At 44.4% G+C, this 71,791-nt stretch overlaps 2 protein-coding genes across 2 annotated transcripts; both read right to left on the minus strand.

The window, feature by feature from the left end:
• Positions 1–4,858: 4,858 nt before the first annotated feature.
• Positions 4,859–10,168, minus strand: LOC130493311 (zinc finger protein 502-like). Its single transcript, XM_056867028.1, has 7 exons — positions 10,155–10,168; positions 9,180–9,327; positions 6,834–6,853; positions 6,141–6,393; positions 5,636–6,056; positions 5,121–5,467; positions 4,859–4,891 (listed from the first exon to the last, which is right to left on the minus strand). Exons 1-7 carry the CDS (start codon positions 10,166–10,168, stop codon positions 4,859–4,861), a joined length of 1,236 nt encoding a protein of 411 aa, XP_056723006.1.
• A 14,819-nt stretch (positions 10,169–24,987) lies between these two features.
• Positions 24,988–56,842, minus strand: LOC130493321 (vomeronasal type-2 receptor 26-like). Its single transcript, XM_056867039.1, has 8 exons — positions 56,655–56,842; positions 52,802–53,099; positions 45,413–45,640; positions 44,909–45,035; positions 40,724–41,637; positions 37,730–37,960; positions 26,501–26,630; positions 24,988–25,007 (listed from the first exon to the last, which is right to left on the minus strand). The coding sequence occupies exons 1-8, from the start codon at positions 56,840–56,842 to the stop codon at positions 24,988–24,990; spliced, it is 2,136 nt and encodes a 711-aa protein (XP_056723017.1).
• Between the last annotated feature and the right edge of the window lie 14,949 nt (positions 56,843–71,791).

Below are 71,791 nucleotides of genomic sequence, written 5' to 3' on the forward strand. Positions count from 1 at the left end.
CAAATGCAGAACTTTACATTTATCTCTGTTGAAATGCATTTTTTTTAGTTTTAGCCCAATTCTCCAGCCTAAGATAATTCTGTATATTGTCGAAGGCTTTCAGGGTCAGAGTTCATTGGTTCTTGTAGGTTATTCGGGCTGTGTAACCGTGGTCTTGGTATTTTCTTTCCTGACGTTTCGCCAGCAGCTGTGGCAGGCATCTTCAGAGGAGTAACACTGAAGGACAGTGTCTCAGAGACACTGTCCTTCAGTGTTACTCCTCTGAAGATGCCTGCCACAGCTGCTGGCAAAACGTCAGGAAAGAAAATACCAAGACCACGGTTACACAGCCCGGATAATTCTGTATCCTGGCTCTGTCTTCTACCCCATTTGCTACCCCACCAAATTAAGTATCATCTGCAAATTTAATAAGCATCCCCTCTATTCTTTCATCCAAATCATTTATAAAGATGTTGAACAACACAGGGCTCAGGGCAGATCCCTGAGGCACTCCACTAGTCACTCCTCTCCAAGTGGATGAGGAACCATAGCAAGCACTCTTTGGGTATGATCTGTAAACCAGTTACTGATCCACCTAAGATCCAACTCAAAAACGGGGCAGAAATTCAGAAGTGGTATTCATTACTCCTTTGACTAAGTTTACAGAACCTTGGAAAATTGATCCAATGACCATTCATAGGGAAGAAAAATAATGATGCTGCAGAAAGCAAGCTGTTAATGACAGACACACTGCGTGTGTGTGAATCAACGTCCTCCAAAGTGTCCTATCCTTAACAGCCTTGCTCAGACCTTGCAAACTGAGAGCCGTGGCTTCCTTTATAGAGTCAATCCATCTCTTGTTGGGTCTTCCTCTTTTCCTGCTGCCTTCAACTTTTCCTAGGTGCATTAGATATGAAGATATATTGAAAAGATAGAATGCAACTCAAAATGAAGTGAACTATAAAAATGTAAATAATAAGCTCCATATAAACTGTATGAATATGAATGTCTGTTTTATGTCTGTATGTTTGTGTATTAAAAAAACTTTTAAATCTTAAAAAAATAAAACTCAGTAGCTGCATTGGTTCATGTAGGTTATACGGGCTGTGTAACCGTGGTCTTGGTATTTTCTTTCCTGACGTTTCGCCAGCAGCTGTGGCAGGCATCTTCAAAGAAGTAACACTGAAGGATAGTGTCTCTCAGTGTCAAGTTTGTAGGAAGAGTAATATATAGTCAGAAAGGGCTAACCATTATCCTGTAAGTATCAAGATAATGTGCTAATGAGGGTATGGTATGTTAATATGGAACCATTGTATCCTGAAGTGATCTGTTAATGTGTGAAATCTAAAGCTAATCTGCATGGCTATTGTGGACTGTAGTCTTTGTTATTCTGGAGGTTTTCAGGACAGGAAGCCAAGCCTTATTCATTCTTAAACTCTCTTCTTTCTGTTAAAGTTGTGCTGATGTTTATGAATTTCAATGGCTTCTCTGTGCAATCTGACAAAATAGTTGGTAGAATTGTCCAGTCTTTCAGTGTCTTGGAATAAGACCCTGTGTCCTGTTTGTGTCAGTCCATGTTCAGCCACTGCTGATTTCTCAGGTTGGCCCAGTCCGCAGTATCTTTCATGTTCTTTTATCCTTGTTTGTATGCTGCATTTTGTTGTCCCGATGTAAACTTGTCCTCAGCTGCAAGGTATACGATATACTCCTGCAGAGGTGAGGGGGTCTCTTTTGTCTTTTGCTGATCGTAGCATTTGTTGTATTTTCTTGGTGGGTTTAAACACTGTTTGTAGGTTATGTTTTTTCAAAGGTTTCTCCATCCTATCAGTGACTCCTTTAATAAATGGCAAGAATACCTTTCCTATGGGAGACTGTTTTTCCTGAGTTTTCTGATTTTTGTTTGGTTTAATGGCCCTTCTGATTTCATTCTTGGAATAGCCGTTTGCTAGCAGTGCATGATTTAGATGATTAGTTTCTTCCTTGAGAAACTGTGGTTCACAGATTCGTCTTGCACGGTCCATTAATGTTTTGATTATTCCTCTTTTCAGTAGCTGCAGCTTTCCACAAAGATTGTAAGATGCACATTGAAGATGAGTTTAAAAATTCTTGTCAGCCAACCCCACTTACCTTTATATCCCTGAAGGCTGTAAGAATAATAATAAAAAAGATATTGTAGTCCTAAAAGGTACAGAAGACAGTATCTTAAATTGGGCTCTCAACTTCAAAGCAGAGGACAGATATTTAATCCTTAATATGACACCTTTTCTGATACACTTAAAGTTTCTTTGGTTCTTGTAGGTTATCCGGGCTGTGTAACCGTGGTCTTGGAATTTTCTTTCCTGACGTTTCGCCAGCAACTGTGGCAGGCATCTTCAGAGTAGTAACACTGAAGGACAGTGTCTCTCAGTGTCAAGGGTGTAGGAAGAGTAATATATAGTCAGAAAGGGGTTGGGTTTGAGCTGAGTATTGTCCTGCAAAAGTAATGTGCTAATCATTGTCCTGTAAGTATCAAGATAATGTGCTAATGAGGGTATGGTATGTTAATATGGAACCATTGTATCCTGAAGTGATCTGTTAATGTGTGTAATCCAAAGCTAATCTGTATGGCTATTGTTGACTGTTGCCTTTGTTAGTCTGGAGGTTTTTAGAACAGGAAGCCAAGCCTTATTCATTCTTAAACTCTCCTCTTTTCTGTTAAAGTTGTGCTGATGTTTATGAATTTCAATGGCTTCTCTGTGCAATCTGACAAAATAGTTGGTAGAATTGTCCAGTCTTTCAGTGTCTTGGAATAAGACCCTGTGTCCTGTTTGTGTCAGTCCATGTTCAGCCACTGCTGATTTCTCAGGTTGGCCAAGTCCAACATCTTTCATGTTCTTTTATCCTTGTTTGTATGCTGCGTTTTGTGGTCCCTATGTAAACTTCTCCACAGCTGCAAGGTATACGATATACTCCTGCAGAAGTGAGGGGGTCTCTTTTGTCTTTTGCTGATCGTAGCATTTGTTGTATTTTCTTGGTGGGTTTAAACACTGTTTGTAGGTTATGTCATTGTTTGACAACAAGTTATTTCCTATGGGATCAAGAATTTTATGAACAGATTGATGGAGTAGCTATGGGAAGTCCACTCAGTCCAGTAATAGCAAACTTTTACATGGAATATTTTGAAAAGACAGCATTAGAGTCAGCACCTTACAAACCTACAGTCTGGTTCAGGTTCGTAGATGATACTTTTACTATTTGGAGCCATGGTGAAGAAAAATTAATGGACTTTCTAAACCATCTTAATAATATCCATCCAAACATTCAGTTTACCATGGAAAAGGAAATTGAGGGTAAACTCCCATTTCTTGATACCCTTGTCATCCGTAAAACAAACTCTCAGTTAGGTCACAAGGTCTACCGGAAACCAACTCACACAGATCGCTACTTACACAAAAACTCCAACCACCACCCCCGACAGAAAAGAGGAATAATCAAAACATTAATGGACCGTGCAAGACGGATCTGTGAACCACAGTTTCTCAAGGAAGAAACTAATCATCTAAATCACGCACTGCTAGCAAACGGCTACTCCAGGAATGAAATCAGAAGGGCCATTAAACCAAACAAAAATCAGAAAACTCAGGAAAAACAGTCTCCCATAGGAAAGGTATTCTTGCCATTTATTAAAGGAGTCACTGATAGGATGGAGAAACTTTTGAAAAAACATAACCTACAAACAGTGTTTAAACCCACCAAGAAAATACAACAAATGCTACGATCAGCAAAAGACAAAAGAGACCCCCTCACCTCTGCAGGAGTATATCGTATACCTTGCAGCTGTGGAGAAGTTTACATAGGGACCACAAAACGCAGCATACAAACAAGGATAAAAGAACATGAAAGATACTGCAGACTTGGCCAACCTGAGAAATCAGCAGTGGCTGAACATGGACTGACACAAACAGGACACAGGGTCTTATTCCAAGACACTGAAAGACTGGACAATTCTACCAACTATTTTGTCAGATTGCACAGAGAAGCCATTGAAATTCATAAACATCAGCACAACTTTAACAGAAAAGAGGAGAGTTTAAGAATGAATAAGGCTTGGCTTCCTGTTCTAAAAACCTCCAGACTAACAAAGGCAACAGTCAACAATAGCCATACAGATTAGCTTTGGATTACACACATTAACAGATCACTTCAGGATACAATGGTTCCATATTACCATACCATACCCTCATTAGCACATTATCTTGATACTTACAGGACAATGATTAGCACATTACTTTTGCAGGACAATACTCAGCTCAAACCCAACCCCTTTCTGACTATATATTACTCTTCCTACACCCTTGACACTGAGAGACACTGTCCTTCAGTGTTACTACTCTGAAGATGCCTGCCACAGTTGCTGGCGAAACGTCAGGAAAGAAAATTCCAAGACCACGGTTACACAGCCCGGATAACCTACAAGAACCAATGAACTCTGACCGTGAAAGCCTTCGACAATATTTTAAAGTTTCTTCCTTCTGGAAAATTATACCATTTATTTTGTAAACTATTAATCACTCTCGCCGCCATGATGAAAGATCCATTCACATGAGTGTTGGAGTTGGTTTTTATACCCCACTTTTTTCTGCCATAAGTTCTCAAATCAGCTTACCATTGCCTTCCCTTACCCACCACCACAACAGGCACCTTGTGATGTAAGTGGGGCTGAGAGAGTTCTGAGAGAACTGTGACTAGCTCAGAGGCACCCAGGAGACTTCATGTGGAGGAGTGGGGAATCAAACCTGGTTCTCCAGATTAGAGTCTGCTGCTTTTACCCACTACACCATGGCGGCTGAGAGCCATGAGAGGTTTTAGGAGAGTACAGAGAAAAAACATGTACCTTAGATCACCAGATGGTGCTACATATCTTTGTTTGAGTCTGAACAAAAGGAATGAGGGTGGCAGGACAGAAAGAAGTGAGCCAGGAACTGAGATAAGCCTAATCAAAGAATTCTACCATAAATCACCCAGGCAAGTTGAGCCACTTTAAGTGGTTTTGAATGTGCTGAGATTTGGCACTATTCCCTTGTGTGACTCTTGTGGCGTAAGGTGAGGGTTCTGCCCTGACTGAAGTTCTTCCCAAACTCCAAGCATTTATATGGCTTCACCCCTTTGTGAACCTTTTGATGTCTATTTAGGTAGTCTTTCCTAGAGAAGCTCCTCCCACACTCCATGCATTTATATGGCTTCTCCCCTGTGTGAACCTTTTGATGTGTAGTTAGGTGGTAATTCCTGGAAAAGCTCTTTCCACACTCCAAACATTTATATGTCTTCTCCCCTGTGTGAACCTTTTGATGTGAAGTTAGGTGGTCCTTCCTAGAGAAGCTATTCCCACACTCCATGCATTTATATGGCTTCTCCCCTGTGTGAACCCTTTGATGTTTGCTTAGGCTGCCATTCACAGAGAAACTCTTTCCGCACTCCCTGCATTTATATGGCTTCTCCCCTGTGTGAACTCTTTGATGTATAGTTAGGTGGGCTTTCTTAGAGAAGCTCTTTCCACACTCCAAGCATTTATATGTCTTCTTCACTATGTGAACCTTTTTGTGTGAATTAAGGTGGTCTTTCCTAGAGAAGCTCCTCCCACACTCCAAGCTTTTGTATGGCTTCTCCATTGTGTGACCCTTTTGATGTGAAGTTAGGTAGCTATTCCTGGAGAAGCTCTTTCCACACTCCAGGCATGTATATGGCTTCTCCCCTGTGTGAACCTTTTGATGTGAATTTAGGGAGCTATTCCTGGAGAAGCTCTTTCCACACTCCAGGCATTTATATGGCTTCTCCCCTGTGTGAACCTTTTGATGTTTACTTAGGCTGCTATTATCAGAGAAACTAGTTCCACACTCCCAGCATTTATATGGCTTCTCCCCTGTGTGAATTCTTTGATGTACAGTTAGGTTGCTTTTACTAGATAATATCTTGCCACAAACCAAACATTTATATGGCTTCTCCCCTGTATGAACCCTTTGATGTACAGTTAGTGTGTCATTCCTAGAGAAGCTAATTCCACAATCTAAGCATTTATATGGCTTCTCCCCTGTGTGAACCTTTTGATGTACAGTTAGGTGGTAATTCCTGAAGAAGCTCTTTCCACACTCCAAGCATTTATATGGCTTCTCTCCTGTGTGAACCTTTTGATGTGAAGTTAGATGGCTCTTCCAAGAGAAGCTCTTTCCACACTCCAAGCATTTATATGGCTTCTCCCCTGTGTGAACCCTTTGATGTGCAATTAGGTTGCAATTCTGAGAGAAGCTGTTTCCACACTGCAAGCATTTATATGGCTTCTCCCCTGTGTGAACCCTTTGATGTGTAATTAGGTTGCAATTTTGAGAGAAGCTGTTTCCACACTGCAAGCATTTATATGGCTTCTCCCCTGTGTGAACCCTTTGATGTACAGATAGTTCAGTATTCCCAGAGAAGCTCTTTCCACACTCCAAACATTTATATGGCTTCTCCCCTGTGTGAATTGCTTGATGTCTAGTCAGCGCACTATTCCAGTGGAAACTTTTTCCACACTCCAACCAGTTATATGATTTCCAGTATGTTTTCATATTCTGATGTTTGTTCCTACTGGATTTGCAGCTGAACCCTTTTGTATTGACTGGATGATTATGCCTTCTCTTTCTCATCTCTATTTTATCTCTTGCTGGGATCTCAGGCATCTTCCTTCTTTGATGGGCAATCAATTCCTTTCTCTGCTTCTGTTTTGCTTCTCTCGTCCTTCTCTGCTGCCTCCTTAGCACCACTTGATCCTCAGATTTTGCTTCTACTTTGAGATCTTCATCTCTTTCCACAATCCCTCTTCCTGGTTCCTTTTCACCCACCATCTCCCGGACATCTGCAACTGAAAAAGAGAGACAGAAATAAAAGAACGAAAAGGAACAAATACTGCTTAGCGGGTACAGTTGGTACTGAATGGTATTTTCTACAATGAGAGTTGTTGGCCTGGAAAAAAACTTCAGCAATACATAATCACAAGCCAGGAAGTCTTGGAAAGAGACAAAAAGTATACTAGGCCAGGAGGGAGGTAATTCCTTGCCTCTGTTGCCCAAAGTTGTTTGTTTCTGTTGCAGAGGAAGAACAGACACTTGGCTAAACATTAAGGTTACAGTGTTTTCTGGTGTTAATCTAGGAGAGAGAATGAGAAAAATGCTTTTTAAAACAATCTTGAATATTATGAATATAATTTTGGTGTGCAGAAAAGGGAAAAAAAGGAAATACTTAAATTTGGTGGTCAGAGCCACGGACGCATAAGAAAGATCTTTCGACAAATCTGAAAAATGCCCTAGGTTTGCAGAAAAATCTGACACACAAACACACACAAAACACCTGGGGGGGACTAATACCCACAGTATTGCTAGTTTAACCCTTGATCAGTAAAAGGCAGGTGGAAGGGCAGGTTTCTGTGCAGGGCTTTTTTGGCCTTTGAGGGAGGGCTGATCACAGCCAGGCTCGGCAGCAAATATCAGGTAACTTGCTACCATGCAACTTGCTTGACTTACCCAGACCAAGCTGCTTGCAACTGTTCAATAGCAGCCACACCACAAAAGCCAGTGTGGTGTAGTGGTTTGAGTCCGGACAAATGGCTGGGGAGGAGTAGGGGGTGGTGATGCTCCTTCGGGTGCCTATCTCCTTCAGGGCAATCCCTGCCCCAAAGATCTGTGGCACAGATTGTGTAGGCCTGGTGTAGGACACTAAGGAGAGTCTGGCTATTGTGTTGGTGTACCAGCCACCTGGTGCACCAACAGATACCCTGTCAAACCTGTTGGAGGCAGTGCTGGACTGGGCTTTGGAGTAACCCAGATTGATAGTTTTGGGAGAATTCAAAGTTCATGCTGATGTGGCCTCTTCTCCATTGGCTTCATAAGGACATAAGAAAAGCCATGTTATGGGCTATTTAGATCAGGGGTGGGGAACCTTTTTCCACCAAGAGCCATTTGTATATTTATAACATCATTCGAGGGCCATACAAAACTATCCACTTAAACATTAGCCGACCAAGCCCCAAGCAGGCAGCTGCCCCAGATGACCCCCCACCCCGTGCGGGCAAGCAGGCAGGCATCCAACTGGTGATGCACTCGCCCACCTGGTGGCACAGGATGGTCTGTTGCACCTGCCGGGCATAGCCGTCCAGCCGACCGCCAGAGTTGCTCCTGCTCCACATGGTTGGGGCCAGATTCTACAGCCGGCTCCTGCAACCTCTGCCTGCAGGGATGAAATGAGGAAATACTTAAGGAGAAGGGAGTTCAAGAAGGGTGGGCATTTCTTAAGAATAAAATACTGAAGGTGCAATCCCAAACCATTCCTATGAGAAGGAAAAATGGGAGGAGCCTAAAGAGGCAAGGGGGCTCCATAAACAGTTTTTTAAAGAGTTGAGAAATAAAAAAGACTCCTTTAGGAAGTGGAAGGAGGGCCTTATAACCAAAGAGGAATATAAGCAAATAACTAGTGCTTGCAGGGAGAGTGTTAGGAAAGCTAAAGCTCAGTATGAATTTAGGCTAGCGAGAGATGCTAAATGCAACAAAAAAGGGTTCTTTTCCTATGTACAGAGTAAGACAAGGACAAGATAAGCCCATTGCGTGGACCGGAAAGTGAAATTGTAACAGGAGATGAAGAGAGGGCAGAACTCCTCAATTCCTACTTTTCCTCAGTCATTTCTCGTGAGGGAAGTAGTGCTCAACATGGCATAAACAAAACATGTGATGAGGGAAGGGATTTGCAGCCTAGAATTGGCATTGGGGTAGTGCACAAACATGTGGTTTCTTTAAATGAAATAAAATCCTCTGGGCCAGATGAATTGCACCCAAGGGTACTCAAAGAACTTGCAGATGTAATTTTGGAACCTCTGTCCATTATTTTTGAAGTCTTGGCAAACAGGTGAGGTGCCAGAAGATTGGAGGTGGGCAAATGTTGTCCCCATCTTCAAGAAGGGGAAAAAGGAGGATCCAGGTAACTACCGACCCATCAGCTTGACTTCTATACCAGGAAAAGTCTTTGAACAAATAATCAAACAGTCAGTCCTTGAGCATTTAGAAAGGATGGATCTGATCACTAAGAGCCAGCACGGGTTTCTCAAGAATAAGTCATGTCAGGACTTCCGGGTCGGGCGACCCCCCCGTTGCAAGCGCGAAGCCGCGCTCCTGCCGTTCGCTGCCTCAGGGCACACAAACAGCCCCGTTAAGAACCGGCAAGTAGCACCCCTCGGCGGAAGAGGGTATGCAGACTCGGGTGCCGGTGGTGGAACTGCCATGGGAGCGATAGCCGCCGAGAAATCGGCGGCGGTTGCTCTGGCAGACTTCACTGAAGAGCCGGCGCCATCTTCAAGAGACAGCAGGAGAGAGCGAGGTGGGACCCGATTTTTTTCTTTTAAGTTGGATTATAAATAAAGGTTATTGATTCGAGGAGCACTAATTGGGGTGTGTGGCAGTATTTTTTTGTTTGTTAAGAGACAACTCTGAACTATCTATAATTCAATTACGCTCTGTTTTTCTGTCTTGGCTTTTTGCCAGTTGAGTGACGCACTCAAAAGAAAAAGTTTTCTGCAAAGCAAGATCTTTGATTCAAAGGAAAGAAGTTGGAGAATAATCAAGTGACATGGCATAAAATATCTCAGTGGTCATAGTGATTGTTTCTCCTGATTTTTTCCCATCTGAATGAGTTTTACAATGATTTAAAAAGAACTCTCTGCCCCCCCCCACTCTCCTTTGGATTACAAGTGCCAGCTGTTTTTTTCCCCTAGCTTATCAATGGCTGAGAAGCATACCAAAGATATACTTAAGGATACAAAGTTGGTGGTACAGCCTCCTCTTAGACGGTCCTCTGTAACTCAAATAGCCCAAATACCTAAACAGACAACTTCTCCAATAGCAACAACATCTATTAGTACCAAGATGCCTTTAAAACCTAAACCTGATGCTAAACCTGAAGTGACTTTGAACTCTGTGTTTGAACTGTTAACTAAGACTCATCAGGACGTTACAGAAATGAAGCAGGAATTATCCCAGAATACCACGTCTCAGAATTCAGCTGCAATAGCTGCCTTGCAGGATACAATTTCATCTCTGGCTGTCAGACAAGATAGGGTTGAAACCAAGCTCAAAAAAAAATACACAGGAGACTAAAGAAATCAAGAAAAAGGTGGATACCTTGGAGATGTCATTATCATCCGCAGTTGACAGAGAGGAGGGGCAAAATGATCAATTGGCGATGGTTGAGCTTAAGATAAAGGAATCTTCCCTACGTATACGTGGTCTGAGAGAGAAAATTGAGGATCCGGACCTACGTGGATATCTGACATCAAAATCCATTCTTTTGATGGATTTCTTACAAGAATCTGAAGAAGTTATTGCAGGGATGATAGTGACAGCTTATAGAATAAACTCAGCATATGCAACAAGGAATAAAGTACCGAGGGATTGCCTGCTTCAATTGTTTTCTAGAAGTCACAGAGACTTAATACTTAATACTCACTACAAGACACCATTGAAGATTGGGGATGAGCCTTTGAGACTGATGAAAGAAATACCTGCAAGATTGCTGAGGAAAAGGAAGGATTTTATGGAGATTGCTCAACGCTTAAGACTCAGTGGAATACAATTTAGATGGGAATATCCGCAGGGTCTGTCTTTTATTTTCAAGGCTAAAAGGTTCAAGTTTACAGAAGTCGATAAGGCAGACCAGTTTTTGAGAAGATATGACACTGATCTGTTTAACCTTCCAAATCAGCTAAACAAGTTCCAACCAGAGAATCCACAGAGGAAGAAAAGGCATCTGAGGCTTCTGGAGGTGGAGACATCCCAGCAACACCAGAGGACTCTTCAACTGAAGATACAGAAGGCTGAATAGAAACAGGGGGGTAGGGGGGTGGCAGTAGTAGGTGGCAAGCATGTTGAAATTGATTGTGGAAATATATGGGATCTAATTGAAATTTGATATGTTACAGGTTTTATCTTGGAATGTGAATGGATTGAATTCTCCCAACAAAAGGAGGAAAATATTTCATCATCTACAAAAAACTAATGCTAACATTATTTGTTTACAGGAAACACATATATTTCCAAAGGATGCATTTAGGTTGGAACAAGCAAGGTTGGGTACCCTATTTACAGCATGTAATGATACTAAGAAAACCAATGGAATAGCTATGTATATACCTGTTTCATTGCAACCAAAAGTTATTTATCAAGGCATAAAGGGAAGAGTTTTGATGCTGGAAGTAATGTACGGTTTTCAAAGAATATTGCTTGTGGGAATATATGCACCTAACATAAATCAAAGGTCTTTTTATGAAAAATTAGCATTACTATTAGCTGAACATGCTACTGAAAAAATGATTTGGATGGGGGATTTTAATGGAGTTAAGGTACCTAAGATTGATAGATCAGGGAAAAAGAAAAAAGCAGCTAATGAAGGAAAATTACCAGGGAATTTTGATACCCTTATAGATCAGTGGGATATGTTTGATGTCTGGAGGCTGACACATGGTAACAAGAAGGGATATACTTTTTTTTTCACAGAGACATCTTACGTATTCCAGGATAGATATGATATGGATGTCAAAGTGTCTGGTAGAGAAATCAGAGAACTCAGAGATTTTGCCTAGGGTGTTATCAGACCACAATGCGGTTTTAGTTAAAATTAAAATGGAAAATAGAGATTACAAGCCCTGGAGAATTAATGATTTTCTTTTAAAAAATAACAAAATAGTTAATAAATTGAAGGTGGAAATATCCAATTATTTTAAAGAAAATATAAATAAAGGTACCAGTGAAGATATAGTTTGGGATGCCAGTAAGGCAGTAATTAGGGGACATCTGATTCAACAAAATACAAGATACTATAGGGAAAGGGAGAAAAGAAAAAAATGTATATTAGATGAAATAAAACAGGCGGAACGATACTTATCTAGATTGCAGGATAAAGGGGCTAAACAGGAACAACAAAATAAGATTAGAAATTGGCAACAACAATATGAATTTTTAATTGCTGAAGAGATTGAAAGAAAAGTTATATATAACAAGCAAAGATTTTTTGAACATGCGAATAAACCGGGTAAAATGCTAGCTTGGCAACTTAAACAAAAAGAAAAAAAAATACCAATAACCCAAATTAGAAGGAATGGTAAGATAACAAGAATTAAAGAGGAGATAGTTGATACGTTTGTGAAATTTTATACAGATTTATATAAAAAAATTTAGTCTCAGAGATAGAGATTGAAGCCTATCTTACTAAATCGGTTTGGGGGAAAATAACAAAGGAAAATAAAGAATTTTTAGATTCACCAATATCTAAGGAGGAACTGGAACAAGCAATAAATAAAAGTAAACTGAATAAGTCCCCTGTACCAGATGGTTTTACAGCATATTATTATAAAACATTTAAAGAGCAATTAATTCCTTATCTTCTGGAAGTGATGAATATAGGGATGACAAAAGGTATTATCCCTCAAACATGGAAGCAAGCAAACATAGCATTAATACCAAAGGTTAACTCTGATATTTTGGAAGTTAAAAATTATAGACCGATTTCATTATTAAACATTGACTATAAATTATATGTAGCAATTTTAGCTAATAGGTTAAAAAGAGTACTGAATCAATTAATATATGATGATCAGGCTGGATTTTTACCTGGGAGGTTGATTAGTCAGAATGTAAGGGTGGTAATAGATCTTTTAGAATATGCGGAACAAGGTACAACACCAATAGCCTTGATATTTTTGGATGCTGAAAAAGCTTTTGATAATGTTAATTGGCAGTTTATGTTTAAGGTATTGGAGTTTATGGATTTTGGTGAGAGTTTTAAAACTGCTATAAAAGGTATATATTCACAACAGCTAATTTGATTGTAAATGGACTATTATCACCAAAGATTGAAATTCAAAGGGGAACGAGACAGGGCTGTCCTCTTTCCCCTTTACTCTTTATTTTAGTTTTAGAGATATTATTGAATAATTTTAGAAAGTCTAATGATGTAGTAGGGGTACGAATAGGGAGAAATCATTATAAACTTAAAGCATATGCTGATGATTTAGTATGTTTTCTGACTGATCCGATTGAACAGTTTGATAGATGGAATAAAATTTTGGAAGTTTATGGAAAGCTTTCAGGTTTTAAAATTAATAAAGCTAAAACAAAAATCTTAGTGAAAAATATGACTCTCGTACAGCAACAAATATTAATTAAAAAGACGGGACTCAACATTGAAAATAAAGTCAAATATTTGGGTATATGGATATCGAATAATAATCTCAATCTATTTCAGGATAATTATGTAAACCAATGGCAACAAATAAAAAAAGACTTGATAAATTGGGAAAAAGTACCCCTATCATTATGGGGAAGAATATCAGTAATTAAAATGATGTTATTACCCAAAATGCTTTTTTTGTTTCAAAATTTACCAATAGTGACAGGTGCACACATATTTGAAGATTGGAAAAAAGATGTTATGAGATTTCTTTGGGGTAAAGAAAAACATAGGATAGCATATAATAATTTAATAGAATTGAAGGAAACGGGAGGTTTGGGTTTACCAGATTTAAAAATGTACTATCATGCGGCCTGCTTTACCTGGATCAAAAATTGGATCCTCTTAGAGAATCCAAAGTTATTAGAATTAGAAGGACATAAGCTAAGATTCGGGTGGCATGCTTATTTATGGTATGAAAAACAGAAGGTGAATAAAGAATTCAATTCTCATATTATAAGGAAAAATTTATTACAGATATGTAATAAATATAAAGATGCTTTAGAAAGTAAAACGCCTGGGTGGTTGAATCCTATAGAAGCATTTATTAGAAGAGGTGCACATTTAAATTTGGACTGTAATATTTATAGGCAAATGATAGATTACAGAGATGGGATATGGGTATTGAAAACACGTGAAGAACTACAGAGAAAAGATTGGTTTATGTATCATAAATTAAAAGATATTTTTGTTAAGGATAACAGACTGGGATTTAACCGATCCAAATCTAAATTTGAGACAATATTATCAAAGGGTAATAAAGGTTTGATAGGAAGGATTTATAAAGTACTTATAGAACTGAAACTAGAACAGGAAAGGGTCAAACCAGTTATGCTGAAATGGATGAGAGACCTAGGATATAATATAGAGTTGGAGATTTGGGAAAAGTTATGGAAAAATGAATTTAGGTTTACAATCTCGAATGAAATAAAAGAAAACTTATATAAAATGTTTTATAGATGGTACATAACTCCAGCATTATTAAGTAAAATGAAAAAAGATTATAAAGCTTTTTGATGGAAATGTGGTACCGATATAGGTACATTTATGCATATCTGGTGGTATTGTAAAAAAATTAGGAGATTTTGGCAATTAGTTTGGAATGAGACTAACAATTTGATTAAAGTAAAAATTGAGAGAGATCCCGCCTTTTGCTTATTGGGCATTCCAAAAAAAGATCTGGATAAAGCTGACAGAGTCATATGTCAATATAGTTTTGCAGCTGCAAGGACTACAATTGCTAAAAAATGGAAGCAAACAAATAAACCTTCAATTAAAGAATGGAGAGAGAAACTATGGATGTATATGCGGATGGCCAAAATTACAGCATCTTTACATGGTAAAGATATGGAGGAATTTAAAATTACATGGTCAAAGGCCACTGCATATTGGGATAAATCGGCAAAAACGGATCTTAAAAATTTAGTTAACGAATTATAGTATAATGTGATTTTAACTAATCTATAACAATGTGATTTATTAATCTTTGTCATGACACCTCATCGGAAGTCCATTGGTGATGGGCACAGTGGTGGGGGGAGGGTTTTTCGATCTAGGGCGTAAAATATAGTTTTATATGAATAACAATGTATAACAGAATCTTACGCTCTATATATGTATATGTATTTTTTTCCTTTTTATATGTATACTTTCTTTTCTTTTTCTTTTTTTTGTGTTTTGATTTATTATAAAAATGCAATAAAAAATTAATAATAAAAAAAAGAATAAGTCATGTCAGACTAATCTTATCTCCTTTTTTGAGAAAGTTACTACCTTGCTGGATCAGGGGAATGCTGTAGACATAGTTTATCTAGATTTCAGTAAGGCTTTTGATAAGGTTCCACATAGTATTCTAGTTGACAAATTGGGAAAATGTGAGTTAGATCCTATTAATGTTAGATGGGTCTGCAACTGGTTGACAGACTGTACCCAAAGAGCGCTAGTTAATGGTCCCTCAGTTTCTTGGGTCTCATGATTTCCTTGGTTCAGGCCTGGAGGCCTGTGATTTTTATGATATTGGGACTTTGTGAACAGTAAAATAGTTTCCTTTTGAAAACTGCTTTTGTGGAGGGAGCAAAGTAGGCCCCAGCTGGTGCTCGTTAAGGCCTTCTCTCCCCTTTCTGGAATGCAAGGCCATGCGTTATCACGGTCTATCTTAATGTTTGTGATGACATTCAGGTGCAGGGAGTTCTGCAGGTTTCACCACCTGAATGCATCAATTAGTGAGTCAGCATTCTGACCAAGTGATTAATTAACAGCTAAGTACTTTCGTTTTCTCAATTGGCCTCTATGAGCTCATGCCATTAAGAAAACAAATATAAGGACAGACCAGTCCTGAGCAAATCATGCACACTTTGGGGTACAGCAGGAGAGCTGTGCTGGCGGCATCAGAACCCATTTGATTTTGGCCCTTGAGGGGAAAACTCTGGTCAAGCTGACCTTTTGGAGAAACCTTTGGACAACCTTTTGAAACTCTTGTATGCTGAAAGAACTCTTGAAACTGGTAACTACTGAAACATTGCTTTTGAGAAGCCTTGCCAATCTACTGAATATTAGAAACTGAAATATTGTATGAGTTAGCTATGCTAAATCATTTTGTTATTTTCTTGCTTAAAACTTCATGAGCCTTTTCTTTCCTGTAACCAGCAGAAATCTTAAAAAATAAATCATTAGCTTTTTAAATTGGCTGTGTTTATGACTCTGGGATTCCAAGCCTAAATCGAAGTGCCTTGTGCGTGTGAGTGTGAAACCACCTACCAGAAAACCTAAGACATTTTGGAAGTGTAATTTTTTCCCTAGCAAGGCCTCTACCTTGCAGGGTAAGCGTTGCACTGAATTTGAAGCTCGGTAAGGGTTGCCCTGAACTCTTGCCTGGAGGCTTAACTTTTGCTTCAGGGATGGTGGACTTGGGGCGCAAGCCTGGAGTTCAGTGTTTTGCTTTTTGGGAAACTTTTGATCAAACCAAAGTAGCCCAACTGGTGGAGGCTGGTTGGAGCTCTTTGACAAATGGTTCCTCATCCACTTGGAGAGAAGTGACTAGTGGAGTTCCTCAGGGATCTGTGCTGGGCCCTGTGTTGTTCAACATCTTTATAAATGATTTAGATGAAGGAATAGAGGTGATGCTTATTAAATTTGCAGATGATACTAAATTGGGAGGGGTAGCAAATACGGTAGAAGACAGAGCCAAGATGCAGGATGATCTTGACAGGCTGGAGAAATGGGCTAGAACTAATAAAATGCACTTCAACAAAGACAAATGTAAAGTTCTGCATTTAGGTAGGAAAAATCAAATGCATAATTATAGGATGGGGGAGACTTGTTTGAGCAGTAGTGTGTGTGAAAAGGATCTTGGGGTCTTAGTAGACCAAACACTGAACATGAGTCAGCAATGTGATGCGGTAACTAAAAAGGCAAATGCAGTCTTGGGCTGCATCAACAGAAGTATAGTGTCCAGATCACGCAAAGTGATGGTATTGCTTTACTCTGCTCTGGCTAGACCTCAACTAGAGTACTGTGTTCAGTTTTGGGCACCACAATTTAAGAAAGATGTTGACAAGCTGGAACATGTCCAGAGGAGGGCAACAAAGATGGTGAGGGGTCTGGAGACCAAGTCCTATGAGAAAAGGTTTAAGGAGCTGGGTATGTTTAATCTGAAGAGGAGAAGACTGAGAGGGGATATGATAACCATGTTCAAGTAGTTGAAGGGCTGTCATATAGAGGAGGGTGCTGAGTTGTTTTCTGTTGCTCAAGAAGGTCGGACCAGAACCAACGGGTTGAAATTAAATCAAAAGAGTTTCCATGAACGAGGATCAACAGATTGTAGTAAAATATCTAACAACTGCAGCAAGAGTGGCTTTAGCATCACTTTGGAAAACGAATAAGATCCCAACACTGCAAGTATGGCTGGATAAATCCCTGGAATATATCACTATGGCTCATCTGACAGACTATCTAAAAGATATCACAAGAGAGCAGAACCACGAGAGGTGGAGACCTTTTTATGATTATATGAAAAACACTAGATAAAAGATATCTTCGAATTAATCCATCACTAGATTAAAAAGAGGGAAGACTTACAAACAGGGGTAGTTAATGCAAGATATTATCATAATGATATGTAATTAATATCATTTTTCCTTTCCTAACTCTTTCCTCAATTTACAAGGTGGTAGTGTTAGATATATTAAAACAGTATATTTGTGTATTTAATGTATTTTTTTATGCATCCCCTACCCTTTTTCTTCTGTATCCCCCTCTAATTCTAAATTTAATAAAAACATTAAAAAAAAAAAAGAGTTTCCGTCTAGACATTAGGAAGAATTTTCTAACAGTTAGAGCGGTTCCTCAGTGGAACAGGCTTCCTCGGGAGGTGGTAAGCTTCCCTGGAGGTTTTTAAGAAGAGGTTAGATGGCCGTCTGTCAGCAATGCTGATTCTGTGACCTTAGGCAGATGATGAGAGGGAGGGCATCTTGGCCATCTTCTGGTCACTGGGTGTGTGTGTGGGGGGAGGTAGTTGTGAATTTCCTGCATTGTGCAGGGGGTTGGACTTGATGACCTTGGCGGTCCCTTCCAACTCTATGATTCTATGAGGACACACTGGCTAAGAACATGCCCCCCTCCCGGGCATTCTGGCCCTGCCCCCTTTAACCCCCCTATTGTCACCACTTCTGCCCCCAGCCTCTTGTAGTACAGAGAGAATACGTTACTCCATGGCCCGGGTGGGAAAGGGTTAACACAGTTTCTTGGGCGGTCCTAGCAGCTCCATAGCTAACAACTCTTCGGCAAGAGGGGGAAAAGTTCCTCTTCTCGGCAAAACAAACTCACATCCGCCTTGAATGGAGGCTATTCCTGTCTGCGGGAGAGGGTGGATAGCCAGTCTTAGATCCTTCTGAGCTAGAGATCTGCCAGTACCCACAAAGGGCCAGACCAAATGATTCGCGAGCCTTAAACGGCCCCTGGGCCTGACATTCCCCGCCCCTGATTTTTTTATTTTCCTTTTATTTTCATCTCAGTGTGACATTGTTCAGGGCCACACAAACAATATAATTAAAGTAAGTAAGAAAGGCCATGCTGGATCAGACCAAGGGCCATCAAATCCAGCAATCTGTTCACACAGTGGCCAACCAGATGCTTTGGACCTAGTATGTTCTATGGCAGTGCTCTCTTAACTGTCCCATACATCAAGCAGACTACATGCTGAATTTATCTTTGTAACGGGTAATGTTCAAAGCAGGTATTCTGGGTCCGATTGTCAGATCTACTCAGAAAAGTGATATTGCTGAGTGGAAATGTATGTGAATACGGACTGATTATAGATAAGAGTGCCGTGGTCCGACCATTTTGCCCTGAAGGCCAGCCTCCCAGCCCCTCCTTGCAAAGGCAGCAAGCAGATTTTTGTTTGCCTGTGGAGACTCATGGATCCAATTGGTTTCCAGAATGCTCTGCAGGATCCAATACCCCCTGTCAACTCATTAGATGTGCTGATACATGACTGGCATTGATGTCTTTTTGAAACTATGGACGAGACTGCTCCCCGATGTCCTCTTTGCTCCTGTCTTAAGTTGGCCCCATGGTATACTATGGAACTACAGATGAAGTAGCGGGAGCTTGTTTGAGCATGTTTGGCAGCGTATTCATGAAAAAGTTACCGTATTCATGAAAAAGTTACAATAACATCTTTTAGAAAATTTATGAGATCCTATGAGATGGCAGTGAATGCCACAAAGAAAACTTACTATGTGGCTTCCATTGCATCCGCTTGCTCGTGCCCAACTCAATTATTTAGGGTGATCAGGTCTTTGACTTCCCTCTCCGAGGGTTCCAGAAATGTTAGCGATTCGGCAATTAGCTGCGAGGATTTTGTGAGCCGTTTTGCAGATACAATCTTGTCACTCTGCTGTGACCTCCCCACCAATGTCCGGCTGCCCTTGACCAGAGCCTTTTTGGCCCTGGCTCCGGCCTAGAGGAACTCACTATCCAATGAGATCTGGGATGTGAGGGACTTGGCCCAGTTCCACATGGCCTATAAGACTGAAATGTTCTGCCAGGCCCATGGTTGAGGACAGCAATGGTTCCACACTAGCTAGTCTTTCTGCCTCCCCTTTGCTTCACTGTTTTCTTTCCTCTTTTCTATTACCCTCTTCACCTTTCCTGATGGTGTCCCCCATTGCTTGTTACTGTGATAGGGATGCCAACTGGAACTGAATGTGTAGGATTTTAAAACATTATTAATTATTCATTAATTAATTCTTATTAATCCAATTTGCATCTCGCCCTTTCCCAACAAAGTCAGGCTTAAAGCAGCAAACAGTTGTAGTTTCCGGACTGACTTTAAGCGAAGCCCCATATCGAGCACATTGTCGTAATTGAACAGTGAAGTGAGAGAAGCACGCATCAGTGTGGCCAGATGGGCTGAGTCTGGATAAAAGGAAAGCTGGAGAATCAGATGCAGCTGACAGAAGGCTCTCCTGGCCACCGTGCCAACCTGCTTTTCAAACAGCAAGGCAAGGTCCATGAGCACAAGCTTTTCACTTGCTCTGAAAAAACAACAACATCTCTCCATCTAGGACAAGTTGATTCAGTCCCTCTATATCAACCTTCCCAACCAGCATTACTTCAGTCTTGTCTGGGTTCAGAGTCAGTTTGTCCTGCCTTAACCAACTGTCCACAACCAAGACGAATGCTTATGGAGGCTTGGGGAATAAAATAAGAGAGCTGGGTGTCATCTGCATATTGGTGACGCCCACCCCAAACCCCCAGACAACTTTATTCAGTGGCCTCATGGGGAGAGAATAGAGGCCTATGGCACTCCATAAGAAACCTGCCACCCAGTTTGAGTCTGCTTCTCCAGTGGAGAAAACAGTGAATCCTCCAAAGGGCTACACCCTTAATACCAACTCCACATTCCGGGCGGGGGATAAGAATGGAATGGGGAATGATGCCAAAGGCCGTTGAGAGGTGTGACAGTATCAATAAGGAAGGCTGTCCCCTGTGCAACTTTAAACCAAGTGCAACTAAAGCTGTCTTGGTACCAAACCCAGGCCTGAACCCAGACTGAAACGCATCAACCAGGAAACAGCGGAGTGACCACATGCTGAAATACTTTTCCTAGAAACGATAACTCAGAGACTGGCCAGTAATCGGCCACCTCATCCCTAACTAATGAACATTTTTGAGCACACATCTAGTAACTGCCTCCTTCAAAGGCCTAGGGAGAGCCCCCTCAATTAGGGAGGAACTGAAGATGTTCACTGATGGCTCCAATACATTTTCCCAGCAATATTTTAAAAGCCAGGATGGGTACGGGTCCACACCACAACTGGTGGCCTTCACGCTCCAAAGGACCCTGTCAGCATCCATGTGTGTGTTAAGTGCCGTCAAGTTGCTTCCGACTCATGGTGACCCTATGAATCAACGTTCTCCAAAATGTCCTATCCTGAACAGCCTTGCCCAGGTCTTGCAAATTGAGGGTCGTGGCTTCCTTTATAGGGTCAATCCATCTCGTGTTGGGTCTTCCTTTTTTCCTGCTGCCCTCAACTTTCCCTAGCATGACTGTCTTTTATAGCGACTCATGTCTTCCCATGATGTGACCAAAATACGATAGCCTCAGTTTAGTCAACATCCATAGGCAGGATCAACGTGAAACTATCTATAACAGAAGGACAAGCAGGCAGTTCTTACACCTCGGGTACCAGATCTGCACTCAACGCAGCCTCCCAAGTTGGAATGGAGGAGACAGATTTTATCAGCAAGGAACTCTGCAGAAACATCACAGTTTGAGGCCAAATTTTCATCAGTGGCAGAGTCAGACTTGGGTGTTATCAAGTCTAAACCAATTTAAACAATTGAGCTGGACAGATTCTGCTGATGCAATGGTGACAGAGAAGAAAGTCTTCTTTGCTGCCATCACTGCTTCCTCATAGGCCTGCAAATAGGCTCTTTGACGCGCCCTGTCTGATTCATCCTCCATCTCACAAATGAACACATGAAGCTGCCTTATACTGAATCAGACACCCTTGGTCCATCCCAGTCAGTATTGTCTACTCAGACTGGCAGTGGCTCTCCAGGGTCTCAGGCTGAGGTCTTTCACATCACCTACTTGCCTAGTCCCTTGAACTCGAGATGCTGGGGGTTGAACCTGGGACCTTCTGCAGGCCAAGCAGACGCTCTACCACTGAGCCACAGCCCCTCCCCTAACTCTCCTGCCAATGTCCCTGTAGTTGTCTTCCAGTCTGCTTCACGTCACCCAGCTCCCTGGTCAAATGAGGAGGTGGTGGCCTTACGGAGCGTGGAAGAGGACGCCAAGGAGAAACTCTAGTTCGGGCCCCACTTAGCCTATCCTTCCATGTAACTAGAAGGGCCTCCCTAACAAACAATACTGCAAGTGAGGTGAGTTATGGGGCTGACAAGCAGAGCAACCAAGGTTGGGGTCTCGACTACATTCAGAGAGGGATATGCCTGTCTGTCTTTTGGTGGGAGGCTGTCATGTGCCAGAGGAATGAGTCATCCTCAGAGGAAGTGCTTTACCAGATGGATCCAGCCCTGCTGGACCAACATCAGGCTTCGCAGCCCGAAGGGGCATCAGATCCATCCCAGCCTTGCAAGGAGAGTAACAGCCCCGCTGTCAGCTCTCGGGCTGCTGACCTCCCAGAGCCTCTGCCAGACTCGCAGCCTGAAGGCTAGTCAGGACCCCTCCCGTCCTGCAGGGAGCCTGGACACAGTAGCCCAGGTGCTAGCCCTCAAACTGCTGACTCACAAAAGGAATTGTCAAGGGCTGACAGGTAGAGGCAGTGACGGAGAAAGGCATTAGTAACTGAAAGGAATAGTGCAAGGCTTGAAGCATACCGACGCAGACTGGAGTCACAGTGTGGGGAATCTTTGCAGGATGAAGACAAGCTTAGGCAGCCACGCTAGCAAAGAGGTGGCTGGGAAGAGGAGTGATGAGGAAGCTCAGCAACGTTTTATGTACCTTGCAACCCGCTGACTCTCACTCTGAATGACTCTCTCTGACCTTGGACAGGCTTAGAATCATAGAATCATAGAGTTGGAAGGGACCACCAGGGTCATCTAGTCCAACCCCCTGCACAATGCAGGAAATTCACAACTACCTCCCCCTCGCACACCCCTAGTGATGGCCAAGATGCCCTACCCTCTCATCATCTGCCTAAGGTCACAGAATCAGCATTGCTGACAGATGGCCATCTAACCTCTGCTTAAAAACCTCCAGGGAAGGAGAGATTACCACCTCCCAAGGAAGCCTGTTCCACTGAGGAACCACTCTAACAGTTAGAAAATTCTTCCTAATGTCTAGACGGAAACCCTTTCGATTTAATTTCAACCTGTTGGTTCTGGTCCGACCTCCTGGGGCAACAGAAAACAACTCGGCACCCTCCTCTTTATGACAGGCTTTCAAGTACTTGAAGATGGTTATCATATCCCCTCTCGGTCTTCTCCTCTTCAGGCTAAACATACCCAGCTCCTTCAATCTTTCCTCATAGCTTACTTGACTACATGTGTGGATTCTGATTTAGCAAGATACGGGCTCTGATTTCTGGCATTCTGAACTACGGACTGGATTTTCCTGACTACCCTCTGCAACCTCCAAGCCCTGACAGCGTCTTCTTTTTTCAGTGCTCCACAGACGCTGTCACCTGACAGCAGGAGTTGGCAGCCAGCCAGCACAGAGGCATCCCTCAGCAGAATTTCAAAAGAAGCTGTTGGCCAGGCAGGTCAGGAAGTTGCGTGACTGTGGACGCTTAGCAGAGTTTGTCTCTCGGTACACATCAGGGCAGCTGAAGTCACCCATAACCACAAGGGTCACGTTGCCTGGGTACCCTTGTCAAGCTGCTCAAAGAGGGCAGCATCTACCTCCTCACCCTGGTCACGAGGTCTGCAGCAGGCTCCAGCCACAATACTATTTGTCCTTCCTTTCCTTATCCTCACCCAGATACTTTTCACTGGGCTGTCACCCACCTCCCCCCATATTTCCTGACAAGCAAATCCTCTCCTCACATGCGGTGCCACTCCGCCTCCTCTCTGACCCTTCTGGTTTATCTTGAATAACTCATATCCATCCACTACTACATTCCAGTCATGGGAATCAACCCACCAAATCTCTGTAATGCCTACTAAATCATACCCCTCTGTCTGCATTCGAAGCTCACGCTCTTCCTTCTTATTGCCCAAGCTTTGGGCATTAGTACATAGACACCTGAAGTCCCGACCCTTCGGCTCCATTTGACCTGCCCCTCCCTGGTGGGCCTCTGCTGTTTTCTCTCCTTCACTGAAATCCCTGTGTTGGTCATCGTCTTCCCCTTGTGGTGTCAGTTTAAAGCCCTCTTGATGAATCTCCCCACGTTTCTGCCAAACACATTTCCCCCCGAATCTCCCCACGTTGCTGCCAAACACACTTCCCCCCAACCTTGATCGCTAAAGTCCATTGTGTGCTAATAAGCCATCTTCCAGAAAACCTAGCCCATGGTCCCAAAGTCCAAATCGCTCCTGCCAGCTCCACAAGCTCAGTCAGGTTCACCTCCATTATCTTCTGTTCCTGTGGTAACTCCTCTTCCTCTGACAGGAAGGAGAGAGAAGAACACCACATGTGGCCCCATTCCCTTAAACTTCCTGTTGAGATCTGTTCTTGTAGGTTATCCGAGCTGTGTGACCGTGGTCTTGGTATTTTCTTTCCTGACGTTTCACCAGCAGCTGTGGCCGGCATCTTCAGAGGAGTAACACTGAAGGACAGTGTCTCTCCTGCTGGCGAAACATCAGGAAAGAAAATACCAAGACCACGGTCACACAGCCCGGATAACCTACAAGAACTGATGAACTCTGACCGTGAAAGCCTTCGACAATATTCCTCTTGAGAACTTCATAGCCTGCCTTAATGCTTGTGAAGGTTTTTCCCAATATCTTTAAACTTTGCCCCTGGCAAGAAACACACCTCTCGGGCAAGGGGTCAGGCCTGGACATATGACATTCCCTGCCCCTCAGCAGAAAGTCACTGTTGACCGACACCTTCCTTTTCTTTCCAATTCCATTTCTTCATATCCCCATGCCCTCCTTTCTCTGTCTTCCATGTCCTTGTGGTTCTTCCTCAGGCAGTATTTCTGTCCCTCTCTCCACTGCAGGGGCCTGGAATCAATTATGAGTTCCAAAGGATTCTACTCCAAGGGGTGGTGCCTCCAGAGGGGCCTCAGCCAAAGGCCTCTCCCAGCCCTGCTACCAAAGATCCCCCTATCTAACCCCCCTTTCAATGGCCATGGATTGAACCAAGGACTTTCAACAGGCAAAAGAGGAGCTCTGCCTTAGAGCAAAGGCCCCTGAAGAAGGCCATTTCTCCTCCCTCAGGCATACAAGCAAAGGGATCCACTGTGGGGGATCCACTCCCTGTCAACACAGAAAGGCTGAAGAAGAAAACAGGAGCTGCAGGGATTTGATGGCAAGAACCTCCATCTCTCCCAATCAGAGGCCTCTGCATCAACAGATTTCTTTTGACAGCATCAAAGTATTTAATGCTTTCTTTTTCTAGCTCTGGTGTGGGAGCTTTGTTCTCTCCTCCGTGGCAAATGAAGACGCCACCCCTCTTCCTAGTTCATGATAAATGGGAAAAGATCTTTACCAAGAGAGGCCACGGACTCGTAATTTTCCTCCATAACTTCCCAGTAGAGTTTTCTTTGGCCTGGATCCAGCAGAGCCCATTCCTCTGCTGTGAAGGACAGGGCTACCTCCTCAAAGGATGGTGGTGATCCCTAAAAGAGGAAAAGATTGCCCAGTTGATCATCTATTTCTGTCCCTGAGCATTCAAGAAAGAAAGAATAATCCCACTGGAGAGCCATATATCAAACTGATGACAAGTCAAATTGTTGTAGTTGATTTAAGCCTCTGTCAGGCATAATACACTGAAAGCCTGCGAGAAACACAAACTCAGAAAACTGCACACAATTGGACTTCTGATGGTCACATTCACTGAAAACGAGAGCCCTGTTGAATACTGTATAAAAATAACTCTGTACCAGAATCTAGTATACTATCTTGCACATGCCATCCCTGAAGTCCATGGAAATTGTATCTGTACAGAAAGGTTCTGCTTTAAACGTTTTTGTCTGCAGAAGTGTTCTGTATTACTCTAAAGCTTGCATCCAGCTCTGTAAACAAGCTGGCATGGCAAAAGTCACCATGTCATTTTTCTAAGAAACCCAAGGCCTATCCACTCCCGGTCGTGATCCTTGGGGGTTCACAGGTAATGGATGCAGGGCACGGAACACCCAGCACACACCTGCTGCCTCAGAAATGATTCCAGATATTTTTGAGCATTGTGGACTGACTCCAGTTTGAACTAGAAGTAAGCTACTGCATCATCTCAGTGGCTTCAGCTTCAGGGGGATTGTGGGAGCTGCAATGCTAGAAAGATGGGAATTGGAAAAATCTGGCCCAGGTTACCTCCAGAACATCTGTCTGCTAGTATGCAATGGAAACTTTACTCCCTAGAAGTCAGGAAGGTGGAAGAGAAGAGAAGCCCTGCTGGATCACACCAGTGGGTCGTCTAGCCGTTCAGGATAAAATGAACCCAGGCGGGTTGCATGGAACACAGTCAAGTGTGTGGGAACAGAAGCCCTCCCCACCCCCTCTGCAGAGATCTTGCCTGGGAAGCTGCTCTCTCAGGGCTCCCTCCAGTCAACCCTTTCCTGCCTCTCAGGCTCTGCACCTCTCTTCCGGTCATCCCATTTGCACGTCTCTTCTCTCCCCTCCCACATTCTTGCTCAAGATCTCCTTACGGAATCAAAAACCTACCTTTCCTGCGAACGTGCAAAAGCCAAATTCTCCTTCCAGCCAGGGGAAATGAGGAAAAAGAGAGTCCCTGCTGCATTCCAAGTTCCCCAAATTTCCTTCTCTCTCTCCAGCAAAAACCACCTTGTCCACACCGAGAAAAGACAGGGTGGACAAATCTGATGCTTGCAAGTCCTCCTGGGAAATGTGGTTCCCTGCAACAACAAAAACCAAATGGAATAACAAGACCAAGATTTGAGAAGGTTTCTTGTCTCCCCTGGTGTTATGTGGGGTAGCTTCATAGGATGGCCCACTGCATGAGAGACCAAATGAAGAAATTCTGGACTTTCTTCACTTCTATTTTCTTGCATGAGAAAGGGAACCAGAACTTTCAGACTTCTGAAATCAAACAGGATCAAAGGAAGATGCCATCCCTTCCCTTCCATGTTCATCATAAAAGGGAACAGATCCTTACCCAGAGAGGCCACGATCTCGTAGTTCTCCTGCATAACCTTCCAGTAGAGTTTTCTTTGGCCTGGATCCAACAGAGCCCATTCCTCAACTGTGAAGGTCAGGGCTACCTCCTTAAAGGACACTGGGGGCCTCTGAAAGGAGAAAATATGGCCCAGTTGATAATATTTTCCTGCCTTGAGCACTGAAGAAAGAAGGAAGAATCCTATAGGCCAGCCTCTTCATTAAAATAATGCAATACATCAAACCAGTAGAAAATTGCTCAGCTCTAGGCTGCTGTGGGCCAAATTGACTTAAAGTTTGAGTTCAATTAAATGTTAAAAAGACACCCTATGGACTGTACAAGTATCTAGGGCTGTCAATTCGGTTCGGCCCGAACTGAAAATCAGCCGAATTTCCCTTGATTCGGCGGTTTTTAGTTCGGGAGGAACCGAACTCAAAACTGGCCGGCAACCGGGGGGGCCGAATTCAGCGAGTTCGGGAGTTCGCGAATAAATTCGGCCAATTCGGGGCCGTCAGTAAGCAGCATAACCTTCAGTAAGCAGCATTCTCCTCCCCCGGCCAATCGGTGGCCAAGCTGGGTCTCCTTCTGGCCAATCAGTCAGGATTGAATATTGGAGGAATCAGCTGATGTGCGGCCGGCCGGGGAAAGAGAGAGAGAGGGGGAAATCCTCATGTGTGTGTGAGGGGGTGCTTGTGCACATTCACTCCTTTCTGTGGCTGCAGGGGGCGCATTTTTTGGGGTACAGACCCCAAACTTTCAGGGGATATTCAGACAGGTTTTCTTAAAAGACCACCCAAGTTTTGTAAACATTGGGTTAGGGGGTCCCGAGATATGGGCTCCCCCCCTTTTCTTTCCATGGCTGCAGAGGGCGCATTTTTGGGTGTGCCGACCCCAAATTTTCAGTGGAGCATCAGACAAGGCTTCTTAAGATACCCCCCAAGTTTTGTAAACATTGGGTCAGGGAGTTCCGAGATATGGGCTCCACCCCTTTTTCCTCTCCCCCCTTTTCCATTTTCGTGGCTGCAGGGGGCGCTTTTTTTGGGGTTCAGCCCCCAAACTTTTATCATAGCTTCAGAGAATCCCTCTTAAGAGTTTTGTAAAGATGGGTTCAGTGGGGGCTGAAATATCGGCTCCCCCCGTTTTCTCTTTCCGTGGCTGCAGGGGGCGCATTTTTGGGTGTGCCGACTCCAGACTTTCAGCGGAGCTTCAGTCAAGGCTTTTTAAGAGACCACCCAAGTTTTGTAAACATTGGGTCAGGGGCCCCCGAGATATGGGCTTTCCCCTTTTCCCTATTGGGATGAATGGATCACCCTCGAGAGATGCATACATATGGATCTTATATTGGATACAAATGGAATCATATTGGATTACCCAGCCTCCCAGCCCCTCCTGCTGGAACAGAAGACAGCCACAGTAAGACCCCTTTGGGGGCTTTAATCTATAATTTTTCTTTTCTGTGTGTGTGTGGGGGGGGAAAGCAGAGTCTGTGTGTGTGTGGGGGGAGGGAGCAGTTTCTGTGGGTGGGGGGGGAAGCCAAAGGGGGCTTTTGCCGGTTCTGCCTGGGGTGTGTGTTCCCCCTCCAGTCTCTCTCTCCCTGGTTTGAGAGGGGGCTTCATTTTTATTCTTCAGGTTTTTCCTCATTCATAAGATCAGTTAGGTTATTTTGATGCTTGCTCAAAACTGGTTTTCAAATGGTGACTTAAAGAATGCATCTGCCTGGTCCGCAAAAGGAGAAATTCCACCCCCTCCTGCTCATTATGCATAGCTAGCTGCCTCTGTCCCTTTCCATGGTTTGCAAACTCCCAGGTGTCAGGTGTTGATTTGCACTGTTGCAAAGGTGTTGCATTGCGTGCTTGTGTTGCTTTGCAGTTGTATTGTTTTGCAAAATTCTTCACACCTGCTCCGCCCTTTGCATGTTTGCAAAGGTGTTGCTTTTCAGTTGTGTTGCTTTGCAAAGTTCTTAGCACCTGCCCCGCCCTTGCTCTCATCAGCTGTTTGTCGGGGCTGGGAGCTTTGTGCGTGGGCGGCAAGCTCTGCTGAGAGATACACATTAAGGTTGGGGGGGACCCCTTTCAGGGTCCATATCTCAGTCCCCCCTGACCCAATCTTTACAAAATTCGGGGAGTCTTTCAATATACGTCCTTTGAAGCTCTGCTGAAAGTTTGGGACCTCTAAGCCCAAAAATGCCCCCCCCAGAGCCGCGGAAAGGCGCGGTTGTGTTTTTAATGGCTTTATTCGGCCGAATTTTTTCCCCGAACTTTGAATTCCCGCCGAATTGAACGGATCCGAAGTGGGGGAGTTCGGACTTCGGCACGTACCGAACCCACAAGGGCCAAATTCGGCCGAATCCGAACTGTACCGAATTTTTTTTTTTGACAGCCCTACAAGTATCTACTATACTATATTGCACATCAGAAATACATGGCCATCGTATTTGCACTGAAGCTTTCTGCTTTAAACATTTTTGTTTGCAGAGAAGAAGCAGAAGAGTTGGTTTTTATATGCCGACTTTCTCTGCCACTTAAGGAAGAATCAAACCAGCTTACCATTGCCTTCCCTCCCTCTCCCCACAACAGACACCCTGTGAGGTCGGTGAGGCTGAGAAAGCATGACTCGCCCAAGGTCCCCCAGCTGGCTTTGTGTGGAGGATGGGGAAACAAATCCAGTTCACCAGATTAGCCTCCGCCGCTCATGTGGAGGAGTGGGGAATCAAACCCGGTTCTCCAGATCAGACTCCACCGCTCCAAACCACTGTTCTTAACCACTACACCACCCTGGCTCTGTGTTACTTGAGAGCTGGCCCAGTTAAGGTCACCATGTCTTTTGTTCTATCTTTTCAAACAAACCTAAGGTCTACTCATCCCAGGCAGGCGAGGCATGCAGGGCACTGAATACCCAGCACAAACCTGCTGCCTCAGAGACCTTTCCAGAGATTCGTGTGCTGGGGAATGACTGCAGTTTCTACAACACACCCTTGAACTACAAGTCAGTTATGCATCTTCTCCACTGATTTGGTATTTGATACAAAGGAAAAGACGGAAGAGAAAGATGGCCATAAACATATTGTCTAAGAATCCCTAACTTCAGATGATTCACAGTGGGTAGCCATGGTAGTCTGTCTGCAGCAGTAGAAAAGGGCAAGAGTCCAGTAGCACCTTCAAGACTAACACAAATATTTTCTGGCAGGCTATGAGCTTTCGTGAGCCACAGCTCGCTTCTTCAGATACAGCTAGAAGTGAGCTGTGGCTCACGAAAGCTCATAGCCTGCCAGAAAATATTTGTGTTAGTCTTTAAGGTGCTACTGGACTCTGGCTCTTTTCTACTAACTTCAGATGAGTGGTTGGATTTCACATTTGAAGAGTTAAAGGAGGAGGAGGATTATTCCTACCGTTAGTAAAGAAAATAAGCTCAGACTGGTTGCAGGAAACACATTCAAGCGTGGGAACACACAAGTCGCCTGTGAGCAAAGATACTGCCCGGGAAGGAAAGCAGCTTTCTCTCTGTGCCCCTGGTGCTAACTCCAGCCAGATTTGTGTCTGTCTTTCTGCCCGGTCTTTCACGTGAGCTTGAATTCTCTCCTTGCCCAAGTTCGGTTTTTGGAAACCATCAACTCACCTTTCCTGCAGGCGCGCAGCAGCCACATTCTCCCTCCACCCAAGGAAAACGAGGAAGGGATAGGGATGCCATCCTCCAGGCGGGACCCGAGGATCTCCCGGAACTGCAGCTCCTCTCCAGATCAGCTCCCCTGGAGAAAAGGGATGCTTTAAAGATATTGAATTAACACTTAGATGAGATAAGTATATATTAATCAACAGGATAGGGATTAGTGTGGTTAGCAAAAGTATATACAATTTAAGTTAGGATGGAAGAGAGTGAGGGGGAAGTCATTTCATATTTTAATTGTTATAATTATTTTCTTTTTATTACCTTGTTAGATTTTGAGTAATTGATGTTTTTTATATATGTTAATGAAATGAAGAAAACAATAAAAAAATTGTTAAAAAAAAAGAGAGAGAAGGGATGCTTTGGAAAGGGGACTCTGACTGCGGCATCACACGCCCCCCAGGGCCCCCCCTGCCCTCCCCAGGCTCCACCCCCAACTCTCCAGGAGTTTCCTAACCTGGAACTGGCAACTTAGCCCCCCCCCCTCCAAATCTCCCGCCGGTGTCCAGGGGTTGACCTGGCAGCCCCAGCAAGAGACCAGTCCCTGCTCAATCCCACCTCTCCAAAATGTCTCTCGGTCTTTCTCTCTCTCTCTAAAAGAAAAAAAAACCGTATAATTTTTGGATGCCGACTTCACAGGGTCGCCACGAGTTGGCAGCGACTCGATCGCCATGAGCCCGACCCGCGGAAAGGGCCAGGCGGACCCCTCCGACGCTCGCAAGGCCTTCTGGGGATTGTAGTTCCCCGCATCAACCGGAGCCCCGGAGAACCACGCAAAACCGAAGTTATTTCGGGGGATAAATGTCCTTCGCTGTCCTCCCGCCGTGCGGGGCGGCTTCCCACCCGAGAGACCAGATGCGCTTATCCAGAAGAAGAAGATTTTCTGCGTAAATGTGCATGGTGTTCCCCAGCTGGGAACTACACTTCCCAGGGGCCCTTGCGAGCCCCAAAGAGGAATGTCTATGCATAGACCAGGAAAGGAGGAGTGAGAGTTCTTCGTAGAGAGTTTTTCCTGGGGGGGGAGGGGGGGGGATAAAGCCAACCTCTTTTCTTCCCCCTCTTGGGGGTGGGGGGATGATCTGAAGGGACTAAAGAGGGACTCCTTTTTATTGTTTGGATGTCTGCAGGAAAGGTGACTTCCTGAACAGATCTTGGGCAAGAATAGGCAGAGGGACCAGGGGGAATAAGCAATGAATGAATGAATGGAATGAATGAATGAATGAATGAATTAGAAGGGGGCGGTTTCTGGGTTGAGGCAACGAGCATGTGTTTATTCCTCTTACTAACAATATGAATAAATCTTCCCCCTTATTAAAGAAATAAAGTCGCAATCCAGCCACCCCTCACTATACACCAGTTTCTCAGCTATATGATTCCGTTTATTATGTTTCACCGTGAGATTTATATATATATATATATATATATATATATATATATATATATATATATATATATATATATATATATATATATATATATATATATATAATATCTAGGGTTGCCAGGTCCTTCTTCACCACCGGTGGTAGGTTTTTGGGGTGGAGCCTGAAGTGGGTGGGGTTTGGGGAGGGACTTCAATGCCATAGAGTCCAATTTGCTAAAGTGTCCATTTTCTCCAGGGGAACTGATCTCTATTGGCTGGAGATCAGTTGTAATAGCAGGAAATCTCCAGCTACTACCTGGAGGTTAGTACAGGAGCGAAACATACAACAAGGTGCAAAAGTACAAACTTTATATGCTGCAAAGATTCACAAAAATAACAAGGTGTCTATATGAATACACCAACAATAAGAGCAAACATATCGGCTATATACAAAATCCTAAGGTGACTATGTACAAGATCATGGAATAAAGTTACTTTCACATAACATGTCTTTCTATGGTAGATAGATAGCCTCCAAAAGTGAGGGATCCGGAAAGAAGAGACTTCACAATGAGGAGACGATCATTTCGAGTTCCTTCATCAGTCCTTCCTGTATTTTATACAAAATTGTAAACTCGATATTTGTTCATACAATTGCAATTTTCAAAAAAGCATCAATAAAGATTATACTTACAAAAATCTCCTGTACAATCATATATAACAATTTCCCGTTCCGGGTAAACCCTTGAATCTTTTCTCCCTTCCTTTTTTTTTCGGGGGATGATCTGAAGGGAATAAAGAGGGACTCTCCTTTTCATACTTTGGAGGGAGAATTTGTATGTTTAAGGTGAGGCTGAGATGTCCTGCAGAGATCTTGGGCAAGAATGGGAGGAGGGAGGGGAGAAATAAGCCTTAAACGAATCAATTAATGTGAACACACACGAACAGGTGACGCTGCCTTATACTGAATCAGACCCCTTGGTCCATCAAAGTCAGAATTGTCTACTCAGACTGTAGTGCCCAAATATATAAGGGCTAGTGTAAAACTATACTATATGCACACATATATACACATAGATATGTTTGGGAACGTTGGCATCCACAACTATAAGATGCCAACAGATTACACTTGCTTGCCTGGTACTGCCTCTCACCAGTAGAGAGAAAGCTGTCTTTGAATTACCTCTAACCTTAGGAATGTGGTTTCTGTTTCCTAGCTCACAAGATCAAGCACTCGCTCAGTGACGCCTTCGGGCAATATCTATAGGCTATGCTAATTAACGTGGAGTAGACACCTAACGTGTATTGGTGCTTTTGTGTATCAATCTGCTTATAAGCAGCTATGGGCCTGCCCCATTCTAATGCATAAATGATGCTGACCTTCCTTTGTTCCTTTGTGAGTAACCCTGTGCCTTATCTGTGGTTCTCACCCAGCTCTGTGTTTAGCTAAATAAAAAACTGTTTGCTGTTGAACTTAACCTCCTCCTTGCTGTCTGTTCATTGGACTCTATGAGACAGCCGGGCACTTCAAGACCAGCAGCTACTCTCCAGGGTCTCAGGCAGAGGTCTTTCACGTCACCTACTTGCCTAGTTCCTTTAACTGGAGATGCCGGGGATTGAACCTGGGACCTTCTGCATGCCAAGCAGATGCTCTACCACTGAGCCACAGCCCCTTCCCAACCTAATTAGAAGGGGGTGGTGGTCTGGGTTAAAGCCACGAGCCTGGGTTTATTCCTCTTACTAACAATATGAATCATTCTTCCGCTTTATTTCTTTAAAGTTGCAATCGAACCACCCCTCATAATACACCAGTTTCTCAGCCATATGATTCCGCTTATTATGTTTCATTGTAAGATTTGTTTTGCTAAAATACCCCATTGTATTGACTCACTCTGTGTAACCCTCCTTGAGTCCCCATCTTTGGAGGTCTTTAAGCAGAGGCTGGATGGCCATCTGTCAGGAGTGCTTTGATTGTGGGATCCTGCATTGCGGGGGGAGGGTTGGGGTCACTGGGGATGTTGCGGGGGGAGGTAGTTGTTAATTTCCTGCACTGTGCAGGGGGTTGGACTAGATGACCCTAGTGGTCCCTTCCAACTCTATGATTCTATGAGTCCCAATGAGAAAGGCAGACTATAAATAATGTCAATAAATAAATAATTTTCACATTATAGATCCAAAATCTCTTCAAATTCAGAAGCTTCCTTCTGTGCATACCATGCAGATTGTAGCTATTGCAAGATGCACAGATATCTGGAAACATCTGAGAGGAAGCAGCATGTCTGTGGTATCGTACCCTGAGCATCTCTCCACCTCCCCCCATTGATGGATTAAGATCTGGTCTGAATAAGCCTTAGAAACAATAGAACAGAAAACAGGATGACCGTAATTAGCTGTCAGATTCTAGGAAGCCTCTGTCCGAAATTATCTTCTTCGGAAATCCGTGTAGTTTAAATATGGTATGTATGAATAAACGAGCCAGTTTGTGAGCAGATGGCATCCCTTCGCACGGCACGAGATGAACTTGCTTAGAGAAAAGATCCGTGATTACCCACAGGACAGTCTTCCCCTGACTGGACGGGAGGTCTGTTATGAAGTCCATCCCAATCACTTGCCAGGGTGCCTCGGGAGTTTCTAGGGGCTTTAGTAATCCCGGGGGCTTTCCCATCAAACGTTTACTAGTTGCGCACACAGGGCAGGATTTGATAAATACCTCGATGTCTTGGCGCATTCCAGGCCACCAAAACTGTCTTCTTATTAGGTGCAAGGATTTAGCAAACCCAAAATGTCCCCCTATAGTTGAACTGTGGCTCCGTTCCAATATTTCCCGCCTCAGTTCCCTGGGCACGTAATGTTTGTTCTTACAGATACCGTTTTTGTCCGTCACCTGGGATGGGATAGATTCTTCCTCCCGCTCCTGCTGAAGAGCCTCCCCCCACCTTTTCTTGACTACCTCCGGGAGGCTTTCTGGAACTGCCCAGAGGCGGGGAATGGCAGCATCCGACCCCGGCAAGGAGGTGGGTACCGGCCCTTCAGCCTGGTCCCCTCGCTCTATTTGGGAGATTTCCCCCCCCTCCCCAGAGGTTGTGGTCGGAAGTTCTCCGGGGACTGCTGGGGATGAGGAGGTGGGAGTGACCACCTCTCGAGGGGGACTCGAACTCGAGTCTTGTGCCGCCGCGCGGCTTTGTGCTCTGGTCAGAACTCCTGCACTATTCCCCTCTGGAGTCAAACCCAGGTGTTCCCGTGTGAAAAGAGAACCCACCGGCCGCTCAACCTGACACTCATATTGCGGCATGCGAGACAGTCCGTCTGCTAAGCAGTTTTCTTTCCCAGGCATGTGTTTGATGGTAAAGTGAAACTTAGAGAAAAAGGTCGCCCAACGCACTTGTTTGGCGGACAGCTTCCGCTGACCCAAAATCGATTCGAGGTTACGGTGATCTGTCCAAACCACAAAGGGCTCGGCCGCCCCCTCCAGGAACTGTCGCCAAACCGTGAGTGCATGTTTAATTGCCATGGCCTCTTTTTCCCCAATCGGCCAGTTGAGTTCAGGGCCAGAGAACTTCTTAGAAAAATATGCGCAGGGTCTAAGTCTCCCTTGATCATCCCTCTGAAGGAGTGCGCCTCCCATCGCCTTGTCCGAGGCATCTACCTGTAAGGTGAATGGCCTGGAGCAATCTGGGTGCGCCACAATGGGTTCAGAGGTAAAGCGCTCCTTAAGAGTTTCAAAAGCCGCCTGACACCTGGCGGTCCAAGGCACCTGGTATTGTGCAAAGGTGGCCTCTTGCCCCTTCCCTTTGGTTTTAAGCAAATCAGTAATAGGCAAAGCTATTTGAGCGAAATCCTGAATAAAACTTCTATAAAAGTTAGCAAACCCCAAAAACTGCTGAACCTGTTTGCGAGTTCTGGGAGGTTCCCATTCTAACACTGCCTGCACCTTCTCCGGATCCATGCTTAACCCTTGGGGAGATATCACATAACCCAAAAACGACAATTGGTCCTGGTTGAATGCACATTTTGATAACTTAGCATACAAATGATTGTCCCTTAGACGACGCAACACCTCCCGCACCAACTCCCTGTGCTCTGCGGGATCCTTGGAGTAAATAAGCAAATCGTCGAGAAAGACTATCACACCTTTAAATAGGAGATCATGTAGAATCTCATTAATTAACTGCATGAAGCACGATGGCCCCCCCGACAGACCAAATGGCATTACCATAAATTCAAACAAACCATAACAACAAGAGAAGGCCGTCTTAGCTTCATCCCCCTCCTTGATCCGGACTCTGTAGTAGGCTTCCGCCAGGTCAATTTTCGAGAAAACACAACCCTCCTGTAATGCACTCAGGAGGTCTGGGATTAAAGGAAGGGGGTAAGCATTAGTCTCAGTAATCGCGTTAAGCCCCCTATAGTCTACACACAGTCTGAGATCCGATGTACCTTTCTTCTTCACGAAGAAGCAGGGAGAAGAAAATGCAGCCTTGGACGGCCGTATGAAACCCCGCTTCAAGTTCTTGTCCAGAAATTCTCGCAGCACTGTTTTCTCGTGAGGACTCATGGAATAAACTCGGGCCTTGGATGGTTTAATGTCCTTAATCAGTTCGATGGCACAATCCGTTGTGCGATGAGGAGGCAATAAGTCACAATCCGTCCCTTCAAATACATCTGCAAAGTCACTATACTCTGGGGGCAACGTGGGCGCCTCCAAAGCAGCGGCGTTCCCCCCTTCGCCTCCGGGTAAGTCGTCCCGGCTGTGTCTCTCGCACTGGGGAGCTCCAAATACCACCTGCCTTTGTTCCCAGTCAATGCTCGGGTTATGCCCCGCCAACCAATTGATGCCGAGAACCACCGGGTAGGAAATTTTAGGAACTACCGTGAAGTGGATCTGTTCCCAGTGATTTCCCACCCCCAACCACATCTTGCGAGTGCGCAAATGAACCGCCCCCCCCCCCGCAGGTCACTCCCATTCATTTGATGGAAATGTAGGGACTGGTCCAGTTCTCGAGTCCCAATTTTCAGACGTTCTACCACCGCCTGATCAATTAGGGTCCGGGAGCACCCAGAGTCCAATATAGCCACAACAGCCACAGGTTCCCCCCCTTGGGGGTTTCGTAACACCACAGGTATCAGCAATGTCTCTCCCTGGTCACTCACCCTAGATGGAGCCGGTTTGGTTTCTTCCGAGGGCGCCCTCCGTGCCGGTTCCCTCACAGAAGGCCGTCCTCGTTTTTTGCCGGTGAGGGGCTTCGGAAACTATCTCGGGTACAACGGTTGTGGAGATCCGATGAGGTTTCAGCTTGCAGGGCCGCCATCCCACGGCGACCGTTCATCCCCTCCGCTCTCCTGTGCTCCAGGCTCCGAGGTGGTGTCGCCTCTCGCTCTTGGGTCGCCCTATTGCTCGTCCCTTCTGGCGGCGTGCTGGTACATTTCGCTGCAAAATGGCCCATCTTTCCACACTGGAGACAAGCTCCCTCCCTGAACCGACGTGCCCTGTCGAGACTATAGACCCCTCGATGCCTTCCCTCTCGCCGGGAGCCTGCTGCGTTGTCCCCTCTCGCTGGAGGAACAGGGGTCGTCTTCGACGGACGATCTTTGGAGAACTGGAGGGTGAGCTTGCGATTCTCCACCAGGGCCGCTAAACTTATCCACTCCTCCACCAACTCTGGGTCTCCCAAAGTCAAACAGCCATCCAGCACTTCCCACCGCAACCCTTCGCGGAAGTGCTGGACCTTGGTGGCTTCGCTCCACTCCCGTATCTTGCACGACAAAGATAAAAAGTCCTGTGCATACTCACTCACTGAGCGGGTCCCCTGCTTCAAACGACGCATGGCCATCTTTGCCTTCTCTCCCCTGTGGGGGTCTTCGAACCGGCGTCGCAGAGCGGACAGGAATTCATCCAGGGATGCCAAAACCCTAGGCATAGTTTCTGCCGCCGTCACTGCCCACTCCACCGCTTCCTTCTCCAGCAGGCTGATCACATACCTAACCCGAGCTTCTTCCGAGGCAAAGGTCTCCCCCTGGTCCTTCATGAAGCCGGAGATTTGGAGTAAGAAGTGGGGCAACTGTGAACTGGACCCGTCGAAAGATACCTTCAGGTCTCTGGCTGTAGGGCGTCTGGGCGTGAGAGCTTCCCCAACAACGAGCGGTCCTGTAGTGGGCCGCGAGTCTGCTTGGGGTTGTTGCGCTGACTGTCCGAGTCCCCTCACCGCCCCTAGGACAGCTGCCAGGTCCCGCTGTAAGGTGTCTAGCTGGGTCTGTAGGTCCCGGTTCTGCAGGACGAGCATCTGGTTCTGCCCGCGTATCAGAGTGGCCTCCTCTGCGGTGAGGGTAGGGGTGCGAGCGAGCGTGGGCTCCTTCCAACCTTCCCCCTCTCCATACCAGGCGGCCAGCGGTCCTCGGTATAAGTCGCCTCCTGGCTCCAACACTGTTCTCTGCCGCTGTCCGGCTCCCGAGAGTCGGGGGGTCCACGTCAGTCTCCCAGGAACCTCCGTCGGCCCGGGTGGGCGCTGTTCCGGGGTCGCTTCTCCCCGGCCAACCTCAATATCGGCTGGAGTCTGCCGAAGCTCCTCTCCCGTGTTGAGCGGCACCGAGGATGGTACAGACATCCTAATACTACTTCTAACCCGAAAAACAAAAAGGTCAAGATTGTAACGTACTGTCAGATTCTAGGACTCCGTTGCCTCTCAAGAATCATCAACTTTACTCCAGACATTTGCAGAGAGTTAAAGTAGAATTTATTTGAAAGGGAGAGTACAGTAATCTAGGAAAACACAACGTTACAATGGCGCAAAATCATTTGGAGGGCATTCTTATAGAGTACACAAGCTAGAAATGTTTACAAGTAAAAGCTTTGAAATGCAAAACATTAGAGGTTCCCCAGCACCGAGAGAGAGAATTCACACCTAAAGATCAGAGCAGGATTACAATCAGGAAGTCACTTTGAAATGGAGATTTCTCGAGTCTCTGGTTGTTGTCCCTTCCTTCCTTTCCCTTTCCCACGGGAAGGAGAGGTGAAAAGAAAGTCACCTCGCTATCCAGGGTTCGATTGCATGCCCTCGCTGACACTAGCCCAACTTTTGGTTGCTGAAGGGGAAGATTCAGAGTAATACAGAACTCCTCTTCATAAAAATGCTGTCTCCATGTATTTCTGCAGTGACACATAGAAAATAGTATTTTCATGGAAAAACACACACATTTAATTTAGTTATTGTTCCATTTTTTAACCCATTACTGGCCTGAAGGATTTGCCTCTTCTTTCCTAAATGTTTAGGGATAAAAAGACATAATCGCTTGAGAAATGTTTCCTTCTTTCATGTCGTTCAAGGAGGTGGTTGTGTTCTTCATACAGAGGAACGGGCTCTGGTGGACACATAGTCTATTGCATTTATTATGTATCTAGTATTATCTTTCATGTATCTTTGAGGCACAAATCCTGTCTGATCTTCCTGAATTAATTCTGATATACATTTTCTTAGCCTTTCTGCCAGGATAGTGTAAAGATTTTATAATCCACATTTAACAACGATACGGATCTGCACGATTGCGGTACTGTTGGGTCATTTCCTACTTTATATATTAATGTTATAGGCACTTCTTGCCATGTAGGTGGGATATTTCTCCTCTCTTGTATTTCATTCATTATCTTTTGTAAAGGTATTGCTAGAATTTCTTCAAAGCATTTATAATATGTTGCTGTCAGTCCATTGGGTCCAGGTGCTTTATCCTTTCCCCATTTTTAAAAGTGTAATTAATTTCTTGTATTGCTATTGTTTGGTTTTAAAATTTTCTATGTTCCAATTTAATTTCTTAATTGGTATTTCTGCTAGGCATTCTTTCATGCCTTCCTCTTCTATACATTCTTTTTTGAGAAAAAAGTCCTTTATTTGTTCATGTATGTCTTGCTCTGCATACATAATTTGATGTCCTTTCTTTTTTAAAATTATATTTATTATTTAAAATTATATTTATTAATATAGAAAAAAGAAATAGTTACAGTGAAACAGGTGAAAAATATAATACAGATAGAACTGGGATTACTTCTACTCATAGAGATACATAATAAAATAGTTAATACTTAATAGATTCATACCAAAGACATGATTAAAGCTTTGTGCAGTAATCTCATTTAGCATAATAATTTGATTTCCTTTCTTAATCGCTGGTATTGTCCTTTTTTCTCTTTCTTAAACAATATGGTAAATATCTTTCAGGTTTATTAACAATATGCTAAATATCTTCCAGGTTCATTAGCATGTTCAAAATGTCTTTGTTTTAAAAAATTCATTTTTTTCTGTGTTTTTTTTCCTGCCTCTTACAAGCCCAGTTGGTTCTTTAGTTGTTTTAACTCCTTCAATTAGTCTTTGTTTAAATTGTTTTTTAAAGCCTTTTGGCAGTTGGGAAACAGGTTCGGAGGCGCCGTGGCAATGCCTCGGCCATGCTGTCTCCGGTCACTGAAAGGTGAAGAATGGGCTGTTTATCTTGTAGTAACAATGTATGATTCATTCTCCATCTTCTTTCTGTCTTTTTTCCTGATTTCCAACTTAGTTCAATTGGACTAGGGTCTGATAAGGCCCTTGGCTGAATTTCTACTTTTTCTCCACCTTTAATTAATGCTTTAGAAATCCAGCACATATTCATTCTTGAGTAAGACTGACATCTGCCTGAGAAGTATGTGAAGTCTTTTTCATCAAGATGTAATGTTCTCCAGGCACTCTTCAGTTCTAACATTCCCATATACTGAAATACGTTTTTGCGGAGTTTCCCCTGCCAACATTGCTAGATCTGTCCTTTTTTGGGTCTAGAACTCCATTCATATCTCCAAAAATCAAAATCTCTCTTTCCTAGAAATCTAGTAATACTTGAATTCCCGCCCCACCAAAAACAACAACAACTTTAGTGTCATTGAGAGCAGGTATTGATGCCTATGTGCATATTTGACTCTCTGGCAACCTGATCTTCAACACCAAATACGTTCCCTTCTGGTCTTTTAATTCTGCAAGTACTTCCAAGCTCAAATTATTGATATATATTACAACTTCTTGGTAGCTGGAATATAAAATAGAGTCTAAAACCATCAAGTTAGCTGGATTTTTTTTGTATTCTATTTGGTGAGGGGTCATATATGATGATTTTGAAAAACTGATCAGGGGAGGGGAATGTTTTCCCTCGTTTTTACTACACTATACCCCTCAGAATCACACATTTCCTTTCCTTTTCATCATTAGATGCATTAGGTGCTCCTTTGTGTTCAGATCGGGTCTCAGTATGATGATGTAACATTTGGGAAGGAAGATGCAGCCCAGCAAGCCAGCGCTGGAGGCCAGGATGGAGAAGATCTGTACGGCTACCATGTATTTCCCTTTTGTGCTCAGGTAGGTGGGCACAAAGGACACCCAAACGCTGCAGAAGACCAGCATGCTGAAGGTGATCAGCTTAGCTTCATTGAAAGCCCCAGGAAGCCTCCTGGCCAGGAAAGCCACCGTGAAAGAGATAGCAGCCAGGAAGCCCATGTAGCCAAGGGCCATATAAAACATGGTAACAGACCCTTCGTTGCACTTCAGTATGATGTGTCCAGGTTGGCCATGCAAGTCGGAGTCTGGGGTGGGAGGAGAGATTAACAGCCAGATAATGCAAATGGCTACTTCAAGGCTGGAACAGGAAATAACAATAGAGTTTGCCAAGCTCTTCCCCAGACATCTCTTCATTGAGTTTCCTGGCTTTGTCGCCACGAAGGCCACCAACACTGTAATGGTCTTGGCCAACACGGAAGAGATGGCAACGGAGAAGATGATGCTGAAGGCAGTTTGTCGGAGGAGGCAGGTCACTTTCCCAGGCTGGCCAATGAAGAGGAAGGAGGACAGGAAGCAGAGTAAGAGGGAGATGAGAAGAATGTAAGCGAGATCTCGGTTGTTGGCCTTCACAACTGGAGTTTCCCAGAATTTAAGGAAGATTCCCAAAACAACACCTGTTGTCAGGGACAAGAGTAGTGCAAAGAAAGCCATGATGATCCCCAGAGGTTCTTCGTAGGAAAGGAACACAATCTTCTTGGGAACACATTGATCCTTGTCCTTGTTTGAAGACTGATCTTCTGGACACTCGTCACAATGATCTGAATCTAAAAAAAATCACTTCATTGTGTCAAAAACATCTGGGTGTAATGTGATTCCCCTCCCCATATTTTGCTTTCTATTGGGTTAGTTCATTCCAAATCCATCCAACAGCCCATTCCCGAACTTGGGGGTTGCATGGGCTTAGGAGGTGCAGTGACCAATATGCTGGCATCTGTGCCACTTGCGCCATGCAAACTGGCACGGACACAGCTTGATGGGGTGTCTACCCACCATCTGGCCACCTTGCTAGTGGCGAGTGTCCCCGATCATTGTGGTGGAAGCATGGTACTTGGGATGGCGACAGGAGTGGAGTGTCAGGATGGTGGAGAGCCCCAATGAAGGTCAGCGTGGCGATGGGGCCATGATCACTTAACACAGGCCAGGTCATCCTTCCCTGAAGGTGCTTGAGAGTGCAGGACCCAGAAGGAGTCTTGGGTAGCAGGGCACCTCCTGTTCCAGATTTATTTATTTATTTCGGTTTATATCCCACCTTCCCACAGTAAAGCGGAGCTCAGAGTGGCTTACAACAATTAATTTTATATGCCAACTTTCTCTACCAATTAAGGCAGAATCAAACTGGCTTACAAACACCTTCCCTCCCCCTCCTCACAACAGACACCCTGTGAGGTAGGTGGGGCTGAGAGAGCTGTGACTAGCCCAAGGTCACCCAGCTGGCTCCATGTGGAGGAGTGGGGAAACCAACCCAGTTCACCAGATTAGCATCTGCCGCTCATGTGGAGGAGTAGGGAATCGAACCCGGTTTTCAAGATCAGTGCAGTGAACCCCAGTGCAGTGGGGTAGGTAGGAAATTATATGGCAGGAAAATTCCTGTCTAGCCTTCAGGAAACCTTTCACACCATGGTTTAAGGTCTGTATTGGGGGTGGAGAACTTTTTTTTCGCCAAGGGCTATTTGGATATTTATAACATAATTTGTGAGCCATACAAAATTATTAACTTAAAAATTAGCCAACTAAGCCCCAAGCAGGCAGCTGCCCCACATGGCCCCCCCCCCAGCGCGAGCAAGCAGGCAGGCATCCAAGCGGTGGCGCACTTGCCCACTTGGTGGCAGAGGATGGTCACCAGTCTTAGATCCTTCTGAGCTAGAGATATGCCAGGACCCAGGAAGGGCCAGATCAAATGATTTCGTGGGCCTTAAATGGCCCCTGGGCCTGACGTTTCCCACCCCTGATCTATATGCTAAGCCCTACAGCCAGATAAATCTACCTTTCATGGTTATGTTGTGCCCATACATAAGGGCTAATACAGCACACACACACATACCCTATGGATGTTTGGGGAAGTTGGCATCAGAAGATTATAAGCCACAACACCTATCCTGTTTGGTAGGGCCCCTCGCATATTAAGCATGGCCGTCCTTGGGTTAGCGAATGGATTCTCTTATCTGTAGTTAGGAATGTAGTTTCTGTTTTCCGCTTACAGACGCAAGCGCTTTCTAAGAACACCTTCAGGCTACATTATAGGCTGTGCTAATTAATCACATCATGTATCTAATTGTGTACTGGCTCTTTTGTTTTTTTGTTATTAAAACTGTTTCCTTGTAAGGCAATGTACCTGCCCCGATCTTAAGGACGGCTTTGCTTAATATGCGAGGGGCCCTACCAGACAGGATAGGTGCTGTGGCTTATAATCTTCTGATGCCAACTAAAGGATCCTCCCATCTCTTTGTTCCTTTGTGGTGACTCTCCACTTCGCATTAGTGGTTAGCCCTCGCTTCTATTATTTACCTAAATAAAGAACTGACTGCTTTAACCTTAACCTCCTCCTCATTGTCTGTTCATTGGACTCTACGGACAATCAGGCACTTCAGTTATACAAGTGGTTTAGGTAGGGTTGCCAGTCCAAGCTTGGGAAATGCATGGAGATTAGGGGACAGTGTCTGAAAAAGGCATAGTTTAGGGAGTAGAGCAAGCTCAGTGGGGATGGGATGCCAGAGAGTTCACCTTTCAAATGGGCCATTTCCTTCAGGGGAACTGATCTCTGTAGCCTGGAAATTAGGTGTACTTTCAGGAGAAGAAGAAGAAGAAAAGTTGGTTCTTATACCCCACTTTTCTCTATCGTAAGAAGTCTCGAAGCAGCTTATAATCACAAACCCTTAGAGATCTGTGACTGGCCCAAGGTCACCCAGCAGGCTTCATGTGGAGGAGTGGGGAACCAACCTGGTTCACCAGATTAGATTCCAACGTTCTTAACCACTACACCACGCTGGCTCTCCAGGAGAAATTCAGGCCCAACCTGGAGCTTGGAAAGCCTAAGGGTAGAAACCAGGAACAGAGCCTTTCTCGTGGTGGTGAAATACATTTCTCCAGACCTTTCAATTTCAGACTGCTTCCACAGCTGTTAGGTACCAGTGAAGATCATATTATTCTCTTGAGCTTTTAGTGAATCATCTGCTTTTCTGCTCATTTTGCTGGCTTTTCCCTGGGTTTTTGAAATTCATGTCTAAAAGGTAGGCTCATTTTCTCTCAAGTGGCCTGCTCAGGGTTTCCCAGCGGTTTCAGGACTAAGTGGACATTTGAATCCAGGTAACCCCAGTCTGAAACTCTAGCCAGTATACTACACTAACTCTGTATAAAGTGTGCTCAACAAAGCAATACAATTGGTTGATCATGCATGTAGAGGACAGGGCTCAGAGGATAAAGCACTTGCTTTGCATTCAAGCAGTACCGGGTTCAACTCCTGGTAGATCCAGGAAACAAGATTGCAAAGAACAGCCTAAGGAAGCCAAAGAAAAGACCGGTGCCCAAGACTCCACAGAATTATTTCTAGTCAGAGGATAAACAGGGTTGCCAGGTCCCTCTTCACCACTGGCAGGAGGTTTTTGGGGCAAAGCCTGAGGAGGGTGGGGTTTGGGGAGGGACTTCAATGCCATAGAGTCCAGTTGCCAAAGCTGCCATTTTCTCCAGGTGAACTGATCTCTATAAGCTGGAGATCAATTGAAATAGCAGGAGATCTCCAGCTAGTACCTGGAGGTTGGCAATCCTACCTCAATCCTAAATAAAGAGGGAAAGTAGAGGAAAATAGTGCAAGAATTGAAAAATTCCTTGCAGATTTAATTTTGGCAGAAATCACTCTTACCTGCCATGGCTGGGTACAATAACCCTTTGTACAATAACCCTAAGGATACAATAACCCTTTGGATGGACTGATGGTTTACTCATTATCTCTGCTTCTGCAGAACTCTGAGCAACATTGCTCATCAAACTTTCATAACTGACTCTTTGCTCTGCTCTCCTAAGCCCAACAATTATTTGTACCTTTGTGAGTTGAAATTGTCCCTTCTCTGCATGGTGGACAGTCATAGCAGCAACTCTGCTGTCCTTCCAGAACCATCTTTCTGTATCCAGGTGGGCAGTTTTTGGTGCATATGGAACGGGGCCTTGTCTACAGAACAGGAAGCAAGAAAGAAAAAAGAGCACAGGAATTTGTTTGCTTACGGAAGTGGAGGACATAGGAATCATCGGCCGCACTCCGCAACAGTACATTTGCTTCAACAAATAAACTTCACATCTCTTATCCTTGTGTGTGTGTTAAGTGCCATCAAGTCGCTTCCGACTCATGGCGACCCTATGAATGAAAGTCCTCCAAAATGTCCTATCTTTGACAGCCTTGCTCAGATCTTGCAAATTGAAGGCTGTGGCTTCCTTTATTGAGTCAATCTACCTCTTATCCTTGCTGTCCAGTTACTGGGATTCAGCTGGGCAATGAACCTATGGATTTCCATGACACAGCCCTACGCAAAAAAGAGATAAACGTCTCACCTGATTAAACCAAGTGGGCCAGACAATGGCATTCTCCCGAATGTTCAGCTCTAGGCCTGAGGGAGCCTGGGTCTCGAGACGCCCAACTTTCACCCTCGTGGCAGAACCATTAGGGAAGACGACCAAATTCAGAATATCGTAGTCAGCTACTAACTCCCCACCCTCATTAAAATGCATGTCATTCATGGTTGTAGTGTTGAAGTGGATGTTTCTCAGAAAAGAATGGAGCTAGAATGAGAATTAACAGACCGGCATGAGGCAAATGTAATCATTTCACAATTCTATTCCATTTTTAAAAGTTTTTCTTAAGGACAATGGTATTTAGGGCCACAGGGAGGAGAACATCCAGAAGCATATTGTCACAGACAGGGCCCAATTTACAGGAGGCCCAACTGTTAGAAATAAGGACACCTGGGTAAACCTCTGCCTCTAAATGGACATTTGCAGTATTCGCTCTTCAGAAGCAACAGAATAATTGAATCTGTTTGTTATGGGTGCAAACTGTTTGGTCCTGATGTATATTTTGGTTGTTTGGTTGCTTTAGTATTGTTTGTGTTGTGTGCGTGTGTGTGAAGTGCCGTCCAGTCGCTTCCGAGTCATGGCGACCCTATCAATGAAAGTCCTCCAAAATGTCCTGTCTTTGACAGCCTTGCTCAGATCTTGCAAATTGAAGGCTGGGGCTTCCTTTATTGAGTCCATCCATCTCTTGTTGGGTCTTCCTCTTTTCCTGCTGCCCTCAACTTTTCCTAGCATGACTGTCTTTTCGGATGACTCTTATCGTCTCATGACGTGACCAAAATACGACAGCCTCAGTTTAGTCATTTTAGCTTCTAGGGTCAGTTCAGGCTGTATTTGATCTAGAACCCACGGATTGGTTTTTTTGGCAGTCCACGGAATCCGTAACACTCTCCTTGTTTGTGTTAGGTATGATAATATAGCACATATTTATTTAATTCTTGGCATTGCTGCTGGTTTTGTGTTCTAGCTACCTGGAGGTTGGCAACCCTAACTGAAAGCCTTTTTTCCCTCCAAAGGCAGGGTTGCCAGCTCCAGGTTGGGAAATACCTGGAGATTTGGGGGGTGGCGTCTGAGGAGGGTGGGGTTTGGTGAGGAGAAGGACTTCAGTGGGGCATAATGCCATAGAGTCTACCCTCTGAAGCGGCCATTTTCTCCATGTGAACTGATCTTTGTTGCCTGGATATCAGTTGTAGTAGCGGGAGATCTCCAGTCATCCCCTGGAGGTTGGCATCCCTCCTCCAATTGAGAGATCCTTAATGTGGGTAACCAAAGAGATTGAAAAAAAGGAGAAAAACCTTGTATGTTGAAATATCAAGGTTAATTTCAAAAAAGCTAAAATTATATTAAATCCAGAATCTTTAATCAAATTGTAAATATTAAAAACTGTGCATAAAAATCCAGCAACTTTAGTTATACACATAGGTACCTTCCCCTAATGGAAAAAAGCTTTAAAATAAAATTACACATATACATATGGAAATGTCACATATTTATAAGCATCTTTCCTATGACCAGGTACTGTTGTTACTAACGTAAAATACATGTACACCATGTGTATAAGTGTAACTTATTAGGCATTAGAGGAAAGTACCTATATGTGTAATCCAAGTTGATGGATTTTTATACACAGTTTTTAATGCTTATAATTTGATTAAAGATTCTGTAATTTATTATTGTAGCTTTTTTGGAATTGCCCTTGATATTTCTACATACAAGGTTTTTCTTCTTTTTTCAACCAGTCTACAATCTCTTCCCCTCCCCACAACAGACATCCTGTGAGGTAGGTGGGGCTGAGAGAACTGTGACTAGCCCAAGGTCACCCAGCTGGCTTCATGTGTAGAAGTGGGGAAACCAACCCGGTTGACCAGATTAGCGTCCGCCACTCATGTGGAGGAGTGGGGAATCGAACCCGGTTCTCCAGATCAGAGTCCACTGCTCCAAACCATCACTCTTAACCACTTCACCACACTGACTCCAGGGAGAATAATTTATTCCACTGTGAGCTTACTGAAGGAGGGGTGGGATAAAATATACTAAATAAATATATAAGAATAAAAAATGATGATGAAGAAGAGTTGGTTTTTTATACCCTGCTTTTCTCTACCGAAAGGAATCTCAAAGAGGTTTGCAATCACCTTTTCTCTCCCCCCCCCCACAAGAGGCACCTTGTGAGGTAGGTGAGGCTGAGAGAGTTCTCAGAGAACTGTGACTAGGGTGGGGTTTGGGGAGGGGGGAAACTTCAGTGCCATAGAATCCAATTGCCAAAGCAGCCATTTTCTCCAGGGGAACTGATCTCTATTGACTGGAGATCAGTTGTAATAGCGGGATATCTCCAGCTAGTACCTGGAGGTTGGCAACCCTACCTTAGTCCTAAATAAAAAGTGAGAGTAGAGGAAAATAGTGCAAGAATTGAAAAATTCCTTGCAGTTTTAATTTTGGCAGAAATCACTCTTACCTGCCATGGCTGGGTATTTTGAAGGCCCAGTCTGTTCCTAGCAAGTATATGGTTGTATCTGGACAAATGCATCCTATGTAACGCATGTGCCACCATACAGACAGCGTTATAGACAACATAGCTCTCTGCAGAGATTTCTTTTGTAAGCCAAGTTGGGGGGGAGGCCTTTCCCATGCACCTGTTCCAAGTCTTCTGTGACCATCTTGGGTCTGGAGTTCTAGAGGATATTGAGTTGTTGCAGTGAAATATTTCTGACCAAACACGTTCAAGGAGGGCTTCATCTCGAATCAAGAAGAGCTTTTGGGGGTTTAACCTGTCACTTGTTTGGATCACGAAGGACAAGGCGCCTTGGAAATCTCTGAGATACCAGTGGTCAACGTATGTGCTCAAGGTGAAGCCCCACAGAATAGTTGTGATCCAGACTTTCCCCGCAGGGATACCTATTTTCATAAGCAACGTTCTTACAATGATTGGCAAAAAGTACATGGAATGAAGGTCCCCATAATAAATGAACACATTGGCTTTCCTCTGTGCGAGTTCTGCCGCAAAATTTCGTACCAAGCGATACACAGAGTCATAATTCCTGTGGACATCCTTCGTTGTAAGAATCCTCCATGTGAAGGCAACACAATTTCCACTTCTGGTGAGAATTGTCCGCAAGCTGCTCACAAAACGATTGCCTTCTTCATTGTCTGGAGCAACGAGGCTGACCCAGGTCCATCCGAAGTGCAGGAGCAGCTGGCCTATGCCCATGTACTGGGACTCTTCCTTTGGGCTCATCCAGTATGAAGAAGGAAACTGACATTTATTGCTACCGGCATGGTACACTAAACCGTAGGTGAGCTAGTGAAGAAAGGAAATGATGCTCCAAAATTTGCAAGCATAAAAAAGCAGGGCTATATTGGGAACTGCTGAAAGTTAAAAGAGAAAGCGCCAAAGCAGGACTACAGCTGAACATCAAGAAAACAAAAGTAATGACCACAGGAGAATTATACAACTTTAAGGTTGACAATGAGGAAATTGAAATTGTTCAAGACTTTCTATTCCTTGGCTCCACCATCAACCAAAAGGAAGATTGCAACCAAGAAATTAGAAGGAGATTGAGACTGGGAAGGGCAGCCATGAAGGAGCTAGAAAAGATTTTGAAGTGTGTAAGGATGTGTCACTGGCCACCAAGACTAGATTAATCCATGCCATCGTATTCCCTATTACTATGTATGGGTGTGAAAGCTGGACAGTGAAGAAAGCTGATAGGAAGAAAATAGATTCCTTTGAAATATGGTGTTGGAGGAGAGGGTTACGGATTCCATGGACTGCCAAAAAAAAAAAAAAATCAGTGGGTTCTAGATCAAATCAAGCCTGAACTGACCTTAGAAGCTAAAATGACTAAACTGAGGCTATCGTATTTTGGTCACGTCATGAGACGACAAGAGTCACTGGAAAAGACAGTCATGCTAGGAAAAGTGGAGGGCAGCAGGAAAAGAGGAAGACCCAAGAAGAGATGGATGGACTCAATAAAGGAAGCCACAGCCTTCAATTTGCAAGATCTGAGCAAGGCTGTCAAAGATAGGACATTTTGGAGGACTTTCATTCATAGGGTCGCCATGAGTCGGAAGCGACTTGACGGCACTTAACACACACACACACATATTGGGAACAGGCATTGCAGGACAACTCCCAAGGCCTGTGGCCTGCAGAGGATCTGAGGCCTGCCCAGAACCACTGCTTGAATGATTAAGGACTGTGGTCTATACCACTGGGTCTAGCTTATTGTAAGTAGGATCCTATTTATGTAATTTTATTTATTTATATTTACTTTATTTGAATCCCGCCTTTCATCCCAATGGGGACCCAAAGCAGCTTACATCATTCACCTCTCTCCTCCATTTTATCCTCACAACAACCCTGTGAGGTAGGTTAAGCGGGCCCCACAGACACCAAGCAAGCTTCCATGGCACAAGTGGGGATTTGAATCTAGATTTACCAGATCCTAGTCTGACACCTTAACCACTACACCCCCTCTTAATGTGTTATGTAAATACTTATGCTATAAAAATATTGTCAAAGGCTTTCACGGTCAGAGTTCATTGGTTCTTGTGGGTTATCCGGGCTGTGTGACCGCGGTCTTGGTATTTTCTTTCCTGACGTTTTGCCAGCAGTTGTGGAAGGCATCTTCAGAGGAGTAACACTGAAGGACAGTGTCTCTCAGTGTCAAGTGTGTAGGAAGAGTAATATATAGTCAGAAAGGGGTTGTGTTGAGCTGAATCATTGTCCTGCAAAAAGTATCAAACGTAATGTGCTCATCATTGTCCTGTAAGTATCAAGATAATGTGCTAATGAGGATGTGGTATGTTAATAAGGAACCATTGTATCCTGAAGTGATCTGTTAATGTGTGAAATCCAAAGCTAATCTGCATGGCTATTGTAGACTGTAGTCTTTGTTAGTTTGGAGGTTTTCAGGACAATGGTTCCATATTAACATACCACACCCTCATTAGCACATTATCTTGATACTTACAGGACAATGATTAGCACATTACCTTTGATACTTTTTGCAGGACAATGATTCAGCTCAACCCAACCCCTTTCTGACTATATATTACTCTTCCTACACACTTGACACTGAGAGACATTGTCCTTCAGTGTTACTCCTCTGAAGATGCCTGCCACAGCTGCTGGCGAAACGTCAGGAAAGAAAATACCAAGACCACGGTTACACAGCCCGGATAACCCACAAGAACCACTTATGCTATACTTCATTTTTTCTGTTGGTTCCAGACTTCTAAAATCCTAATGCACGAGTCACAGGAATGTCCCATTTTTGAACTTGTACTGGCCCACTATTTGTAATCCACCTTGAGTCCTTGTGAGAAAGGCGGACTATAAATAATGTAAATAAATAAACATGGGATAATTGATTATAAAATTGGGTACAAAATTGAGTACATTTATTAAACTTTTTAAAAATTATATTATCGTTCTAGATAATACAAGTCCCAAAACAGCATGCCCTTTTGATGATAACAGCCCTTTAGTAAGTAAAGTGGCTAAATTTGAGACTCATTTTTTAACCAATGTGGAAATGTCTAATACATTTAGCTCGCTGCAGGATTTATTTATGTGTCACTAGCCACCAAGACTAGATTAATTCATGCCATCGTATTTCCTATTACTATGTATGGGTGTGAAAGCTGGACATTGAAGAAAGCTGATAGGAAGAAAATAGAGTCCTTTGAAATGTGGTGTTGGAGGAGAGTGTTACGGATACCCTGGACTGCCCAAAAAACAAATCAGTGGGTTATAGATCAAATCAAGCCTGAACTGACCCTAAAAGCTAAAATGACTAAAACTGAGGCTATCGTATTTTGGTCACATCATGAGACATAAGAACATAAGAAAGGCCCTGCTGGATCAGACCAAGGCCCATCAAGTCCAGCAGTCTGTTCACACAGTGGCCAACCAGGTGCCTCTAGGAAGCCATAAACAAGACAACGGCAGCAGCACCATCCTGCCTGTGTTCCACCGCACCCAAAATAATAGGCATGCTCCTCTGATACTAGAGAGAATAGGTATGCAGCATGACTAGTATCCATTCTAACTAACAGCCATGAATACCCCTCTCCTGCATGAATATGTCCACTCCCCTCTTAAAGCCCTCCAAGCTGGCAGCCATCACTACATCCTGGGGCAGGGAGTTCCACAATTTAACTATGTGTTGTGTGAAAAAATACTTCCTTTTATCTGTTTTTAATCTCTCACCCTCCTGCTTTAGCAGATGACCCCGTGTTCTAGTATTATGGGAGAGGGAGAAAAACGTCTCCCTGTCCACTCTCTCCAAACCATGCATAATTTTATAGACCTCTAGCATGTCTCCGAGTTCTTTCCAAGCTCAACAGCCCCAAGCGTCTTAACCGCTCCCCATAGGACAGTTGCTCTAGTCCCCTAATCATTTTGGTTGCTCTTTTCTGCACAAGAGTCAGGACAGTTGCTCTAGTCCCCTAATCACTTTGGTTGCTCTTTTCTGCGACAAGAATCACTGGAAAAGACAGTCATGCTAGGAAAAGTTGAGGGCAGCAGGAAAAGAGACCTAACAAGAGATGGACTGACTCAATAAAGGAAGCCACAGCCTTCAATTTGCAAGATCTGAGCAAGGCTGTCAAAGATAGGACATTTTGGAGGACTTTCATTCATAGGGTCGCCATGAGTCGGAAGCGACTGGACGGCACTTCACGCACTTCACACACACATTCTAATTTCATTGTCCAAGCGAAGAGAGATAGACTAGTGTCAGAAATTTTTTGATTTGCTAGCAGTATCATAACAAACTAAATCATTTGGCTTTCTGTTACTGTGAACAGAATAATAATTGTCACCTAGGAATAAGCCCAATTGAATTAAGTGAGACACCTCTCTCTCTCTTTTTGCTGTCAAGTCACAGTTGACTTATAATGACCTTGAAGGGTTTTCAAGGGCAAAAAAACATTTGAGAGCCAGTATGGTATGATTGTTAAGAACGGTGGACTCTAATCTGGAGAGCTGGGTTTGATTCCCTGCTCCTCCACATGAAGCCTGCTGAGTGACCTTGGGCTAGTCAAGTTCTCTCAGAACTCTCTCAGCCCCACCTACCTCACAAGGTGCCTGTTGTTAAGCCGTTTTGAGACTCCCTAAAGGTAGAGAAAAGCAGAGTATAAAAACCAACTCTTCTTCTTCATTATTATCTGTTGTCTGATCTACTTTTAACTGGACATGCTGAAGATTGAACTAGGACCTTCTGGTTGCCAAACAAATGTTCTACCACTGTCCCATTACGTGTTGCCATTGACTCCAACCACAATTTCCCGATTCCAAAAAAGTGAAAATTGTACCAAAAGTTCCATCTTGGATTCACCCCACCTTCTCCCCTAGTTCACTCATACCTGAGGTATTTTGTAAATGCTCAACACGGATGCCAGCTGAAAGAAGACCTGGTCGTCCCCACCCTGAACGACAGCCAGGGGCTCCTCCTGCCTCCCACACAGATAGTTAGGGAAAGCCAAATGTTGTCCAGCGCAAAGGAGGTCTATGGTTGTCTTGCAAGCTATCCTTGTTGCAGACTGGTAGTTTTCATAGATGTTGTAGCCCAGGGTGATGTTAGGTAAGAGTCTGGGATTCTCATTGATCTCATTAATGGCAAACAAGAGAGCCACCGCGTGCTGGTAGTTCCTTTCAAACAATCTGCAATGTAAATTCAGTGACATATCATGAGGTTGCCTTCTTCTAACTAAACCACACTATCAATGTTTTTATTGTCGAAGGCTTTCACGGGCAGAGTTCATCGGTTCTTGTAAGTTATCTGGGTTGTGTGACACTTGTTACTCCTCTGAAGATTCCTGCCATAGCTGTGGCCGAAACGTCAGGAAAGAAAATACCAAGACCATGGTCACACAACCCGGAAAACCTACAAGAACCGATGTTTTTATTCTTCAAGGGACATCGTTGTGTGACACTCTCTCTCCTACTTCCTGTCCCTCCTCAAAATCCACCTTCTCTGTGAAACCTTTGAAGCCACCCTGGAGCTCCAGTTTTCCCCACAGAACCCAGGCCAAAGTCTGTGTAACTGAACTGAACACATTTTCTTCCTCCCTTGACAGTTGTTTCTGTCTTCCTCCTCTCCCAGTGTTCCCTGGCCCATGTCAAATTTTAGATTGTAGTTTTACCGGACCTTTGTGGGAGTTGTTATTCCGTAACGTGCCAGGCAAGAGGAAGACCCAACAAGAGATGGATTGACTCAATAAAGGAAGCCACAGCCTTCATAATATTGTTGAAGGCTTTCACGGTCAGAGTTCATCGGTTCTTGTAGGTTGTCTGGGCTGTGTGACCGTGGTCTTGGTATTTTCTTTCCTGATGTTTCGTCAGCAGCTGTGGCAGGCATCTTCAGAGGAGTAGCACTGAAGGACAGTGTCTCTCAGTGTCAAGTGTGTAGGAAGAGTAATATATAGTCAGAAGGGGGTTGGGTTTGAGCTGAGTCATTGTCCTGCAAAGTATTAAAGGTAATGTGCTAATCTTTGTCCTGTAAGTATCAAGATAATGTGCTAATGAGGGTGTGGTATGTTCTGTATGAAGACAGAAACAATGGTTCCACCTTAACATGTTCTGTATGAAGACAGAAACAATGGTTCCACATTAACATACCACACCCTCATTAGCACATTATCTTGATACTTACAGGACAAAGATTAGCACATTACCTTTAATACTTTGCAGGACAAATATATATATATTACTGGATTTCACACATTAACAGATCACTTCAGGATACAATGGTTCCTTATTAACATACCACACCCTCATTAGCACATTATCTTGATACTTACAGGACAATGATGAGCACATTACCTTTGATACTTTTTGCAGGACAATGATTCAGCTCAACCCAACCCCTTTCTGACTATATATTACTCTTCCTACACACTTGGCACTGAGAGACACTGTCCTTCAGTGTTACTCCTCTGAAGATGCCTGCCACAGCTGCTGGCGAAACATCAGGAAAGAAAATACCAAGACCACAGTCACACAGCCCGGATAACCTACAAGAACCACAGCCTTCAATTTGCAAGATCTGAGCAAGGCTGTCAAAGATAGGATATTTTGGAGGACTTTGATTCATAGGGTCGCCATGAGTTGGAAGCGTCTTGACGGCACTTAACACACACACACAACGTGCCAGGCACACCAGGAGCACCATATTAATGATAAATCATACCATCAATAATTTTTCTTCTCACAGGTTATTTGATGTGTTTGCCTTCTTTTCATTCTTTACAGAGGCTTCTCTCAATTTGGAGAGTTCAAATAAGTATCAGGCTGAGTTCAGTTTCAAAAATTTACCTGTACCTGGTGCAGGTACAGAAGGACAAGGTAGATATGATGGTGAACCCACATGCTTACCCATGTGTTGACAATCCAAGCATCATTTCTCAGGGTCCAAAGCAAGTTGTAACATAGTCTACCTGCCCAGATTCCATCACATGAATACATGCAGCTCCCTAATATTGAATCAGATCTTTGGTCAATCAAGGTCATTGCTCTTTACTCAGACTGGCAGCATCTCTCTAGGTCTCAGGCGGAGGTCTTTCACATAATCTACTACCTGGTCCTTTAAACTGGACATGCCATGGATTGAACCTGGGATATTATGTATGCTAAGCAGAGGTCTTCCACTGAACCGCAGCCCCTCCCACAGCACTCATATTTGTACAATCTCATGAATCATGGTGAAAATTTCCATTTCTGAAATAGACATTGCCTGAGCATATCACGATGATGGGTTGCAACCTCGACTGGATCCTTAGACCTCTACAATGTGTTACTTGTTCTCCAAGCCACTCCACTGTACACACATGCTTGGGCCCCCCCGACAAATCTCCACCCATTCCTGTATGAAGTGAGGGGTTGGTGGGGGAGGGTGTCATATTTTACAGGGAACAGAGTCAGCAAGTGAGGTCTGCCCTCCTGCCTTAGCTCACTGGACTCTCTTTCAAGTACCTGGGACTGTGGCTTAGTGGTAGAGCATCTGCTTGACATGCAGAAGGTCCCAGGTTCAATCCCCGTCCTCTCCACTTAAAGGGACCAGGCAAGTAGGTGATGGGAAAGACCTCTGCCTGAGACCCTGGAGAGCCACTGCAGGCCTGAGTAGACAATACTGACTTTGATGGACCGAGGGTCTGATTCAGTATAAGGCAGCTTCATGTGTTCATGTGGGACCTTTTCCTTGCCAAGTTTTGGGGAGGGGCTGCGGCTCAATTGCAGAGCATCTGCTTGGCAGGCAGAAGGTCCCAGGTTCAATCCCCGGCATCTCTAGTTAAAGGAACTAGACAAGTATGTGATGTGATGTGAAAGACCTCTCTGCCTGAGACCCTGGAGAGCCACTGCCGGTCTGAGTAGACAATACTGACTTTGATGGACCGAGGGTCTGATTCAGTATAAGGCAGCTTCATGTGTTCATGTGAATCATTCTTCTCCTATACTAGCTTCAACAATGTAAGTTGGATATTTTCTTGGAAACAATGATCTAGCATAATGCAATGACATTTTGAATTTAAACTTGTGCTGAGATAGTATTAGGACTGCAATTCTACACCTTGTTGTTAGTATAATAAGCTTCAATATTTTAAAGCCTAGTCCCTCTCTTCCATACTAGGAAGAATACCCACCACAGGTTATCTTGAACTCTTCTTACTAGCAATGTTGACATTACCAGATCGATTCCCCTCTATCTTTTCCCTCTAGTTTGCAAGCTTAAATCTGTTGCCATTTATACTTGGGAGGTTTTGCCCTGGATTTGCCACTCTAGATGCACTTTTCTCCCATCCATATTCTCAATAAGCCGCCATGCAGAGTTTTGAGAATTCGGATGGGGGAAAATGTGCATCTATAGAGTGGCAAATCCAATGCAAAACCTTCCATGAATAAATGGCCTGTGTCTCATAACTGGTATGAACTAGTTGGGACACAGCTATCGGTCCGATGGGATTTAAATGTAACAATCCCTCGCAAAACAAAAGAAACATGAGACAAAAGGAATATGCAACTTGCTCAGTAGTTCGTCTGTTGTCCCACCACGATGGTTAGGATGTGCCCCCAGATGGATCAACTGTCCATCCCTCAGTCACCTGGTTGATCTGGAGGAATTAGAATCGAGTGCCTTCCAGAAAGTTACTGAACTTTTGTGGCAACCGAGACTGGAATCGGGCTCAGTACAGTAGGACTGAACTGCAAACCAACACTTACGGCAAGAATTCATCGGCCGGATCATTCCGGAAGGAATGACTCAGATAGATGTCACTGTTTGTAGGAATGACCGCCGCAAGGAGGTAATCTCCTGGCCTGTAATAGTTATTTGGGTAGGTCAACAAACCATTTGTGTTTCCACAGATCAAATGAGGCAAGAACAATAAGAGCAGCAGCAGCAGCAACATCGTCATGACCCTGGCTAGAAGTACCCACCCTCCTCCAGTCAGCTTCACGACTAGTTACAACCCCATTTACTAACTACAGTGGTCTCTCCTCTGTCTCTCTTGGTCCTCAAAGTTGTGCCTACTCAGTAGTCTGAAGCAGTTTCCCAGCTGGGTTCGGCTTAGCGTCGGCCACTTCCAACACTGGCTTCCGACAGCTTTGTAATGGATTTCCAAAGGGAGCTCTGGGGGCGTTCATGAGCAGAAAAGGACCAAACCTGTAATTTTGGAAAGTGCAGGGGAAATAATGACATAGCCAAAGCCCTGGTCTCCCTTTGCAGCCCCTGCGTGCAGCTGGCAAAAATATGTTTGCAAAAAGTTTACGGTCTGATGGCACACTTGGCTCAGATTAACAGGGAGGAAACGGGCTTTCAAAGAAGGAGGAACATGGATTCCATTTGGGGGGGTTACCGCACTATTCCCAGCGATGTATTAAGAGTTTGAAAACGTTATAAAAAATACTGTTCGCACTTTCTATGTATTCCCACCAATGTATTAAGAGTTTGAAAACGTTATAAAAAATCCTGTTCGCGCTTCGTTTGGCCCCTTTGGCTGTGAAGACGTCTTCCAACCATTTCTAAGCCGTGGCATCCAAAAACCCTTTTAAAGCGAGGGTTTTTATAACGTTTTCAAACTCTTAATAGGTCGCTGGGAATACAAAGCGCGGGAACCCCCTGGGTGTCAGCAGCCATATTAACTGGACGTTTGGACAGTACTTTGAGGCAGGGCCTTCCGTCAGCATAACAGTAGGACTCCCCCCGAAGGCACCTTTGCAATTTTGACACAGGGTGGTGGGCCCAATCACAAAATGGCTGGCACGAGAGGTGGCAAGGAACCACAACATGCCAGGGAGTAAAGACGTGCATAACTTTAACACCAACTCTTCATTATTTCAGGCAGAATCTCTGTTTAATGCATTGTTTTAAAATATTTTCTTGCGTGCATGTAGCTTACCTGCTGCTATGCACGAAGAAGAAGACGAAGAAGATGATGAAGAAGAAGAAGAAGAGTTGGTTTTTATACCTCGCTTTTTCTCTACCTTGAAGGAGTCTTAAAGCAGCTTACAATTGCTTCCCCCCCCCCTAGGGTTGTCAACCTCCAGGTATTAGCTGGAGATCACCTGCTATTATAACTGATCTCCAGCTGACACACAACAGTTCACCTGGAGAAAATGACCAATTTGGCAATTGGACTCTATGGCGTTGAGGTCCCTCCCCTCCCCAAACCCCACCCTCCTCAGACTCCACCCTAAAAACCTCCTGCCAGTGGCGGAGAGGGACCTGGCAAACTTGCCCTCCCCTACAACAGGCACCTTGTGCGGTAGCAGGCTTCATGTGGAGGAGTGGGAAACTGGACCCGTTTCTCCAGATTAGAGTGTGCCGCTCTTAACCACGCTGGCTTAAGACCCTATTGTTGTGGGGGCAGCTGCTGAAGCAACCTTTTAAACATCTGCAAAACCAATCAGATTTCGAATAGCAAATCAGAGGCTCCTCTGGGCCACACCCCACCCAACCCCCCACTTTCTAATCCACTGGTTCCCAACCGGGGGTCCATGGACCCCCAGGGGTCCGCAAGAACTAAATTAAGGTCCGCGAAACAAAGTTATAAACCCATAATAAATTAATATTTTCAATTAAAAGTTCTCTATTATGAAATATATATATATATTCAAATATTATTCTAAGTTTAATGTTTAACTAACAGTTATGATCAAAGTTTATTTTCAAATTCTCGGAGTTTTTATTTTGAACCTTGGGGTCCCTGCACCGAACAAAAAAGTCCTAGTGGTCCCTGGTCAAAAAAAGGTTGGGAACCACTGTAAATCTAATCACACCGCCTGGCACCAGGAAGCATGTCAGATGGCACTATGATGCCCATGAGCAACACATTGGAAACCCCTGCTTATTGCTTAATGTATTATCTGCCCCAGATTCTAGACGTTCAGTTTTGAAAAAGTGTACATGACTGTATGCCAGGGATTCTTTTTGGGACCACATGTGCCTCCCCAGTGGCACTCCAAAATCTTGGGGTTTTTTTTCTTCTTCAGCATTTGGCAGTGGGTAAAGCAGTGTAATTTGGGATTTTAGACAGCCAGTGTGGTGTAGTGGTTAAGAGCGGCGGGCTGTAATCTGGAGAACTGGATTCGACTCCCCACTCCTCCACATGCAGCCTGCTGAGTGACTTCGGGCCAGTCGCCGTTCTCTCAGAACTCTCTCAGTCACACCTACCGCACAAGGTGCTTGTTGTGGGGAGTAGAGATGTTGGGGTACCTGCCCGTGCCCAGAAGCTTTTCCCTTCTTCCCCTCTCCCCTTTTCCTTTCCCCTTTCTCTTTTCTTCCCTTCTTTCTCTCCTTTTCTCCCTTCCCATTCCCTGTTCCCCCTTCCCCCTCCCTGTCGCGAGAATTTTCAGTATTGATCATTAGTTTATATTAAAAATATTAGTAATCTATATTAAAAGAGTTTGGGTTGAAATTGACCACATACATTATCACCTATAGACCTGACTTTCAGAAAGCAGCTATTAGCTGACATCAGCTCCAAGCAGGACTCTGACCTAAAAGGGTCATAAGTAATTGCATCGCCAGCAATTAACCACCCAAAGCACATCAGATGCCCCAAAATTTATGCAAGGTTATAAAAACAGACAACAAATCAAGGGAAAAGATTGTTTTGGAACATTGATGGACAATCGGATATCAAAACTGACATTGAAAGAATTATTATGGAACAAGATATTTCTAAACAATTTAGTCATGATTTGCAGAAAACTCATTTCCTAAGAATGTGACAGGGAGGGGTCATTTGGGACCCCCTCTCCTCTCTATAAAGGAACAACCCAAAACCCCAGTTCTTTGTCCTTCCACTGAGAGACCACAGACCCTTTGAATGGTTGCCATCTCTGTCTCTCTCTCTGGAAGTGACCCAGGGGCCTCTGTATCTGTTGTCTGTCAATATGTTACGTTTGTTAAGTACTGTCATATATGTTAAATATTGCTTTCTCCTTTGCTTCATATTCTTTTTGTAAGTTCAATAAAACTGAATGGTTTACTGCTCATATGGCTTGAATGATGTTTAAGAATGACTGTGTAAGAATGTTTCTCTGTATGCAAGGTCCTTTAATATCCAGATCTCTCTGGGCTACTTTTTGGTAAGTGAAGCAGGCAGGAAGGACCAAACACAACGGACTAGAAGGTGGGGGGCACCAAAGATTCCCGCCACACTCCCGTTTCTCCGTTCCTTGCTGGACCCACAAACAAACAAACAAATACGGCCTCGGTCATTCTTTTTTGGGTCTCCCATTCTTATCTCTCCTGTAATCCACAGTCGGACCAACGTTGGGGGCGCCATACTCTTATGAAAAAGAAGGAACAAAATCTTAGAATTGTAATAAACTGCTACCAGTAAAAATGGATACTAGTCATGATGATGCATCTCTATTCTCTCCAGTATCAGAGGAGCATGCCTATTATTTTGGGTGCGGTGGAGCACAGGCAGGATGGTGCTGCTGCAGTCGTCTTGTTTGTGGCTTCCTAGAGGCACCTGGTTGGCCACTGTGTGAGCAGACTGCTGGACTTGATGGGCCTGGGTCTGATCCAGCAGGGCCTTTTTTACATTATGTTCTTAACATAAATGATTTTATTATTTAATTGAAAATGATTTTATTATTATTGACTGTATATGTTGACTGATAGATTGTAATATGGTAGAAGCCGCCACCCAATTTCCCACCAATGGTATCAAGGGGAATTTGTCCTCTTAAGTCTTCAGTAGTGGTAGCTAGAATAGGATAGAATCTAAAACCAGCAAGTTAGCAAGAGATATGAATTTTGTGTGTGTGTGTGGGATGAGGGGTCATATATGATGATTTTGAAAAACTGAAGCGATCAGGGGAGGGGAGCATGCTTTCACTTGTTTTCACTATACTGTTCCCTTCAGAATCACACAAAGGATAGAAGGCTGACTCAACCTTGAGCCGGCTCCCTGAAACCGACTTCCATTGGGATCGAACTCAGGTCTTGAGCACAGCTTGGACTGCAGTACTGCAGCTTACCACTCTGCGCCACAGGGCTCTTTTGGAAATTATATTACAACTATGTAATTTAAACTGTTATCAAATAATATAAGTGAGTTTATGAACGTGTGCAGTGATAGTGATGGTGAATAGAATGAAGAGAACTTGATTGACCTTTGTTTCTTTTAGAATTATACATATAATATAAGGCATAAATACGGTCTTGAATAGAAGAATGACTTACACACCAGTGATGTCAAGATACATTTAATTATTTCATCATCATTAATAATAATAACAACAACAACTACTACTGCTGCAATTATAAGGAAGGTGGGAGGTAGGGGGAAAAAGCATAGACCCACCCAGTATAATATGTTACATGTTATATTAGTGAATGTCATTGGTATGTATTGTTTTGTATTGTGGAGTGATGTATTGTGAAAGTGAAATTAATTAAAAAAAAGAATTACACATTTTCTTTATTTTTCACCATTAAGTTCTCCTTTGTGTTCAGATCAGGCCTCAGAACTATGATGTAGCATTTGGGAAGGAAGATGCAGCCCAGTAAGCCGCCACTGGAGGCCAAGATGGAGAAGATCTGCACGGCCACCATGTATTTCCCCTTTGTGCTCAGGTAGGTGGGCACAAAGGACACCCAAACGCTGCAGAAGACCAGCATGCTGAAGGTAATCAGCTTGGCTTCGTTGAATGAACCAGGCAACTTCCTGGCCAGGAAAGCCACTGTGAAACAGATGGCAGCCAGGAAGCCCAAATAGCCAAGGGCCGTATAAAACATGGCGACAGATCCCTCATTGCACTGCAGTGTTATCTGTCCAGCCTGGGAGTGTGGGTTGGAGTCTGGGAAGGGGGGAGAGATTCCCAGCCAGATAGTGCAGATCCCTACTTGAAGGCCAGAACAGGAAATGACGATAGAGTTTGCCAAGCTCTTCCCCAGCCATTTCCTCATCGTGTTCCCTGGCTTCGTGGCCATGAAGGCCACCACCACCGTGATGGTTTTGGCCAACACGGAAGAGACGGCAATGGAGAAGATGATGCTGAAGGCAGTCTGTCGGAGGAGGCAGGTCACCTTCCCAGGCTGGCCGATGAAGAGGAAGGAGGAGAGGAAGGAGAGCAGGAGGGAGATGAGAAGTATGTAGGTAAGATCTCGGTTGTTGGCCTTGACAACGGGAGTTCCCAGGTATTTAAGAAAGATTCCTAAAACAATAGCTGTCGTTAGGGAAAAGCAAAGGGCAAAAGAAGCCAAGATGATCCCTAAAGTTTCTTCATAAGTCAGGAAAACTATAACCTTGGGGACACAGCGATTCTTGTCCTCGTTTGGATGCTGATCTTCTGGACACTCATTGCAATGATTGGAATCTGGAAAAAAAACCTTAATTAGTTCCTTAATTGGTTTTTCACAGGTATTTTTGCTCCATATACTGAGGGCTTTTTGTGGGGGAGTTTACTGTTCAGGATGTTACATTGTTATCTTAAGCAGAGTTTAACCCTTCTAAGTCTATGGGCCAAGCCCCTGGTGGGGGCAGGGAATCTCCCATCCCCAGCTCTCAGAGAAAAATAAACAAAAAATGGCCATTGGCTCAACGCTAGTCCTCTCTAGGAATTTTTGGAAACCCTATGTTTTTACTTAGAGAGGACTTATCAAGAGAGGATTATTCTTGAAGGAATTTTCCATTCCCCTCCCTAGTTCTTTGCAGGTTCCAGGTTACCCCCCCCACACACACTGCAGCCAAGGAAGCCATTAATCGTAGATGTAGGGGGCAGAGCTGATAGGATAAAGATCCCGCTTTGCATTCAGGCACTGCCAGGTTCAATTCCCGGTAGGGCTGTCGATTTGGTTCGGCCCGAACCGAATAACAGCCGAATTTCCCCTGATTCGGCGGTTTTTAGTTCGGGAGGAACCGAACTCAAAAATGGCGGGAAAAGGGGGGAGCCGAATTCAGCGAGTTCGGGAGTTCACGAATAAATCTGGCAAATTCGGGGCACAGCAGCATAACTGTCAGTAAGCAGCATTCTCCCCCGGCCAATCGGTGGCCAAGCTGGGTCTTCTTCTGGCCAATCAGTCAGGATTGAGTACTGGAGGAATCAGCTGGTGCGCGGCCCGGCCGGGGAGAGAGAGAGAGGGAAATCCTCGTGTGTGTGTGTGCGGGGGGAGGTGCTTGCGCACATTTGCTCCTTTCCGTGGCTGCAGGGAGTACAGACCCCAAACTTTCAGTGGAGCTTCAGACAAGCCATCTTAAGAGACCCCCCAAGTTTTGTTAACATTGCGTCAGGGGGTCCCAAGATATGGGCTCCCCCCTTTTCTCTTTCCGTGGCTGCAGGGAGTGCATTTTTGGGGGTACAGACCCCAAACTTTCAGCGGAGCTTCAGACGAGCCTTCTTAAGAGACCCCCCAAGTTTTGTAAACATTGGGTCAGGGGGTCCCAAGATATGGGCTCCACCCCTTTTCCCTCCCCCCTTTCCATTTTCGTGGCTGCAGGGGTGCTTTTTTGGGGGTCCAGCCCCCAAACTTTCAGCATAGCTTCAGACGAGCCTTCTTAAGAGACCCCCCAAGTTTGGTAAAGATGGGTTCAGTGGGGGCAGAAATATCGGCTCCCCCCTTTTCTCTTTCCGTGGCTGCAGGGGGTGCATTTTTGGGGGTACAGACCCCAAACTTTCAGCGAAGCTTCAGACAAGCCTTCTTAAGAGACCCCCCCAAGTTTTGTAAACATTGGGTCAGGGGTTCCCGAGATATGGGCTTTCCCCTTTTCCCTATTGGAATGAATGGATCACCCGATCCTGTATTCATCTCCAGAGTGGCAAAATCTTCCGTGCCTAAATGGAATCGTATTGGATTACCCAGTCCTCCCAGCCCCTCCTGATGGAACAGAAGACAGCCACAGTAAGACCCCTTTGGGGGCTTTAATCTATAATTTTTCTCCTGTGTGTGTGTGGGGGGGAGCAGTTTCTGTGGGTGGGTGGGGGAAGCCAAAGGGGGCTTTCACCCGTTCTGCCTGGGGTGGTGTGCCCCCTGGAGTCTCTCTCTCCCTGGTTTGAGGGGGGGCTTCAGTTGTGTGTCCTCAGGTTTTCCCTCATTCATAAGATTGGTTAGGTCTATTTTGATGCTTGCTCAACACTGGTTTTCAAATGGTGACTTAAAGAATGCATTTGCCTGGTCCTGAGTCCGATGCAAAAGGGGAAATTCCACCCCCTTCTGCTCATTATGCATAGCTAGCTGCCTCTGTCCCTTTCCATGGTTTGCAAACTCCCAGGTGTCAGGCGTTGCTTTGCATGGTTGCAAAGGTGTTGCTTTGTATGGTTGTGTTCCTTTGCAGTTGTGTTGCTTTGCAAACTTCTTTGCACCTGCCCCGCTGCAGCTCAGCTGTTTGTCGGGGCTGGGAGCTTTGTGCGTGGGCGGCAAGCTCTGTTCAGAGATGCAGATTAAGGGTGGGGGGGACCCCTTTCGGGGCCCATATCTCAGCCCCCCCCGACCCAATCTTTACAAAACCTGGGGGGTCTTGCAAGAAGGGTCCTTTGAAGCTCCGCTGAAAGTTTGGGACTTCTACCCCCAAAAATGCCCCCCCCCAAAGCCGTGGAAAGGCGCTGTTGTGTTTTTAATGGCTTTATTTGGCCGAATTTTTTCCCCAAACTTTGAATTCCCGCCGAATTGCACGGACCCGAAGCAGGGGAATTCAGACTTCGGCATATCCCGAATCTAAACGGGCTGAATTCGGCCGAATCCGAACTATACCGAATTTTTTTAATTCAACAGCCCTAATTCCAGGCATCTACAGGGAGAAAAATGTCAAGGATGGCTGCAGTTTTATTTACCTGTCTGTGTCGAAATGGTCCCTCCCCTGCATGACAAGCAATCATAGCAGCAAATGGGACAGCCTTTCGGAACCATCTTTCTATATCCAGGCAGGCAGCTTTCGGTGCAAGTAGATCGGGGACTTGTCTACAGGGCATTGAGAGAGCAAAAAAATTACTTCAGAAGTTACTTTGCTTATGGAAGCGGAGGACGTAGGAATCATTGGTCATGATCCTAAAAACCACATCACTGCCTGGACAAGGATCTCTTCCGTTCTTCCAACCAACACCATTAATAGTATGCAGGTGACTGAGGGCCCAGGTGAGTCCCACTAAACTTTTGAAAGAAGACCCCTGTTGGAGCCACACAAAAAGGCCAGTCGAGTGCAGCCCCCCATCATACCCCCACACACGATAACCGTTTCTATGCTAATGAATGCTTTGGTTCCTTTCTGCCATCTTACCAAACGTTTGGTAGGAAGCCTGATTCTACGGACGGGTGTGCTTATATCAACGCCAAGAATTGCTGTCAAATCTAAGGTTTGTTCTATTGACTTGTTAACAAAAGTTATACTATCCCACCTATACGTTCACATAGTATTTTCCTCAGACAACTACTCCAAAGGGCTTAAGGGAATCCATAGCTCTCTTTCACTCCATTGTATCCTGGCAACAACCCTCTGAAGCAGATTGGGGCAGAACTAGATGTGATGGGGTCCTTGGAGATGACCAGGGTCACCACCACCAATTTAAAGCAGATTTTGGAAAATTCCATGAGGGCCTGATCCTGATGCCAAAAATGCCCCCACCTGCAGCTGTTTTGGTGCTGGAAAAGGAGCAGGGGTGGACAAGAAGCCCAGACTCTGTACCACGTTGGCAACTTGTGTAGGACCGTATATGTTCCATGTCATTCATGGATGACCATTCCTTCCTCTCCTTCTGTCCTCACAACAATCTTGTCTGGTAGGTCAGGCTAAGAGAGGTAGACCTAAGTTTACTCAGCAGCCTTCACAGCAGAGTGGAGGTCTGAACCTGGGTCTCCCAGCTCCTAGTCCAACTAGGGTTGCCAGGTCCCTCTTGCCCACCAAGCGAGAGGTTTTTGGGGCTGAGCCTGAGGAGGGCAGGGTTTGGGGAGGGGAGAGACTTCAATGCCATAGAGTCCAATTGCCAAAGCGGCCATTTTCTCCAGGGGAACTGATCTCTATTGGCTGGAGATCAGTTGTAATAGCAGGAGATCTCCAGCTATTAACCAGAGGTTGGCAACCCAAAGACCAACAGTCCAACAACTCCACCACAAAACAATGCCAGCTACTCAGGGGTAATACAGATTCCACAGCCTCGGCTCTCTAAGTAGAATTGCATAAAATGGACACAAACTACAAACAAATGTCTCACCCGATTAAACCAAGTGGGCCAGACAATGGTGTTCTCTTGAAGGTTAAGCTCTAGGCCTGAAGGAGCCTGGGTGTCGAGATTCCCAACTTTTAGCCTCACGGCAGAGCCATTACCGAATACGACCAAATTCACAATATCATAGTCCGCTACTAACTCCCCATCCCCATTAAAATGCATGTCATTCATGGTTGTAGTGTTGAAGTGGATGTTTCTCAGGGAGGGATGAAGCTGGAAAGGGAATTCCAAAGTCAGAGCCAGGTACAACATTCCTCCGGCTTTCATTCCATTAAAAAATATATATTTCACTGGAAAAACTAGCAGTTAGCACTGCAATGAAGACACAGTCCCTTTGGTGAGAGGTATAATATGCCAGTGCGTAAAGAATTCCTCTTGCTACCTCTTTGTTCCTGGGCAGAATTCAAAACGCTAATTTATTGTAAGATGCTTCATTTTTCTTTAATCTTGTCTTTCAGTCAAAACATAACGCAGAAAACCATGAAAAAATAATTCATTACCAAAACAAACAAGCAAACAACACAATAACAACAAAATAAAATACAGCAAAAGTATATCCACCAAAGTATATCATAATGAAAATCCTAATAAAGCAGAATAAAACATTAAGAAGCCACAAATATGAAAGCTTACAACTAAATAAATAGTTTTAAGATGTTTACAAATAGGTCCAATGGCACCCAGAGTTTATTCAGCTGTTGTCATTTTGATCAATTGTACAGTGGATATTAGAGCCCCTTGGCACAGAGTGTTAAGCTGCAGTACTGCAGTCCAAGCTCTGCTCATGACCTGAGTTAAATCCCAAATGAAGTTGGTTTCAGGTAGCCGTCTCAAGGTTGACTCAGCCTTCCATCCTTCCGAGGTTGGTAAAATGAGTACCCAGCTTGCTGGGCATAAAGGGAAGATGACTGGGGAAGGCACCTGCAAACCACCCGATAAAACAAAGTCTGCCTTGTAAACGTCGAGATGTGATGTCACCCCATGGGTCAGGAGTGATTCGGTGCTTGCATAGGGGACTACCTTTACCTTTATTTTACAATGGATATTATTCTGCTTCTGATCTGAACATATTCATTTAGTTTATCCCACAGTTCTGCATTCCTGGGATCCATCCAAGGTTTACAGTCTAGTAAACCTAGACGGCCTGTATGGCCCATCCCAACTCTATCATTTTAGGATCATTTCTATACTGCCTTTCCAAGAGGGAAAAACATGCTTATGACTAGAGTAGCCAACCTCCAAGTACTCGCCGGAGATCTCCCGCTATTACAACTTATCTTCAGTCGATAGAGATCAGTTCCCCTGGAGAAAATGGCCACTTTGGAAATTGGACTCTATGGCACTGAAGTCCCTTCCCTCCCCAAACCCCACCCTCCTCAAGCTCTGTCCCCCCCAAAAATCCTGCCAATGGCGAAGAGGGACCTGGCAACCCTCCTTATGACTGCTAATGAAAAAAAAACATGTAGGCCTAAGGAAAACCAGACCCTTCTAAGTCCAATAAAGTAAATAAATTCTGTTTGGGAATGCACTGTAAAAGGGATACATGCATACATGCATTACCTTTATAAACACACTCAGATAAAATGAGTACCCAGCTTGCTGGGAGTAGTGTAGAAGAATGGAGAAGGTGATGGCTAACCATCCCGTTATCATAGCCTGCCTAGCAAACGTCAGGATGTGACGTCACCCCATGGGTCAGTAAAGTCTGCCTAGTAAACGTCGGGATGTGACGTCACCCCATGGGTAATGACCCGGTGCTTGCACTTTTTAAAAAGTAAAGATAAAGGTCCCCTGTGCAAGCATCGGGTCATTCCTGACCCATGGAGTGACGTCACATCCCAACGTTTACTAGGCAGACTTTTGTTTATGGGGTGGTTTGCCAGTGCCTTCTCCAGTCATCTTCCCTTTACCCCCAGCAAGCTGGGTACTCATTTTACAACCTTGGAAGGATGGAAGGCTGAGTCAACCTTGAGCCGGCTACCTGAAACTGACTCCCATCGGGATCGAACTCGGGTCGTGAGCAGAGCTTGGACTGCAGTACTGCAGCTTACCACTGCAGCACCATGGGGCTCCTTACCTTTTATAAAACCCAGGGATAAAATGACTTGTTAAAAAATATACCTTGGTGGGTTATTTTAGTCCAATCACTTGGCCTTCCTTACTCATAAGCTGCCTTATTGTGAGGAGAGATATCCTCATGGATGCATTTTCAAGCTCCTTAGAGGAAGGAGACAGAGATAATAAGCGTGTTGCATTCGGGTATGTGTTTGATAAGGCTCAAGCAGCGGATCATTACAGTTTGCTTGTTCTCTTTCCACAATACAAGAGGATTAATACAAAAAAGATGCTTGCAAAAATAACATTCATGCTTTTCTCAAATGGGTGACCTAAGGGGTGCCTCTCTCAGCCTGACCTTCCATCACAGGGTCGTTGTGAGGATAAAAGAGAGTAGTGGAGAATAAATTATGGTACACTGAGCTTCTTGGAGGAAGAGTAGGATAAACAGGTTCTTCCTGAATACTAAATTTAGACATAGGTTGGAGGAAAATGCTACCTCAATTGAAAAATTCCCTTCAGTTGTAATTTTCCAGAAGCCCCTCTTACCTGCCACCCCTGTGTACTGTGATGATCCAATCTGCCGTATTCATTTTATGTTTGTACCCAGACAAATGCACCCTGTGTAAGGCGTATGCCACAATATAGACAGCATTATAAACAATGTAGCTTTCTGCAAAGATTTTCTTTTCAAGCCAGGATGGGGAAGAGCTTTTCCCCATGCATCTGTTCCAAGTCTTCTGTGGCCATTTTGAGATGGGAGTCCCATCAGATACAAGGTCGTAGCAATGAAATATTTCTGACCAAATACGTATAAGGGGAGCTTCCTCTCGAATAAAGAAAAGCTCCTGGGATTTTAAGCTGTCGCTCGTTCTGATCACGAAGGACAAGGCACCGTGAAAGTGTCTGACATCCCAGTTGACAAAGGTTGTGCTCAAGCTGGAGCCCCACAGAGTGGTTGTGACCCAAACTTTCCCCACAGGGGCACTCATTTGCCTATCAAATCGTGCCAGGATGACCATCAAAACAAACAGGGAATGAGGGTCCCCGTAATAAATGAAGACGTTGGCTTTCCTCTGCATCAGTTCTGCTTGATATTTGTGCACCGTTTCAGATATGGTGATTGAGAGAACAGTCCCTGCCGTACCAATCCTCCAAGTGAAGGCGACACAATTTCCACTTCTAGTAATCATCACTGTCAAGGTGTTCACAAACCAATCTCCGTCTTCATTCATTGGAGCTACTAGGCTGACCCACGTCCATTTGAAACGCAGGAGCAGCTCGACTATCCCCATGTACTGGGACTCTTCCTTTGGGCTCATCCAGTATGAAGAGGGGAACTGAGCTTTATTGCTGATAATGTTGTTCGCCAAACCGTACGAGAGCTAGTAACGAAAGGCACTGATGTTTTACAGTGGAAATAATGCTCAGGAATCTGCAGGCGTTAAAATGCAGGGCCAGCATCATAGCTAGAGTTGCCAGGTCCCTCTTCACCACTGGCGGGAGGTTTTGGGGGCGGGCCCTGGGGAGAGCAGGTTTTGGGGAGGGGAAGGACTTCAATGCTATAGAGTCCAATTGCCAAAGTGGCCATTTTCTCCAGGGGAACTGATCTCTATCAGTTGCAATAGCAGGAAATCTCCAGTCACTACATGGAGTTTGGCAACCCTCATCATAGTAGGGCAATTACCAAGGCCCATGTCCTTGGGAGGGTCCCCCCTTTGTGAAGCAACAGTGCCTACTGACTACTTTCAGGCCAATTTCTTTGCCCAAGACCAAAAGAAGTAGGTCTGTCGCACAGTAGCTGAGCATCTGCTTTCTGTACAGGTTCAGTACCTGGAATTTCCAGTCAAAAAGTTCAGGAGGTCAGTGATGTGAAGGACCTCCACCAGAGACCGGGAAGAGCGGATGTCAGTCTGAGAAGATAATGTTGACCTTGATACACCAGGAGTTTGACTCAGTAGAAAGCAGTGTCCTATGATACGATCAAAGCAGGTGCTTGGGATTTCACAGTAAGGAGGGGGGGCTGATGCACACCTGGGAGGAGATGAGAGGTAGTCTATGCCCATCTTCTCCTCCTGGACCACCACTGCCACTGGCGTGGTCCAGGAGAATCACTTCTGGTGGTGTCTGTACTACCAAGCTTTGGCTCACTCTGAATTGGTGGTGGTATGGGAGGTGGAAACAGGTTGCTTTGGGCAGCGTTCCCCAATGTGGCACCTATGGATGCCTTGGTACTTGTCTACAACTTCCTTGGTGCCGTGAGTGTTTTCAGAAAATGAGTAGGGCCACACAGGGCTTTTTCCCAGCAGGGCTTCTGACATGAACATTTTACAACAATACGTTCATTTTAAAAGGCACCCTGTCAAACACAGAGTTTTTCTCATGACCTCTAATACCTGATCTTTAAACTGGAGATGTTGGGGATTGAACCTGGGACCGTCTGTATACAAAGCTCTACCACTGAGCCATACCCCCTCCAAAGAGTTTTCCCTCCTTTTAGGCTCGAGGAACTAACATTGCACTGGGGACCTGATGCATGATGGCTCTGTTGCTGTAAGAGGGAGGGACTGAACCCGGGGCCTTTGGCCTGCAAAGCAGATGCTCTATCACTGACCCCTGACCCCATTTGACCATCCCAAATTGACAGCGGTTACTACAAGTGTTTGGTCTCAGACTTGCTCTGCCTTCTTCCCAACCCTGCACATACCTGAGGGATTTTGTAAAGACTCAAGATGGATGCCGTGTGAAAGAAGACCTGGTTGTCGCCCCCCTGAATGACAGCCAGGGGTTTCTTCTGCCTTCCACACACATAGTTGGGGAAAACCAAGTGTTCTTGCCCGGTGCAAAGGAGGTCTACGGTGGTCTCGCAAGCTACCCTTGCGCTTAGATAATTTTCATAGATGTTGTAGCCAAGAGTGATGTTAGGTAAGAGTCTGGGATTCTCATTTATCTCATTAACGGCAGACGAGATGGCCAACGTGTGCTGGTAGTTCCTTTCAAAGAATCTGCAACATAAATTCAGTGGCATTTCAAAAGGTTACCTTCTGGCGAATTAAACGGGGTATCAAGGTTTTGCTTGTTCACCATCTACAAAAAACTAATGCTAATATTATTTGTTTACAGGAAACGCATATACTCCCAAAGGACATATTTAGATTGGAACAATCAAAGTTGGGTACACTCTTTACGGCTTGTAATGAAAGTAGGAAAACTAATGGAATAGCTATGTATATACCTGTCTCATTACAACCAAAAGCTATTTACCAAGATACAGAGGGAAGAGTTTTGTTGGTGGAAATAACATGTGGTTTTCAGAAGATATTGCTTGTGGGAATATATGCGCCTAACATAAATCAAAATGTATTTTACGATAAATTAGCAATCCTATTAGCTGAATATGCTACTGAAAAAATGATATGGATGGGGGATTTTAATGATGTTAAGGTACCTAAGATAGATAGATCTGGGAAAAAGAAAAAAGCAACTAATGAAGGAAAACTACCAGGGATTTTTTGATTTTTGAACGCGGTATCAGTTAAAATTAAAATGGGAGATAGAGGATATAAACCCTGGAGAATGAATGATTTCCTTTTAAAAAATAATAAAATAGTTGATAAACTGCTAAT

The sequence above is a fragment of the Euleptes europaea genome, chromosome 1 (genome assembly GCF_029931775.1).
Source record: "Euleptes europaea isolate rEulEur1 chromosome 1, rEulEur1.hap1, whole genome shotgun sequence".
NCBI lineage: Eukaryota > Metazoa > Chordata > Lepidosauria > Squamata > Sphaerodactylidae > Euleptes > Euleptes europaea.

What these genes read in the sequence shown, in the direction of transcription:
- LOC130493311 (XM_056867028.1), bottom strand. An exon ending in TTGCAGATGTCCGGGAGATG is followed by an intron (nt 6,394 to 6,833) that starts GTGGGTGAAAAG and finishes TGTACATCAAAG; the next exon opens with GGTTCACACAGGGGAGAAGC. An exon ending in ATCTAACTTCACATCAAAAG is followed by an intron (nt 6,057 to 6,140) that starts GTTCACACAGGA and finishes GTACATCAAAAG; the next exon opens with GTTCACACAGGGGAGAAGCC.
- LOC130493321 (XM_056867039.1), bottom strand. Translation starts at nt 56,842, where the DNA reads ATGTTGCTGCTGCTGCTGCTCTTATTGTTCTTGCCTCATTTGATCTGT. An exon ending in GCATTTACAAAATACCTCAG is followed by an intron (nt 45,641 to 52,801) that starts GTATGAGTGAAC and finishes TTCTCATTCTAG; the next exon opens with CTCCATTCTTTTCTGAGAAA. An exon ending in GACAATTTCAACTCACAAAG is followed by an intron (nt 41,638 to 44,908) that starts GTACAAATAATT and finishes GATTTTTTTTAG; the next exon opens with ATTCAGATCATTGTGACGAG.